This window comes from Carcharhinus amblyrhynchos, chromosome 30, assembly GCF_965287045.1.
Source record: "Carcharhinus amblyrhynchos chromosome 30, sCarAmb.v2.hapA, whole genome shotgun sequence".
Lineage (NCBI taxonomy): Eukaryota > Metazoa > Chordata > Chondrichthyes > Carcharhiniformes > Carcharhinidae > Carcharhinus > Carcharhinus amblyrhynchos.
In genome coordinates, this window is record NC_137353.1 from 31,133,988 (window position 1) to 31,206,076 (window position 72,089).

A 72,089-nucleotide genomic window follows, 5' to 3' on the forward strand; every position below is an offset into this window, starting at 1 on the left:
GAGCAGTGGGAAGCTAAGACCAGCTGGTTCCACTCAGGTCAGAAGTCAAAGGACTCTGGGTCTTGGCTGGTACCTTGTAGCCGCCAGGCAGTACTTTATGCACATTGTAAATGAAGGGTGATGGTGACAGGTGATTGGCATCGGCAAAACTATTACATTGGCGACGAGGAGCAAAATGAGTTTCTTTCTTCCCTCCAGACAAGATTTACTGTTGAGACAAATAATCCTCCAATAATAAAAATGCTTCTCCTCAGTAATCTGAAGAATACAAAAACAAGTATAGAAACCTGTACCCAACACACACGATGCATGAGGGAGAATGAGAAGCAGAAAGTGGTCCTGTTGATGGCACGTGGACTCCCAACCTTCAGTGTAATAAAAAGCCTGACTCATTCTCATGCCTCTGACTCCAAAACCTTTAATGAATTCGTGGACTTTGTTAAAGGTTATTATGGCCCAAAACCCTTCCATGATACTCCAGCAATACCGCTTTAACATGATAGGACAAACCCCTGGGAATCTGTCACTGAATTTCTGAGCAGGCTATGAAATTTGTCAGAGAATTGTGAATTTGGGCCACCCCTGAATGACATGTTGTGAGATAGACCGGTCTCTGGAGTTAACAATGCAATAGTTCCGGTGCAGTTGCTCCTCACCCAGGGTGACTGCTGGTACCTATGGAATTACAACATGGCCAAGAATAAAATTGTTAGCCAGGAGCTATGTATGGTGGTTCAGTCTTCATGCAGACATTACGAGACTTCATCAGATAGTGTGAGTCGTGCCAGGAGAATCAAAATCCGCCCCAGCCTCCTTATCTCCAAGGGAGTGGCCAGTTAGGCCTTGGGTGTGAATACACGAGGACTTTTCTGGGCCTTTTATAGGTTTGATATTCTTAATTATTGTCCATTCCAAATGGTTGGAGATACATCGTATGAGCTCCACCACTTCCCATGCTACCACTGAGAAACTACAACAATGTTCCTACACATACAGCATACCTGAAGTCCTGGTCTTTGACAATGGCACTGCTGTTTACTAGCACCGAGTTTCTGACCTTCATGCTTTGCAGTGGAATCAAACACATTAGGACAGCACCCTATCACCCACCATCGAATGGCTTGGTCGAAGCTTGACATGAAGAAGCAACTTTCAACATCCATTGCGGCCAAACTGGCAGGATTTTTATTTGCCTGGAGGACTACCCCTCACACAACGACAGGAATCGACCCAGTCAAATTGTTAATGGGATGGAGGCTTCGGGCAGGATTAGTTGAATGCAGAACGTAGTCGAGGCCAAAACATTTCAAGAGGAAATTAGATATAGTCCTTGGGGCTAAAGGGATCAAGAGTTGTGGGAAGAATGGGGGGAATCAGGATATTGAATTCGATAATCAGCCACGATGGAAATGAATGGCGGAACAGGCTCGAAGGGCCCACTCCTGCTTCTAGTTTCTATGTTTCTGTGTAAGCCCATTGTTCCCGAACCTGGTGGGGAAGGTGGAGGCCCAATGAGGGAACCTGAAGAGGAACTCTGATTCCACGAAAACAGAGACAACAATCAAAACCCAGTCCATGTGAGGAACTTTGGGAATGGCCTCAGTTGTGTCCCTGGGATCAATTTGGAGAAAAGACGGTCTGCGTCGTAGAAGATCCAATTGTAGGGCAAGGTTGTCAGGAAGTACCTGGACCAACTCAGGAGTAGGGAGCCCATGTCAGTGCAGGCCTCATTACCAGAGGATGACCCAGTGCCAATGTTGGGTTATGACTAGATGCCGATCCCACCAGTGTCCCTCTGGATGATGAAGACATGGGGCCCGATTTTACCATTGCATCACGCGAAATGTGGTAAAGTCGGGTGTGAGGCCATTAATGCGTCCGCGCAGATTTACCGAAACCCAGGAATGGCGGCGATCTGATTCGAGTCCAAAACGGGGGCAACAGTGATTTAAATGCATTTGCACGATCTGACACGGGCGCACTTTTTCAATACTTTTTAACTGCGCGTGCGCAGTTCAGAGCCTCCGATTGTTTCGGCCGCGCTAAGCCCCGCCCACTGTGCGAATGGGACACGTGATGCTTCTTTTCAGGTTGAGTGCGTATGGGAGCGCCCGAAAGCAGATTTCTGAATTACACCCAGATTCGGCACTTCGAATGAAAATGACAAAATCAGGCTTCATGGATTCCAATATGGAAGCGGAAAAAACCGGAACCTCCACGTGGAACAAGATCTTCAGAAGAACCGGCATCAGTGGCTATACCTTGCTCCCTGCAGAAGCGAAGGCCTTAAATCTTCCTGACACCCCTGATCGACCCCAGACCAAACACCCAGCAGCAGAAAAGACTCTCACGTAGCAGAGCTGTTAGTGAAGAAGTGGGCTTGAGGGGGCAGGAATGTTATGATGGTCATGGCAGATCGTCAGTAGACCTCCCTATGAGCCTTGGAGAATACCAGCTCCGCTATTAACCGAGTGGAAGCTCTCCCAATAGGGAAGGGGGTTTAAAACTGACTGGCTCCTCCCTGGCCAGCAGTGGAAGGACTCCAGGACTGACCTGTACACTGTAGCTGCTGAACAACACTTGGGTGATGGAACAGGGACCTCAGCAAGATTATTATACAAGAGAACTAACTTTTCAAATTGATTGGGAGCTTCTATACTATAATGTTACCCAGAGCGTCACTTGTTAGTTTAAAAGTGTAGAACCTCTCCACGTTGTGATGCATTGTTTGTCTCATATCTCTGCAACTTTTGTATTCGTATTGATCTCTAACACCAGGTAATAGGGGTGGCACAGTGGTTAGCACTGCTGCCTCACAGTGCCAGGGACATTGGGTTCGATTCCCAGCTTGAGTCCCTGTCTGTGTAAAGTTTGCACGTTCTCCCCATGTCTGCGTGGGTTTCCTCCAGGTGCTCCAGTTTCCTCCCACAGGCTGAAAGACATACTGGTTAGGTGCAATGATCCGAACAAGCACCAAAATGTGGCAACTAGGGGTATTTCACAGTAACTTTACTGCAGTGTTCATGTAAGGCGTACCTGCGACTAATAAATAAACTTTCATCTTCAGTCTCAAACCCAACTCTGTAAGTTTTCCCTCAAGATACGCTGGGGGGAGTTCTCCAGCCTCCTAGCCACATGTGTCTTGGCAGTGGGAGGTGACGCACTGTTCACTGGTGATGGGATTCTCCAGTCCTGCTGCTGTCAATGGATTTCCCACTGACGTCACCCCACGTCGCTGGAACACCCGCAGGATGGTGTGTGCTGCCAGTGGGACTGGAGAATCCCACTGGTGTGAACGGCCAGAGAAGTCCCTGCTGCTACCTACTGTTATCAGAAATTGTCTTTTTAAAGTTGATTGATGTCACAAAGTCAGCTTACATTAACATTGCAATGAAGTTACTGTGAAAACCCCCTAGTCGCCACACTCCAGCACCTGTTTGGGTACACTGAGGGAGAATTTAGCACAGCCAATGCACCTAACCAGTACGTCTTTCGGACTCTAGCAAGAAACCAGAGCACCCGGAGGAAACCCACTCAGACACAGGGAGAATGTGCAGTCTCCACACAGACAGTGACCTAAGCCGGGAATCCAACCCGAGTCCCTGACGCTGTGAGGCAACAGAGCTAACCATTGTGTGAGGGAGGATATCAAGGAAACATATATTTAAACATCTTTGTATCAATGATTAACCAGACAGTGAGCAAAAATCCTCCAATTAAAACCGCAATCTCCAAGTATATTTTTTAACACACTGAACACTTCATTATCTAATTCTTCACAAATTCATTCTCGTCATTTAACCTACGCAGGTCCATTGTAGCTTTCTAATTATGCCGTTTAAAGTAAGTCATCGCAGCTAGTTATCCTGGATGATGACACAAGCTTGACTAATTAAGGCATGAAGAGAAACAGAGGAAAGGTCAATGCAACAGATTCTTAAAAGAGGGGGGCAAGTGATGGCAACTCCTCTTGAATATTGACCCATCTTAACTCTAATACCATAGTGGGTAGATGAACATCAGGGCATGAGTTTATTTTGCAAATTATATGTATCAAGATCATAACTACAGTTCCTCATCACAATGTTTACACTGTTTTCCACACAAAGGGGAATAGTGGCTGTGGAATATTACTGGGGAAATAATGGCATCACAGAACTGTCACAGCGCAAAGCAAGGCCATTTGGTCCATCATCTCCTCACTGAGCATTGGAAATTAGTGTCATTCCTCTCCCTTTACCCCCCTGCCACGGTATGGATTTTCATAGAATCATAGAAAAACTACAGCAGAAACAGGCCCTTCGGCCCATAAGTTGCACCGATCATATCTCTACCTACTAGGCTTACCTATAACCCTCAATCCTATTAAGTCCCATGTACTTATCCAGAAGACCTATCAAATTTGCCTCCACCACCACCGACGGCAGCCGATTCCACTCACCCACCACCCTCTGAGTGAAAAACGTACCCCTGACATCTCCTCTGTACCAACTCCCCAGCACCTTAAACCTGTGTTCCCTTGTGGCAGCCATTTCAGCCCTGGGAAAAAAGCCTCTGAGAATCCACTCAATCTATACCTCTCAACACCTTATACACCTCTATCAGGTCACCTCTTATCCTTCGTCTCTCCAAGGAGAAAAGACCGAGCTCTCTCAACCTATTCTCATAAGGCATGCCACCCAATCCAGGCATTGTAAATCTCCTCTGCATCCTTTCAATGGCTTCCACATCCTTCCTGTAATATTTCTATTCAAGTCATTATCTAATGCCCAATTAGATGCCTCGATTGAACCTGCCTCCACCACACTTCCAAGCAATGGTGATAGATGGTGACTAACTGCTTATTATTTTCTCGCTGCCTTCTTGATGTGCTGGGGTTTGAACACAAAGGCATTCTGGAACATGAGAAAGGCCATTCGACTAATCAACTAACAGCCTCCCACTGAGCGCAGCCAGCTTGATAGTGTGGTCTCACTCCCAGCCTAACTCTCTGAGATATGAGTGACTAAGCAAGAGAACCATTTTGACATCACTTTTTATAAAACAACCAAGGTTTCATTTTAACATTGGCCTGTAATCTGAACAGTCCTCTCAAAGGGGTGGCACAGTGGCTAGCACTGCTGCCTCGCAGCCCCAGGGACCCGGGTTCGATTCCAGCCTTGAGCGACTGTCTGTGTGGAATTTGCACATTCTCCCAGTCTCTGTGTGAGTTTCCCTCCGGGTGCTCCGGTTTCCTCCCACACACGAAAGATGTGTAAGTTAGGTGGACTGGCCATGCTAAATTGTCCCTTAATGTCTTGGGATGTGTAGATTAGATGGATTAACCTTAGTAAATATCCCCTTAGTGATCAATGATGTGAAGATTAGGTGAGCTAGCCACGTGCAGGGCTACATGGATAATGCTTTTTTGAGAGTCTGTGCAGTCTTGATGGGCTGAATGGCCTCCTGCTGTGCTGTAGGTTCATTGTGGGAGCCATTGTGCTTCTTGCAGTGGAACTGCAGGCGGTACATTCTGTGGTTCTGTGACATTCAAGAGGCCAAAGGAAAGTGTCCTGGAGCTCCCCATCAACATGTGGCTAACAACATTCAACCAGCATTCACAGGCTTCATCTCTTCTCCAAAATTCCTCCTACACGCCTCACAGTGTGGGAGGAAATTGCAAGTGGGGATTCTCAGTGCAGATGTAGATGCCTCCAGGGTGTCATGAAGCTATTATGGTAAAAATAAACATACTTACGTGTGAGTAGTAAACCAAAGACCAATCAGGAGACAAGATGGAAATGCTTCTCACTCTCTGCCAAGATTTCATGAGTATCATGTGTACAGCACAATGGCTATTTCATGTTCCCTAGTTTTTCCATTTCTGCCCTTGAATGTTAACTCATTGGAGTTACATCTGAAGATAAGAAGTTGGAGCAGGAGTAGGCCTCTTGAATCAGCTTTGACATGGTCATTCATCCACCTCAACTCCACTTTTCCTCCAAACCCCATCTTCCTTCCTTCGCTTGGGATCCAAAAATCTATCCTTCCATCAACCTTAAGGTTTTGATGGTGGACAGGAAGAGAATATTTTTTGTGAGGAGGAACATAACTAGAGGCCATCAGTGTAAGACAGTCACCAAGAGATTCACAATGGGATTCAGAATAGATTTCTTCAACTAAAGAGTGCTGAGAAACTCATTACCACAGGGAGTGGTTGGAGTGAATAGTAAAGATGTATTTCATAGAACATAGAACATTACAGCGCAGTACAGGCCCTTCGGCCCTCGATGTTGCGCTGACCAGTGGAACCAATCTAATGACCCTCTAACCTAAACTATTCCAATGTTATCCATATGCCTATCCACTGACCATTTGAACGCCCTTAAAGTTGGTGAGTCCACAACTGCTGCAGGCAGGGCATTCCACGCCCTTACTACCCTCTGAGTAAAGAACTTACCTCTGACATCTGTCCTATAATTGCCACCCCTTAATTTAAAGCTGTGTCCCCTTGTGTTAACCATCACCATCCGAGGAAAAAGGCTCTCACTGTCCACTCTATCTAATCCTCTGATCATCTTGTATGCCTCAATTAAGTCACCTCTTAACCATCTTCTCTCTAACAAAAACAACCTCAAGTCCCTCAGCCTTTCCTCATAAGACCTTCCCACCATACCAGGCAACATCCTGGTAAACCTCCTCTGCACCCTTACCAATGCCTCCACATCTTTCTTATAATGAGGAGACCAGACAAATAGTCTAGTCAGGGGAGACTAAACAAATATATCCAGAAGAAGGCAAAAGGGTGACACTGTCACTTGTTCATCAGTTTTGCTTTCACTGAGCAGAGCCTCTTGTTCTCCTATTAATATATTTTACTATCTTATCTTTATGCCACCATTAGCAATGCTGCCATTAACATGCCATGAGGAGGCAGGCGATGGCCAAGTGATATTATTGTTAGACTATTAATCCAGAAACTCAGCTAATGTTCTGGGGACCGGGGTTCGAATCCTGTCACGGCAGGAGGTGGAATTTGAATTCAATTAAAATATCAAGAATTAAGAATCTACTGATTGACCATTACGGATGGTCAGGAAAACCCATCTGGTTCACTAATGTCCTTTAGGGAAGGAAATCTGCCATCCTTACCTGGTCTGGCCTACTCCAGTTCCACAACAATGTGGTTGACTTTCAACTGCCCTCGGGCAACTAGGGATGGGCAATAAATGCTGGCCAGCCAGCGACACCCATGTTCCACGGATGAATGATAAATTAAACACCGGGTCCGGGATTCTCCCAGCGCGCTGTGCTGCTTGGGTAGCTCAGCCGACCAGGAGACATCAGTGGTTGCAGTTTTTCAGGATTTACACTGGGTGTTCGGGCCTCTGTCCACCTCCAGGTGTCCTCGGAAATTGGTGCGGGCTGACTATCGGCATTCTCCCGGCCCGCTAGCATCTCCCCCCTCCACCCCTCTCCCCCCTCTCCCCCCTCCACCCCCCCGGCACTGCCAAGAGTGGTTTCTTCCAGCAGTTAACATCTCTGCGCTACCTGAGAATAAGTGCCTGACCTCGCTAGAAGGAACAGAGGCCATTGAGGCACTTCCAGGAAGGTCGGGGGGGGGTAAGGTGGGGGTGCCCCCTGGGCAGTGCCAACCTGGCCCTCTGGAGCTGCGCCAGGGGGGCACTGCCCACTGGACACCAGGTAGTGCTAAGGGGGCGGGGCCAGAAGGATCAGTGACTACTGGGGGTGGGGCTGATTCAGTGGGGTGGGGGGGGGGGGATGTGAGGGTGTTGGGACTGTCTGGGGGGGTGGGGAGATCGGAGCTGGTTGGATGGGGGGACATTGGGGCTGGTAGGTCCGGTAGGCCAGCAACTGGGGGGTGGGGGAAGGGGGGTCAGAAGGCCAGCAATCAGCAGGATTGCATGGCTAGCCAGTGAATGGGAGACTGGTGATTATGAGCCAGCAATGGGGGGGGTGTCATTACACATGCGCTGATCTCCACACTGACAGATCAGCAAGTGCACCATGGCCCCCTCAGTGGTATGCCACTGGCCCCTTGGGTGGGAATAGGCCCCACCCAGTTCTTTCCAGAGTGAATCCCGCTAAGACACTCTGCAGTGCTCAGAGTGTCGGAGATTCGGTCTGGTAAATACGCCCAAAAAACTGATGGGAATTACTCATGTTTTCTTGTATGTTGGGAACTTAGAATTTTTTTGGGAGAATCCCGGCCTATTCCCTTATCTTGTGTCCATGATATTTTTGTAAATCCCTCCTTAGCTCTGACCCTTCCCTGACTCTCTGTCCTACTCCATCTTCTCCACCCCATTCCCCAACTCCAATCCACCAAGTTTTCACTCCTCTTCAGATGTAAAGAAGAATCATACAGGCTCAGAACATTAATTCTGCTTCTCTCTCCTCAGATGCTGCCAGACCTGCTGAGTTTATCCATGACTTCCCTGTTTTGCATAGAATCCCTACACTTAGAACCCCTACATTGCAGAAGGAGGCCATTCAGCCCATCAAGTCTGCACCAACTCTCTGACAAGACATCTTAACCAGGACTACCTCCCACCCTATTCCCATAACCCCATGTATTTACCCCACTAATCCCTCTAATCTATATATCTTTGGACACTAAGGGGCAATTCAGGATGGCCAATTCACCTAACCGGTACTGTGGACTGCAGGAGGTAATCGGAGTACCTGGAGGAAACCCACATAGATACAGGGAGATACAGGGAACTCCAAACAGACAGTCACCAGGGTTGGAATTGAACCTGAGCCCCTGGCACTATGAGGCAGCAATGCTAATCATTGTGCCACCCCAGCTAATGGCCTCTTGAATGCCTTGGTTGAACCTGAGTACATTCGACTCATTTTGTTAAAATGTTTATTCTCATTTGCTTCTTATTCAAATTACTTTAGATCTGTGCATTCTCATTCCAATTTTTTAATGAGTGGGAACACTTTCTCCTGATCCACTCTGTTCGTCACCCATATGGTTATGAATATCTCTATCCATGGAAGCATTTAGATAAACCTCTTCTGGACTGTCTCCAATCTTCCTATAATGTGGGGGCCAGAACTGTACACAATATCCCAGCTGAGATCTAACTGGTGCCTTGTACAAGTTCAGCATAACCTGCTTACTCCGGTATTCTATATCCTTACTCATGAAGCCCAGAATACTGTATGCTTTATCGACTGTACTCTCCACCTGTCCTGTTAACTGCCTGGGTGGCATGGTGGCACAGTGGTTAGCACCGCTGCCTCACAGCACCAGGAACCTGCGTTCGATTCCTGGTCTGGGTCATTGCTTGTGCGGAATCTACGCATTCTCCCCGTGTGAGCAGGGGTTTCCTCTGGGTGCTCCGGTTTCCACTCACAGTCTGAAAGGCATGCTGGTTAGGTGCATCGTCCATGCTAAATTCTCCCTCGGTGTCCCCGAACAGGCAAGGAGCGACTGGGGGATTTTCATAATAACTTCATTGCAATGTTAATGCAAGCCTACTGGTGACAATAATAAATAAACTTTAAAAAACTTCAGAGATCTATCTATGTAAAAACCCAGGTCCCTCTGCCCCTGTCTCCACTTAAAAATTGTACCCCTTGCTAATAAAACATGCCAATGCGCTTCAGAGATGTGTAATAATCAAAATTTGACACATTACCACAAAAGGCAATGTTAGGACAGGTGGCAAAAATCCTGGTCAAATGTAAGAATATTAAGAAGCATCTTAAAGGAAGAGCGAGACTGAGGCAGAATGACATAGAGAAGAAATTCCAAGCTTTGTCCCTCGGCAGCCAAATGTAGACTGCCCATAGAAATATCTAAAAACAGTCCTTTAACAAAATTTTGGCCTTTGTAGCGAGGGGGATAGAATATAAAAGCAGGGAGGTCTTGCTGCAACTGTACAGGGCACTGGTGAGGCTGCAACTGGAGTACTGTGTGCAGTTTTGGTCCCTGCATTTGTGAAAGGATATATTGGCCTTGGAGGGAGTGCAGAGAAGGTTCACCAGGCTGATACCAGAGATGAGGGGGTTAGCTTATGAAGGGAGATTGAATAGAGTGGGTCTCATTAGAGTTTAGAAGGCTGAGGGAGGATCTTATAGAGACTTACAAGGTAATGAAGGGGCTAGATAGGGTAGAGGTAGAGAGATTCTTCCTGCTTAGTAAGGACAGCAGAACTAGAGGGCACAACCTCAAAATAAGTGGGGAGGGGGGAGGTGCAGTTTAGAATGGAGTTGAGGAGGAACTTCCTCACTCAAAGGGTGGTGAGTCTCTGGAATTCTCTGCCCATTGAAGTGGTGGAGGCTACCTCGTTAAATATATTTAAGTCACGGGTAGATAGGTTTCTGATAGGCAAGGGAATTAAGGGTTATGGGGAGAAAGCGGGAAAGTGGAACTGATCCACTTCAGATCAGCCATGATCTTATTGAATGGTGGGGCGGGCTCGATGGCCTACTCCTGCTCCTATTTCTTATGTTCTTAAAATATTCCTGAGTTATCAAAACATAACCTGCATTCTCAGACTCATAAGAATATATTTTCTCTCAAAGTTACCAGCTCAAACTCACAGCAGACAATAGCAATTATCTTGCTCTGAATTCTTCCTGGCTTTTCAGACACTTTTTTTGAGCCTTTCCAACACAAAGAAAAATGTCATCTTCAGAAATGATATAGATTTCAACTGGTCCTTTTCTTCCAGAATGATCCAAATCAATGGGTTTGTTTCCTTTAAGCGCTGGAGTTGTAAACATCTTGGAGGTTCACAGGTACCTTGCCAGCTTCCATCAATCCTCCCGCAGGCACTGGGATCAAGGTTACTTGTGATAATAAGTACCTTCGCGTGGGCAGAACTCATTCTATCCAGCTCACTACAGGTAAGCAGCTCACAAAACAGAGCTTACACTGTGTCGCATCTCTCAAGCCTGCCTCAAAATGCTTCACATGACAATGGATATTATCTGACACACCATTAATGTTGCCTGGGCTACAAGCATGAGGCTTTCACACTGGAGATATCAAGAAAGCCAGTTAATCTATTTTCGGGGGGTAGGAAGACATCCAGACAAAGTGCACAGGGAGAGGCTGACCCTAGTGTTAGAGGGATTAGCAGAGTAAGTATGTGGGGTTATGGGAATAGGGCCTGGGTGGGACTGTTGTCAATGCAGACTCGATGGGCCAAATGGCCTCCTTCTTCTGATTCTAAGTCTTCATCCAGGTATTTTTTAAAGGTTCCGAGGTTACTTAGTGTGCACCTTAAGCACTTAAGGTGCACATTGCTTAACTCCTCGGGCGGGATTTTCTGGCTGTTCTTGCCCCAAAACTGGAAAATTCCGCCCAATATCCATGGACCTTTCCATGGTCTGTGCCGCCCCCCCCAAACTGCTACAATTCCTGTGGTAGGTAGAACAGGAAAACTCATCCCCTCATCTCAATGAATTGTTGACTAAGGAATTTCGAACACAACCTTTAACTCAAAGGGCAGGACTTCCCGAGCGTTCCTGCCCGTGGGATCTTCCGGTCCAGCTGATGATGACCTGCCCCTCCCTCCAACACCCCATCCCTGCTGCCAAGGTTTTCCCTGGCGGCCGAGGGTGCCAACAACGGGAAATCCCATTGGCAGCAGCAGGACTGGACGATCCTGCCGCCAGCCAATGGCAGGCCGTTGAAGAACACGCCACGACGGGTGTGTAGGGAGTGGAAAATCCTGTCTGAGGTGTAAAAGTTGAGCCAAACCAACCAACCACGAGGCTGCTAAACAAAAATGGAAGAGGAGCCAACGGATTTGATTAGTGAGTCACAAAAAAAATGAACATTCTGAATCACAATGTTCAACTCTTCATTAAGAAATTCTAATACTATTATCTTTGTCATCTTATCCAGAATTACATTACTAACGTTGAATAATCTTTTGTGATTCCTGAATTAATCTTAATTTTGAGCTGTTCTTGTCATGATTTACACTGACATTGTGCTCAGGGTTATCTTTCCATTTACATCATGGCTTTATTGATTTCCTATCAGTCTGTAGTGAACAGTACAAGTGCTGCATAATTCAGCTTCCCTCACATGAGGGATTAGTCTTGAAGCTCTTCTCTGTGGAGGTTCCACGGTTTTGAATGTTTCCCTCATACCTTGACACCCCAAAACAGAGGCAGTGCTTAAGGTGCACACTGAGTAACCTCTGAACCTTTAAAAAGGACCTGGATGAGGACTTAGAATCAGAAGAAGGAGGCCATTTGGCCCATCGAGTCTGCATTGACAACAGTCCCACCCAGGCCCCATTCCCATAACCCCACATATTTACTCTGCTAATCCCTCTAACACTAGGGTCAATTGGGCATAGCTAATCAACCTAACCCACACATCTTTGGACTGTGGGAGGAAACTGGAGTACCCAGAGGAAACTCACGCAGATACAGGGAGAATGTGCAAACTCCACACGAACAGCGACTCAAGGCCGGAATTGAACCCGGGTCCCTGGAGCTGAAAGGCAGCAGTGCTAACCATTGTGCCACCATGCCACCCACTTGGCCATAACGTTCAAGGCTACAGGCCAAGTAGTGGTAAATGGGGTTAGGTGAGACTTCAGGCGTTTCTCAAGTGTCGATGCAGACTGGGTGAGCTGAAGGGCCTCTTCTGCACTGTATGATTCTATGAGTGAAACAGTGTACAGTTTCATTACGTTTTCTTCCAGAATTGCATTTTTTGATTTAGCTCTGGAACTCAGCATTACTTTGTTGATTACTGCATCACAGCTTTAAGAACAATGTGTAGCTTTATATTTAATTAATACCTTGTATTTGGGTGTTAAGAAAGGTGAAAACCATGGTTTGAATATCAGTCAGAGGTTTTGGTGAGCTGGATGCCAGGAAGTCTGGGGCACTGTTTATATACATGCATTTTAATGAGGTTTTACAACCATTGAAGTAAAGAGATGGGTCACCAAGGAGTTCGAAGTTTTGTGACATTAAAAAAGTAGGAAAAAAGTGTGATTCTGCCAAAATACAGGGAATCAGAGACTGGGAAACACAGAAGGGTGGTCATTCAGTATCCACATACCAGAGTTAGCACACTGAAGAGCTAACTTCTCTGATAAGAAATGTTGCAAACTTGCTGGGGAGCTGAGTTTAGGGAGCTTGTGTTTGCTCTGTGGTTGAAGTAATAGTGAGTTTAGAGTGTGGTTTTGGCTGTCTTGGGGAGGCATACCAACTGCAGTGAAACATTTTATGAATCCTCAGTAGTGTTGGTCCAACAAAAAGAATTCTTTAGTCATAAGCAACAAAATAAAACAAGACTTACTCCAACTTATGGCAGTATGGTAGCACAGTGGTTAGCACTGCTGCCTCACAGTGCCAGGAACCCAGGTTCAATTCCCGGCTTGGGTCACTGTGTGTGTGGAGTTTGCCCACATTTCTGTGTGGGTTTCCTCCGGGTACTTCGGTTTCCTCCCGGTACTTCGGTTTCCTCCCACCGTCCGAAAGACGTACAGGTTAGGTGCAGAGGCCATGCTAAATTCTCCCACAGTGTAGCCTGAACAGTTGCCGGAGTGTGGCAACTAAAGGATTTTCACAGTAACTTCATTACAGTGTGAATATAAGCCTACTTGTGACTGATCCAATGTTATCGTCGGTTACATTCTAACGAATAGTTCACTGGAAGAAAATATTTTGAGCCAACCCAAGCAAGAAACCTTAGTGACGGGGCAGTGGTAAATCTTCACTGGGGTTTTGTGTTCGTAAAGAAGGCATATGGCATGTTTGGAGCATCGAGTACAAGAGCACTCAGTACTTCCCTGCTGCTGTCAGATTTTTGAATAGACATACCTCGCATTAAGTTGATCTTTCTCTACACCCTAGCTATGATTGTAACGTTACATTTTGCACTCTCTTGTTTCCTTCTCTGTGAACTGTATGCTTTGTCTGTAAAGCGCGCAAGAAACAATACTTTTCACTCTATGCTAATACATGTGACAATAATAAATCAAAGCAAATCAAATCAAATCAAGAGTCAGGGTGTCATGTTGCAGCTTTATAAAACTTTGGTTAGGCCACACTTCAAATATTGTGCTCAATTCTAGTTGCCACATTACAAGAAGGATGTGCAGGCTTTGGAGAGGGTGCAGAAGAGCTTTACCAGGATGCTGCCTGGAATAGAGGGCATGAGCTAGAAGGAGGGGCTGGGCAAACTAGGGTTGTTTTCTCTGAAGCGGCAGAGACTGAGGAGAGACCTGATTTAAGTCTGTAAGATTGTGAGAGGCACAGATAGGGCTGACAGTCAGAATCTTTTTTCTGAAGAGTTGAAATGTTTAATACTAGGGGGCCTGCACTTAAGGTGAGAGGGGGAAAGTTTAAAGCAGATGTGAGGGGTGAGTTTTCACACAGAGAGTGGTAGGTATCTGGAATGCGCTGCCAGGGATGGTGGTGCAGGCAGATCCGATAGGGGTGGTCAAGGGGCTTTTAGATAAGCACATGAACATGCAAGGAATAGAAGGATAGGGATGAAGGGCAGGCAGAAGGGATTAGTTCAATTTGGCATCATGTACGGTACAACATTGTGGGCTGAAGGTCTGTTCCTGTTCTATGTTCTATGTAAAGAAATAGTAATTGAATTCCGGTGTTTGCATTGAAATCTTCCCACCCTTTTTGTCTGGTGTAATATCTTTTTTTTCTTGTTTAATAAATGCTTTATTCATTGTGTTAACAATGTATTGGCAGATTCTTGTGACTGTATTCAGTAACTGATGCCCACGGTTTCTACATAAAGGTGAGGCTCTACCAACCCAGGCTTCACTCTGACAATTGTCTTGTCCAGTGCAAAATGCAGCTGGGATCATAGCAAGAGTGATTGAATCATAGAATCCCTGCACTGCAGAAGGAGGCCACTCAGCCCAAGTCTGCAACGACTCTTTGGCAGAACATCTTACCCAGGCCCTATCCCTATAACCCCACACATTTACCCTGCTAATCCCCTTAACCTGGATATCTTTTGGCACTAAAGGACAATTTAGCATGGCCAATCCTCCTAGCCAGCATATCTTTGGACTGTAGGACAAAACCCGGAGCACCCGGAGGAAACCCACGAATGCATGGGGAGAATGTACAAACTCCACAGAGCCAGTCACCCACAGCCGGAATTGAACCCGGTCCCCTCGCGTTGTGAGGCAGCAATGCTAACCACTGTGATATTATTAAGTGGGCTGGTCCCAATAGCTGCTGAGAATCCATTGACACCCATAGATCTCTTTCAATGCCACCTTTTGCTCACTTAACAGCATTTATAAAGGTACAATTAACTCTAAGTGATGCCTTTATATGAATGCTTCAGGTGCCAATTCCCACTCACCACTATTGAGTGATGAAACTGGTTCACCTGAACATGTTAATGACTCCAATGAACCAGTGCAGGGAGGACTGAGCGACAGTGGATTTGATTCGTGGGCAACGATTTCATTGTCAGTAACTTTCAGCTGATAACATGCGTGTGTCACTCACTTTTTTTACACTATGCATGACTCCACATTTACCCCAATTGACAGGCGGCACAGTGGCACGGTGGTTAGCACTGCTGCCTCACAGTGCCAGGGACCAGGTTGAATTCCAGCTTTAGGAGACCTCCCTTGTAGAGTTTATACATTCTCCATTTGTACGTGGGTTTCCTCCGGGCGCTCCAGTTTCCTCCCACGCTCCAAAGATGTGTGGGGTTAGATGGACTGGCAATGCTCAAGTGTCCCAAGATGTATATTTTAGTGGAATTAGCAAAGTAAATACATGGAGTGACAGGGATAGGCCCTCGGTGGGATGCTCTGCCAGAGAGTGAGTGCAGACCTTGTGGGCTGAATGGCCTCTTCTACACTGCAGGAATATCAATGATTCTACGATCTGTATCATGTCCATCAGCATTTTGCTTCCTCTTGTGGGAGAATCTGGAAATAGGGGTGACTGTTTAAAAATACGTGGTAGGTCATTTAACACAGTAAGAAGTCTCACAGCACCAGGTTAGAGCCCAACCAGTTTATTTGATAGTAATCCCACAAGCTTTTGGAAACAGTGTTCCTTCGTCAGGTGTATGTATCAAACAAACTGGTTGGACTTTAACCTGGTGCTGTGAGACTTCTTACTGTGTACACCCCAGTCCAACACCGGCATCTCCACATTATGCTACTGTTGTTCGTTTAAGACAGAGATGAGGAGACATTTTTTCTCCTTGATGGGTGTGGATTTTTGGAATTGTCTTCTTCAAAAGGCCATCTTTGGCAGTGTCTTTGAATATTTTTAAGGTAGAGTTAGATAGATTCTTGATAAGCAAGAGGTGGGTGAAAGGTAGGCAGGAACTGCTCAGCTCCCTCAGTTTTATTCCTTCCTAATTGGTTACACACATAAAAATTAGAGACAGGAATAGACCACTCAGCCCTCCTGAGCCTGCTACACCATTCTATAAGATCATGGCTGATCTGATCTTGACCCCCTCATTCCTACCCACCCCCAATAACCTTTCACTCCCTTGCTTATCAAGAATCTATCTAACTCTGCCTTAAAAATATTCAAATTTTCTGCTTCCCCTTTTTGAGGAAGAGAGTTCCAAAAATCTACACCCATCGAAGAGAAAAGATGTCTTCTCATCTCTGTCTTAAATGGGCGACCACATATTTTTAAACAGTTCTAGATTCTCCCACAAGAGGATGCATCCTCTGCACACTTACCCTATCAAAACCCCTCAGGATCTTATTTGTTTCAATCAAGTTGTCTCTTACATTTCTAAACTCCAATGGAGAGCGTCCACATTTTCTGATTCCCTCAAAGAATGTGGGTGTTACTGGCAAAGCCAGCTATTGTCCACGAGAGTAGTGGCAATTTTCTTAGGAACTGCTGGGTAAAGTGGTAAATGCGGGGCCACTTTTAACATTTAAGACAAACTTGGACAGGTACATGGACGAAAAGGGTGTGGAGGGATATGGTCCAAGTGCAGGTCAGTGGAACTAGGCAAAAAATGGTTCGGCACAGACAAGAAGGGCCCAAAGGCCTGTTTCTGAGCTGTAATGTTCCATGGTTCTCACGGAATAGCTTGCTAGGCCACTTCAGAGGGTAGCAACAGCCGCATTGCTGTGGGAATGGAGTCACCCGCAGACCAGACTGGGGTAAAGACAGCAGATTAAGGGCATTGGTAAACCAATAGTTTTTCACAATGATTGAGTAATTTCAGCATCACCATAACAGATCTAGCTTACTATTCAAAAATTATGTAGCGCCGAGTTTTAGAAATTTACAACTGTGGGATGTCCAATTTCTTCATTCTATACTGAATTCATATTCCTGCTATCTCCATATCCCTTCATGCTGTTTGGGGAATTTCACAGTAAATTCATTTGCACTTGCAAGCCTTACTTGTTATTAATAAATAAACTTTAAAACTTTGAAAGTGCAAATGTTGTGAATTCTCTCAGAGCAAGGTGTAAGCCATTTGCGACTTTTGAGGTGAGGAGGAATTTCTTCACTCAGAAGGGGGTGAACCCTTTAGAATTCTCAACCCCCAGAGATAATCTTTGAGTACAGTCAAGATAGAAAGTGATAGATTAAGGTTGGCACGGGAGCTCAGTGGTTAGCACTGCTGCCTCACAGCGCCAGGGACTCGTTCAATTCCGGCACCGGGACACTGTCTGGGGGGAGTCTGCACCTTCTCCCTATGTCTGCGTGGGCTTCCTCTGGGTACTCCAGTTTCCTCCCACAGTCCAAAGGTGGGTGGGTTAGGTTAATTGGTCATGCTAAGTTGTCCCTTAGTGTCAGGGAGGTTGGCAGGGTGAATACATGGGGTTCCAGGGACAGAGTGGGATAGGGTAGTATAGGGCCAAGACTGAAAGCATCAAGGGATATGGAGAAAATGGGAATATGTGGGGTTACGGAGATAGGGGCTGGGATGGAATTATTGTTGGTGTAGGCTTGATGGCCAAATGGCCTCCTTCTTCACTATAGGGAAAAGGGGTAAGAGATAAGTGATCAGTTAAGATCTGATTGAATCATGATGCAGACTTGAGGAGCTAAATGATCTACTTACATTGCTATTTTCCTGTGTTCCTATGCTAGTTGTATAAATTGTCTGTACACTCCTCTGCATTTGTACCTACTGCAAGGGAAATGTGTCCTTGACAGGAATGCGCTGTGGAGCTATCCCATCAGGATTCCCTAATACGTTACCCAGGCCCCTCCCGCCTTGGGAAAATTCGGCCCAAACAGTTGAGATATGGGCTGGAAATAACATTTGGAGTACAATAAAACAGAGGGTGGGCTTCCCTGGCCGCACTCGCCCTGAAACCAGAAAATCCCACCCAATGTCAACGGACTTTTACATAATCCGACACTACCCGCTATGATTCCCGTGGCAGGAGGGATGGGAAAATTCACCCTAAATTGACATAACTTTGCTTAGAATTCTGCAAATCATTCAGTTCATAAGAACATAAGAACATAAGAACATAAGAAATAGGAGCAGGAGTAGGCCATCTGGCCCTTCGAGCCTGCCCCGCCATTCAATAAGATCATGGCTGATCTGTCGTGGCTCAGTTCCACTTTCCCGCCCTCTCCCCATAACCCTTAATCCCCTCTCTTATCAAAAACCCATCAACCCGCTTCTTAAAAATATTTAGCGAGGCAGCCTCCACCACTTCAACGGGCAGAGAATTCCAGAGATTCACCACCCTTTGAGTGAAGAAGTTCCTCCTCAACTCCGTTCTAAACCGCCCCCCCTTTATCTTGAGGCTGTGCCCCCTAGTCCTACTGTCTTTTTTGAGCGGGAAGAGTCTTTCCACCTCTATCCTATCCATCCCATTCATCATCTTATACGTCTCAATGAGATCTCCCCTCATTCTTCTAAACTCTAACGAGTACAAGCCTAGTTTATTCAGCCTCTCCTCATAGCTCAACCCCCTCAACTCCGGTATCAGCCTAGTAAACCTCCTCTGCACTCCCTCCAAGGCCAAAATATCCTTGCGCAGGTGCGGCGCCCAAAACTGCACACAGTACTCCAGCTGCGGCCTCACCAATGCCCTATACAGCTGCAGCAAGACCTCCCTACTTTTATATTCAATCCCCCTCGCTATGAAGGCCAGCATCCCATTCGCCTTCCTGACCACCTGCTGCACCTGCAGGCTGGGTTTTTGCGACTCATGCACAAGGACCCCGAGGTCCCTCTGCACCGTCGCCTGCTGCAGTTTTTCGCCACGTAAGTAATAGTCCTTCCTACCATTCTTCCTACCAAAGTGGACCACCTCACACTTGCCAACATTAAATTCCATTTGCCATTTCCTGGCCCATTCGCCCAGCCTATCTAGATCCTTCTGCAGACTCTCCACACCCTCCACACAATTTGCCTTTCCCCCAATCTTGGTGTCATCAGCAAATTTCGACACCCTACACTCGGTTCCCTCCTCCAGATCATCTATATAAATGGTAAATAGCTGAGGCCCCAGCACCGACCCCTGGGGCACCCCACTAGTCACCAACCGCCAATCCGAATAGCACCCATTGACCCCCACTCTCTGCCTCCTATTTGACAACCAATCCTCTATCCACGCTAACACCCTACCCCCAACTCCATGTCCTCTGACCTTCTGCAGTAACCTCTTGTGAGGTACCTTATCAAACGCCTTCTGAAAATCCAGAAAGACCACATCCACCGGCTCTCCTCTATCCACCGCCCTAGACACATCCTCATAGAACTCCAGTAAATTTGTCAGACACGACTTCCCTTTAATGAAACCGTGTTGCGTCTGCCCTATCAAGCAATTCCCTTCAAGATGCCTCGCAATTTCCTCCTTAATGACGGATTCTAACATTTTACCTACCACAGACGTTAAACTAACCGGCCTGTAATTCCCCGCCTTTTGCCTGGCACCCTTCTTAAACAACGGCGTAACATTAGCCGTTTTCCAATCCTCCGGCACTTCCCCGGAATCCAGCGACGTCTGGAAAATAACCACCAAGGCATCCACTATCACCTCCGCCATTTCTTTCAGAACCCTCGGATGCATTCCATCCGGTCCTGGGGACTTGTCCACAATCAGCCCCTCCAGTCTGTCGCGCACCACCTCTCTAGTAACAGTAATGTCATTAAGACCCTCCAGTCCTACCACCTTTCCATCGCTAACACCCGGCAAATTATTCACGTCCTCCTCCGTGAAGACAGAAACAAAAAAGTTATTCAAGACCTTAGCCATATCCCCATCCCCTACCACTAGGTCCCCTTTCTCATCCGCTAAGGGACCAACGTTCACCCTAGCCAGCCTCTTCCTTTTTATATATTTATAAAAACTCTTGCTATCCTTTTTTATATTAAGTGCTAGCCCAGCTTCATAGCTTCTTCTACCCTCCTTTATCAACTTTTTTGTCAATCTTTGTTGACATTTAAACCTTTCCCAATCCTCTTCTCGCCCACTGCTCTTAGCTACTCTAAATTCCTCCGCTTTTAATTTAACACTTTCCTTCACCTCCTTCGTTATCCACGGCTTATTACCTCTCTTCCTACTGTCCTTTTTAACCATCGGAATAAATTTCTGCTGAGCACCAAGAAAGATCTCCTTAAAGATCCTCCACTGCTCCTCAGCAGACCTACCTTCCAACGCGCTCCCCCAGTCCACATTCGCCAATTCTTCTCTCATCCTACCATACTCCCCTCTATTCAAACAAAGGACACGTGTCCGGGAACCCACTTTCTCCTCCTCCATCTGCAACAGAAACTCCACCATACAATGATCACTCTCTCCAAGAGGATCCTTCACCTCAAGGTCCCTAATTCTACCCGCCTCATTACATAGCACCAGATCCAAGATAGCTCGCTCCCTCGTCGGCTCCAACACACACTGTTCCAGGAAACTATCCCGGCAGCATTCCAAGAACTCCTCCTCGAGCCCACCTCGTCCAACATGGGTCGACCAATCAATATGCAGATTGAAATCCCCCATAACTACTGCCGTCCCATTCCTGCACGCCGCACTTATTTGCGCGTTAACAGCCCGCCCCACCTCCAGATCATTATTCGGGGGCCTATAGACGACACCCACCAGCGTCTTCCTCCCTTTGCTGTTCCTAATCTCCACCCACAACGATTCCACTTTCTGCTCTTTGGCTCCGATATCATCCCTTGCTACCACCTTGATGCTGTCCTTAATCAGCAGAGCTACGCCACCCCCTCTTTCCTCCTGCCTATCCTTCCTAAACACTTGATAGCCCTGTACATTCATCTCCCAGTCCCTGTCACCTTGCAGCCACGTCTCTGTAATGGCCACCAGATCGTATCCATTTGTGTCGATCTGCGCCACCAGCTCATCCACTTTATTCCGAATGCTTCGTGCATTCAGATAAAGCGCTTTCATCCCAGCCTTCTTCTGGACCCTATTTGCCGTAACGCCACCACTTGGGACATCCTCAGCCTCTTCCCTTACCTGTACCCTATCCTTAACTGTAGACCTCCTAACATCACCTACCCTCGCACCCTCCCCCCCCCTAATTAGTTTAAAGCCCTGTCTACAGTCCTCTTTACTCGATTCGCCAGCACTCTGGTCCCAGCACGATTCAGACCAACCCCATCCCGCCCGAACAAGTCCCACCTACCCCAATACTGGTGCCAATGCCCCATAAATTCGATCCAACATTCACCTGTGTTATGGTTCAAGTTACAATCTCCAAAGTGTTTTATGAAGACTGCCTGAATCATAGATTTTGCACCTTGAATTTTGTCCAGGGTAAGCATAAGATGTTCCATGTCAGATGTGATTCAAAAGAACCACTAGGGAGCTTTTACCAAATGCCATTTATTTAAGAATATAGTTAACATGTATAGTAAGAAAATTAGCCAGAACTTTTATCAATTACAAACAAAAAACAAAACAACCATTAGAATGTATGACCCTTAACAAAGATATCTAAAGTGTTCCAATCAAACCAAAACCCCTCCCATTGACAAACTCTTTTAAACAGGTTCAATACAGCAAAGTCTACTGCTCATGTGATAACGGAAATTGAGTTCTTTAGTTGAAGTCTGCAGTCCCCTGGATTCACTCTGAACAGTTTGAAGTCAAGACAGTTTCCCAAGACACCAGAGAGATTCTGGTCCAACCCCGAACAATAGCAGGATTTCACCCTTCAGGAAAACAAGATCTTGTTTCCAGCTAACCAACAGAATTTTCAAAACAACAGGGAGAGAGAGAAAACACTTCTTCTTAGCTTGATGTCCCTTCTAAAACTAAAAACTCAAACCTGCAGCTCCAAACTGAAAACAGAAAGAGAAACTGTCAGAAACACATATCTGTCCTCCTAACTGACAGAATCATAAAACTAATTGCAGAGTAAACACAAACAACCCCATTTAAGCTGCTTAAATGACTTATGTAATTCCAGTGGAGCCAGCAACAATATCATCGCAGGAGAAAAAAACTTTCTTGAAGGTACACCAACATCACAATTGGTTAATGTTGGAAGGATTTTCTTTTTTATCCTCAGCCCCTGGTCCCCATTCACCATTTTGTGACTGGCGCCTGTGTTGGAAACAATGTATTTTACATTTCATGATGTTCTGTATCTCAGAAACAATGCACTCACCATCTCTGCGGAGTATTGCCACCAGATGTTCATTATGGTAATATAAGGTGATACTTTTGGCAGAATTTGTTGTGTGGTTTCATGGAAATGCCAGTTGCAGCCAGGCTTCATTACATTCTGGAGGAAAACTGTTTGCTTTCTTCCTCTTGGTTTTCTCCCCTCTTCCCTTGATGGCCATTATGCCTGCTCTGGTCCAGATCATGATGTGGAGATGCCGGCATTGGACTGGGGTAAGCACAGTAAGAAATCTCACAACACCAGGTTAAAGTCCAACAGGTTTATTTGGTAGCAAACGCCAGATCCCCAGATGATGAGAGCGGATAACTTTCCCAAGAAACCATTTGTCAACAAACATATTAGGCCATTCAATTGGGGAAGGGATGGATTGGGTTGGGCTGGGTTGGGTGTCCTTCCTACAATCAAGGCCACTGGGTTTCTATTCTTTCTGTTCCTCAGCCTCATTCAAAATGCCAAACATTGACACTTCGGAGCATACTTTCCCCTCTTGGTGTTTGCCATGTAAAGGATATCATGTGTCAGCACGTGGCACAGTGGTTAGCACTGCTGCCTCGCAGCGCCAGGGACCCAGGTTCAATTTGGGCCTTGGGTGACTGCCCGTGTGGAGTTTGCACATTCTCCCCGTGTCTGCATGGGTTTCCTCCAGGTACTACGGTTTCCTCCCACAGTCCAAAGATGCGCAGGTTAGGTGGATTATCCATGTCATAAACTCCCATGCACCCTCATAACATATTGTCTACTGGATCCTTTATGCTCAGTTATTATGCTTGGTGAAACATCCACTTGTGAAAATTTGAGTCTGATTACTAATGATGGACGTCAGAACAGGTGTAAGCCATTCAGCCCATCAATTCTGCTCAGCCATTTAATAACATCTTGGCTGATCACACTTCATTGCCTTTCACATCCATTATCCATATAACCTTTACGCTATTGTTAAGCAGAAATCTGTCAATCGTTGCCTTAAACATATTCTGTGGCTGGAACTTGACCGCCCCGCCCACCACCGGACTTGGGCCTGGTGAGGGGCAGAGCACAGGAAGGTTCATTGACCCTCGAGTGGGATGTTATGGTTTTGGGACGAGCAAGGCCATAAAACCTCACCCAATGACTGAGCTCCCACAGCCCTCAGGGGTAGAGAATTCCAAAGATTTTCAACACTTTGTGTAAAGATATTTCTCACCTGATCTTATTAAATGGAGTAGACTCAATAGACCCAATATTTGCATTGGGTAACAGTGGATGGGATTTTACGGCCTCCATTGTCCCAAAGCTATAAAATCCCGCCTAAGGTCAACAGACCTTCCCGTGCTCTGATTCCTGTGGCAGGCAGGATTGGTAAAATTTCGGCCAATGGCCACTTCAAAATGGTGCCCACCCACACCCAAAGTGGTTCACTGTTACACTCAGCATATGTATATATAAAAGTCGATGCCATTTTTGAAGGGATTTTCAAGGCTGCAAAGGTCAACTTATTCAGCAACAGTTGCAGTAGTTGTTGCAGTCCCTTGCCCAATCTTTCATCTGTTTAAATTAGTGGATAGAAAGGCTATTTTAGGAATTTCTAGTCTCCTCCCCCCCACCCCTGCCCACTCCCCCTCCCTCATCCTCCCCCCATGCCAAAACTATACTCCTCCACATGATAGATTCATAGAATCTCCACAGTGCAGAAGAGACCTTTTCTTCTGCCCTATCCCAGTAACCCCATAGATTTACCATGGCTAATCCATCTAACCTACGAATGTTGGGACACTAAGGGACAACTTAGCATGGCCAATCCACTAACCTGCACATCTTTGGCGTGCGGGAGGAAACTGGAGCACCCGAAGGAAACACTTGCGGACACGGGGGAGAATGTGCAAACTCCATACAGACAGTGACTCAAGGCCGGAATTGAACCCGGGTCCCTGGCTCTGCAAGGCAGCGGTGCTAACCACTGTGCCATCTATAAGTCCTGGCATGAAAAGTGCGGTCGATTTAAAAGCTGACTCGGTGCAAAAACATGATTTCAGTGGGCTGGAAAAGTGGAATCACCTTATGGTCTAACATCCTTTCAGCCTGATCGCGGATAACTCTCACCAAAGGAGAAAAGAAACAAGGCTGAGACCCAGGAAGTGTGGAAAGAGAAGTAGGAAAGTGAGATTGACAAACGGAGGGAAAAAAACCTCCAGTTACCTGAAGATGTCAGAGAAGTAGGAATCAGCTACCAAGATGTGTGTGCACAGGAGAATCAGCTATACGGAGAAGGTGAATTTCCATTTTAATTAGCTCCCACTTATTTCTTTCATCTGCTCAGTTTAATCCACTCCATTTTTACTTGTCACCTCCTGCAGTGATTTCCATTGTGTAATCCGGGCCCGATTAGTCATCTTTGTCATGATCACATGATCACACTCCAAGACTGTTTGATCCAATTATTCCATCAAACGCAGAGGAATATATGATGACCTCAGCCAGGCTAATGAGGTTGGCTCTATAGAGCATGAACTACCTGATGAGTCCTAGTTTAACATGGTGGCGTGCTCTATAGTGCTGGGTTTAATGTTCCGGCCTCTACACAGGCATGGCTTCCAATCCCACCATCGCCAGAATTATTGTGCCCTTTGGCCTTATGAAAAGAGATACCTGGTGAGTCCTAATTGATGGTTCAATCAGGGAGCCTCATGCTTCCCTATTTAAAGCAGGTGTGTCAGACTCCTTGCTTGCATTCAGCAGGGAGCAACTGGAGAGCTGGCTGTGTACAGATGTATAGTGTAAATAAAGTAACTTGGTGACGGGACCTTCCGCCTCCATGGAGTTATTACAGAACATGATGCCCAGAGCCTTGGGATCTTTGGGCCTGTGGATCTGGGAAGTGGATCCCTTTCAGGCAGGGAACTTGTCAGAAAATAAGTGGAGTCAAAACTTCCGAGTTTCCCAAAGGAGGGCACTGTGGTTAGTATTGCTGCCTCATAGGGTTAGGGACCTGGGTTCAATTCTGGGTCTGGGTGACTGTCTGTGTGGAGCTTGCTCATTCTCCCCATACCTACGTGGGTTTCCTCCAGGTGCTCCACTTTCTTCCCACATTCCAAAGATGTGCTGGTGAGTTGGATTGGCCATGCTAAATTGTCCCTTAGTGTCAGGGAAATTAATGGGTTAAATATGTGGGCTTATGGGGATAGGGCCTGGGTGACACTGCAGTCAGGGCAGGCATGAGGGGCCAAATGGCCTCTTTCTGTGCTGTAGGAATTCTATGATTCAATGATTCTACAACACCAAAAGTCCATTGACTTTGGTGGCACTGATTAGCTTGGGTGGGAATGTGGTCAGTGTTCACCGAGTGGCCTCTTTCTACCACTATGATTCTATGACTGGGCTATGGTCACGATCCTTTGTAGTTTCTTGTGGTCTTGGGCGGAGCAGGAGCCCATACCAAGCTGTGATACAACCAGAAAAAATGCTTTCTATGGTGCATCTGTAAAAGTTGTTGAGAGTTGTAGCGGACATGCCAAATTTCCTTCACCTCCTGAGAAAATACTGTCAGAAGAAACTAGTTTTAATCTGATGTTTTTAATGCTACACGTTGAGGTTGGGTAGATAAGGATGGACGTTAATGATCTGTAGAAATGAACCACGTAGAGAACTACCAGATAATAAAATTGAGGTGGGGGAATAAAAGCAATTAGAGCAAGTCTAATTACACTGTTTGAAAACTTCAATTAAAGCCAGTTTAATTGTTCCTTTTTTAAACAAGTGTTTTTCCTCAGAAATTAATGGAATACAAGACAGAGCAACAACACCAGTGGATGAATACATAATACATAACAAAAGGCTGAACATCAAGTGACATCAAAACTATTAGCATTTGTATTGCGTGGTGTAGTTCCTCAGATTCTGTTTCCGAGCTAGTTAGGATCTTGGGTTTATTAAGAAAAGATGCTGGATCATTAAGTGATGCTACAGGCTAATCCCACAAGGAAACCCAGAACATTACTTGGAGCGCAGAATGAAAGGAGATGTGCGATCATTCGATCTAATGCTGCTAATTCCAGGGACACGCTCTCCAGTTCGAAGCCATAGATATTGCATCGCTCTCTTACCGAAGGCATTCAAATCACCCAGCCCGGATTGTCCATTCTAAAATATCTCCAAGACAGATTACTGCCTAAGCAAGCTACCAGATCTTTGGAAAGTATTACTGGCCAAAGCATCGCTCACTGGCCTAGATTTCCCATGGTTGATGGGACGCACCAACAACACTTAAATTTTTAATCTAAGGGGCTTCACAGAATTCAGGGTAAAAACTAAATGCCCAAACCAGAGATTAGGGCTGGAATTTTACCATTCCACCCGCCACGGGAATCGGAGCGGGCAAGGGGCGGTCATGGAAAGGTCAGTTGGCCTCTAATTTACCAGAGGCTAGGTGTTAAACCTTGAGACATTGAAATTCAGTTTGACACTGGTGCCATTGAGGGAATGGTTCTTACTCTGTTTTGCAAGTACAGAAGCAAAATAGTGCTGCAATTTATGATTGAGAATCTGGTATGACCAAAAATGGTCTCAGAAACCATGTGGCCTATTTATCATCTAACATTGAATTTCTACAGCTGATAACTTAGTATCACAACTGCAAAACCATTGGTATCCCTAGCAATTTGGGACAAAAATTGCTTTTTATGATCCCAGGCTTGATCTTGTGACAGGGCTAATTTTCATAATTCTTCATTACTTCTTACTTTAGTGGAAGACACCACGAGTGTCAGGACCATTGGTAACTGAGCCAGGTGACCCCCTGCCCCATTCAATGATCCATCATGAGAAACATTTGCAGACAGAGAGAGGGTCAGAGCTGTAAGCCTAACTCTGCCACTCGGCACTTTCAAACACAACTCCCACTGGGATCACAGAATTTACCCGTGACTGGTGAATCATGCTTAATGTAAGTATAATAACTCCAGGAGCCGGCTACAAAGGAACCCTGCTTTTATTGCACAAATGAAAAGAAACAATAACTGCAAGTCTGTGGTGAATACAACAGGTCCCGACCGGGACTAAAAGGTTAATGGAACCTCTCAAAGTCTTGCTTTATATAGGGCTTAGTATAGGAGCTCCAGCTGGTTGGCTAATTACCAATCTCCAGGGAGCTCGTATTCAACAAGTCCAACTGGGAGGTTAATTAGTGATTCCCCATGCAGATCACAGGGGTTATTGCAGTAACGAATTATATGATGAATAACTGACATCTTGGAGATTTGCGGAAGTCAATAGAGGCTTTGAACATCATTTGTTCTAGATGGTTAAGAATAAGATGGTTAAGAGGTGTTACTCCTCTCACCTTTGCATAAGAACCTTCCTCTTCTCTCGATACTTTATAGCTGGTATTCAGATAATTATTTCTCTGAACATTTTACTGTCGTTTCTTTTAAGCTACAAATCACCACAAATCTTCTCCCTCTTCTGTGCCCTCTGAATGAAAACAGGATCTATCACTTGATGAGTTACTCGAATCCATTCTTTCCCAGGCCTATAAAGCTGGCAGATATCTTCCTCCCTTTAGTCTTCCCTTCCTTAACAATTGGAAAACTAAAACTTCCCATCCTACTGTTTTCAACCTCAGCACTTTTCCATACTGTGCCCTTTTTCCAATGTCGAAGGAAGAATTTGCATTTATGTAGCGCCTTTCACACGCTTAGGCTGTCCCAAATCATTCCACAATTAATTAAATATTTCTGACTCATGATTACTGTTATGGAACAAATAAAGCAACTCATTTTGGTCTCCTTACTTGAGAAGGGATATATTGGCTCCAGAGGGAGTGCAGAGGAGATTCACTAGGTTAATTCTGGAGTTGAGAGGGTCGGCTTATGAGGAGAGACTGACTAGACTGGGGCTATACCCATTGGAATTCAGAAGAATGAGGAGAGATCTTGTCGAAACAAAAAAAGATTATGAAAGGGAATAGATATGATAGAAGCAGGGAAGTTGTTTCCACTGGCAGTTAAAATTAGAACTGGGGGCATGGCCTCAAAATAAAGGGGAGCAGATTTAGGACTGAGTTGAGGAGGAACTTCTTCACACAAAGAGTTGTGAATCTGTGGAATTCCCTGCCCAGTGAAGTAGCTGAGGCTACCTCATTGAATGTTTTTAAGGCAAGAATAGATACATTTTTGAACAGAAAAGGAATTAAGGTTATGATGAGTGGGCGGGTAAGTGGAACTGAGTCCACGAAAAGGTCAGCCATGATCTTACTGAATGGTGGAGCAGGCTCAAGGGGACAGATGGCCTACTCCTGCTCCTAGCTTTTATGTCTTTATTTTCATGCAGCAAGATCCCACAAACAGCAATATGATAAATAACCAGGTAATCAGCTTTCGGGCAATTGGTGACAGGATAAATATTAAACAGAACGCATGGGAGAGTTGCTTCTTTTTTACAAAGGAATATCATTGGATCTTTTACACCTATATGTGAGGACAGCAGATATTTACTTATTTGGTCAGAGATTGTGAACATCGCTGGTTCTTAATTGCCCTTGAGAAGGTGGTGGTTGTAGTATAAGTGTTTGACAGAGAAAGGTGGGTAGGAGTACAGTACAGCCCCCAGTGTGATGTGAAGAATCTGAACTCAGGGGGCAGTCTTCTACTGGACAGAGACATGTGCAGATGGGGTATCAGTGGCTGTGCCAGTATTTATTGCCCATCACTAACTGCCCTCCATTTCAGAGGGCATTCAGAGTCAACCACATTGATGTGGGTCAGGAGTCACATGTAGGCCAGACCAGGTAAGATTTGCTTTCCGAAAGGACATTAGTGAACCGGATGGGTTTTTACGATAATGGACCATGATCATCATTAGGTTACGAAATCTAATTTAAAATCTAAATTTAAAACTTCCATCTTGTAAAATTACACTTAGCACATCGGATGTACAAGTTTCAAGTATCATTTTGTCATCTGCCATGGTGGGATTTGAACCCGTGTCCCCAGATGTATTATCCTGCGTCTCTGGATTCCAGCCTAACGACAATACCTCACTCCACTGCCTCCCCACCAGTGCCACTGACTGAGCCACGACTGACATTTAGGGCAGAATTTAACATTCCCCTCAAAATGGGTTCTGAGGTTGGGGCGGGGGGTGAAGGGAGAATAAAATCAAATGGACAGGGCTTCCTCCCCCCTGGAAACCTGCTCGGCCAAATCACAATTTCACACTTGGGCAGTAAATCCACCCATTCACCTATCTAGGTCCTTAAGTGACCACTTAATTGCCACTTACTGGTCTTATCCCACCCAGCCTCAATTTTTAGGCTGGTGGACGTGAGTGGTGGGGGGGTGGAAAAGTGATGTTTACACTTTTCTCTTTTCAGGTGGGGAGTGGGTGCTGTGACCAATGAGCTACTGTCTAATAGACAAATGGCCAAACCAAGAAAGGACACGACTACGTCCTGGTATGAAATATGGCTAACTTCAGCACAAGGGATTTTTAACAAGAGATTTTGGGGTGGCACATTGTTTAGCACTGCTGCTTCACAGCGCCAGGGGCCTATGTTCAATTCCCGGCTTAGGTTACTGTCTGTATGGAGTTTGCACTTTCCTCCTGTTTCTGCATGGGTTTCCTGCCACACTCCAAAGATGTGCAGGTTAGGTTGATGTGCCATGTTAAATGTCCCTTACTGTCAGGGGGATTAGCAGGGTAAATACAGAGGGCTAAGGGGATTGGGCATGGGTAGGATGTTGTCAATGCAGTCTTGATGGACTGAATGGCCTCCTTCTGCACTGTAGTGATTCTATGATGAATTCCAGGTTAAGAGTGTGCGGTTGCTGAGAAGAAGCTATCTTTGTTGACCTGTGACAAATGACTTTGGTTTTACAATGGGTTATAAAGTCAGCAGGCTACTGGACAATGGTTGTTTTCAAGGGATGATTATAAAGTCATTCTAATCAGTCAAATAGAGCCTGGGAATTGATTTTAAATGCTAAAATAACTGAGAACGCTGCCCTGAGGTCAGGTCGCATGCAATAAACCAATTTGGATGATACGCCTATGGTTAAAGCCCATGTACAGAACTGCAGAACTTTCAACCATTCTCAACAAAAGAAATATTGGAGAGGAGGAGGAGGAAGAGGAGGAGGAGGATTAAGTTTGATGGAGTCTGGCCCCTCTCCATGCCTGTCCAGCCTGAGTAGATAGAGACATTCCTTCAGTCCGTTAGATGAGTATAAATATTTAAAATCTACGTTCATAAACTTATTATATTAGACGTATAGGGGAATAGAAGCATTTAATTGTCAAATAATGTTAAATAATAAGTCTTGTAGCAATTATAAGCATTTAAAGTTTTCCTAAATTTTTCTAACAAAGATGTGATAAAAAAGATTAAAGGTAATGTTTTTGTGCCTGTCAATTAACTGGAGCAAGGGGCTTGGTTAATGATGGGAAATCTGAAGACCCCCTCAGAGTCGGGACACCCTCCCTCTTCAGGACACTGGGGACACCACCCCCCCCACAACCAATCTGCCTCTTGATACCGTGATCACCTCTTCCCTGGGTGCCCTATCCTCTCCTACCCCTAGGACTCCCGGGACTGATCTTCTCCAAAGTCCCGGGACTTAGCCTGAGGCACAGTGCTGCAGTACCGCTTCTGGCCATTGCAGCGCTGTCCCTGGCTGGGTTCAAGAGCTGGCAGCCAATCTGATTGGCCGACTGCTCTCACGGCCGCGACTTTCTTCCAATGGGGGCGATGGAAATCCCGACCGCTGCCAATCAATGCTCAAATGGGTATTAAATGGCAGGAGTGTGAGCGTCAGCAACTGCATGTTAGGTGCCAATTCTTGGGATGGCAAGCACCAATCATTTGCCACCATCAAAATTCTCCCCATGCAGCAAAACAATCCATAGAATCCATAGAACCATAGAACACTACAGGTCAGAAACAGGCCTTTTGGCCCTTCTTGGCTGTGCCAAACCATTTTTCTGCCTAGTCCCACTGACCTGTACCTGAACTATATCCCTCCACACCCCTCTCATCCATGTAGTTGTCCAAGTTTTTCTTAAATGTTAAAACTGAGCCCGCATTCACCACTTCATCTGGCAGCTCATTCCACACTCCCACCACTCTCTATGTGAAGAAGCCCCCCCCACCTTATATTCCCTTTAAACTTTTCCCCTTTCACCCTTAACCCATGTCCTCTAGTTTTTTTTCTCCTCAGTGGAAAAAGCCGCTTGCATTCACTCTATCTATACCCATCATAATTTTATACACCTCTATCAAATCTCCCCTCATTCTTCTACGCTCCAGGGAATAAAGTCCTAACCTATTCAATCTCTCTGTAACTCAGTTTCTCAAGTCCCAGCAACATCCTTGTAAACCTTCTCTGTACCTTATTAGTATCCGTCCTGTAATTAGGTGACCAAAATCCATTCTGCTCTGAAACATTTACTCTTAAGCTATGGTTGTAAGACACCTGAAACAGTACAAAAGAGTGAAGCACAAGAAATCAGTACTTGACCAACAAGGAGCGATACAGATCTACAAGTCAATTAGTCGCCATTAACGAGCCTGGGCCCTATTGCTGATTTTTGCCTGATTAATGGGTAAGATTGCCTTCCAGAGAGAAGGTGGGCCAATCCATGTTGAGGTGCAAGTGCGCGTGTTTCTTTCGTTCTGCATTTTGCCAGAAGGGATGTTCGCAGCTTTCCAGCAATAACACTCGTGGGAAGGTGATTGTGAAGATTTCATTTCAGGGAGCAATGTTCCAAAACTGTTCTGCAAACAGATGCACAATGCAGCACACATCAGCTCAAAGCGTACCAGCATACTGACCTAAGTTAACTTCACCATGCCAGGAATCAGACTAGTCCTCCCTCCTGAATTTAAGTGACTTGTTCTAGGAGGTTAGATGCAATGGTGCTTGCTGCTAATCGATCTCACACACTAAAGTATAATAGGCAGGCACCATGACTGGCAAGGACTGGAAACCAGAACTAGAGGGCATAGCCTCAAAATAAGAGGGGGGGCAGTTTAGATCGGAGTTGAGGAGGAACTTCTTCTCTCAGAGGGTGGTGAATCTCTGGAATTCTCTGCCCATTGAAGTGGTGGAGGCTACCTCATTGAATATGTTTAAGTCACAGGTAGATAGATTTCTGATAGATAGGGGTTATAGGAAGCAGGCAGGAAAATGGAACTGATCCACTTCAGATCAGCCATGATCTCATTGAATGGCGGGGCAAGCTCGAAGGGCTAGATGGCCTACTCCTGCTCCTATTTCTTATGTTCTTAAGTGATTCACAGAGTCATCAGGGATGAACATTTCAGCCTCAAAGTTTTTTTTTATTTGTTCAGAGATTGTGAGCATCTCTGTCTGGGCCAACACTTATTGTCCATCCCTAATTTCCCTTGAACTGAGTTGTTTGCTAGACAATTTCAAAGGATATTTCAGAGTCAACCACATTGCTGTGGGTCTGGAGTCAGACAGGGTAAGGGTGGCAGATTTCTTTTCCTAAAGGATATTAGAGAACCAGATGGGTTTTTACGACAATTGACAATCATATCATGGATTTTTTAATTACACATTTTTATTGAATTCTGATTTCACCATCTACTGTGGTGGGATTCCGAACCAGTGTCCCCCTTCATCTCTGGATCACTAATCCAGTGACAATACTACACCACTGCCTCCCTTAACTCATTATTTAATAACATAAATTGAGGATGAAGGGCCAAAAACCCATTGTAACAGTGCCATACAGATAGACAGTACAGTAAGTGGCATCAGTAGAAGCAAGCAATTGCAAAGAGATATTGGTAAATTAGATTAACAGGCAATGCTATGGCAAATACTTTTTCTCACCGGCTACTGGGAGGACATCAGCTTTGGATCTATAAAGAAGAGATGGTGATTAAACAGTGAACATTTAGTGCGAGGGAGTTGGAATGCAATGAAAAATAAAGATTTGGCCACAGAAAGAAACAGATAGGGATCTCGCTGCACTGGGACCTTGGGATGCAGATTAGCTTAGCAGCAGGGTGAAATAGGCACTTTGTACAGCAATGATGTGGAGATGCTGGCGTTGGACAGGGATGGGCATGGTAAGTAGTCTCACAACACCAGGTTAAGGTCCAACAGGCTTATTTGGTAGCACGAGCTTTCAGAGTGCTGCTCCCTCACCAGGTGAGTCTGATGACCTGATGAAGGAGCAGTGCTCCAAAAGCTTGTGCTGCCAAATAAACCTGTTGGACTTTAACCTGGCATTGCGAGACCTCGCACTTTGCACTGCAAAGTGGATCCCAGTAATCCAGGGATCAAAGCTTCGCTCAACTACAAAGCAGAGAATCTCAGGGAATCAAGGGACGGAATTCTCCGGCCATGCTGGTTCAGAAAGCCAGAAATTCCTGCCCGACCGTCAGTGGCATTCCACATTCTCCGCAACCTGCCCGCTAGAATTTCAGTGGCAGGCGGGGTGGGAGAATTCTGGCCAAAGGGTGCAGAAAGCAAAGCAGCAGGGGTCTTTCTGTGTCGGACATACAAATTGTACCCCAAATCAGAAGATAGGTTTCCCAAAAGAAAGGTCCAGATCCTGTGTGGCAAACATTTGCTGGATTTGGTTCACTGTGTTAAAACCTATGGGATATTATTTTGGAGAAGGTTTTATTTTTGGGGTTCAGGAAAGTAGATGGATTTGGATTTGGGGGATAATTTAAGCACACTGTCTGGGTAATCGCTATTGTGGTTTATTGTAAACTTTGTCGTGTCCTGTTACCTTTCTTGTGTGTTATACAGTCTAAGAGATGTTTTGTTATTTGAATAATTTACAAGACTGTCCTTTTTCCTTGCTATGTTTCACCTTTCTACTCTCATCTCATAAATAAGTAGTGAAGAACGGTCATTCCAAGTTTCCCTTCTGGCATTTGGGATGTCCTCGCATTGAACATCAACTGAGTTCATAACACTGGGAACAGCAGTGGTCCAAAGACACTCGGGGATCCAGGTACATAAATCATTGAAACATCACAGGGACAGTTCAAAAAAGTAATCAGAGAGGTAAATAAAATGCTGACCTTTATACGTGGAGAAATAGAACAGAAGGAGATAGTCATGCTTCAGCTATACAGAGCCCTGGTTAGACGATAGTAAGAAGTCTGGCAACACCAGGTTAAAGTCCAACCGATTTATTTGATAGTAAACTCACAAGCTTTCAGGGTTTGCCCCTCATCAGGTGAATGAAAAGTTCTGGCCACAGACAGAGCATATAACAGCACAGACAGTTTACAGATTACTATGTGTGCTGTTATATGCTCTGTCTGAGGCCAGAACTCTTCATTCACCTGACGAAGGGCAAACCCTGAAAGCTTGTGAGTTTACTATCAAATAAATTGGTTGGACTTAAACCTGGTGTTGTCAGATTTCTTACTGTGTTTACCCCAGTCTAACGCTGGTATCTCCACATCATAGATGATAGTATTCAGTTTTACTCAGCATCTTTTAGACCGGATACACCGGCCTTAGAAGGGACATAGAATGTATTGGAACCGAAGGTTATACTACAATAAGAGATTATACAATCTGGGATTGTTTCCCCTAGGATTTAGATGATGAAGGGGTAACATGATAAGAGAATTGGACATATTAAGGCAGACTGATAAGGTAGATGGGAGAAGCTATTTCAGCTGGTTGGGAACTAGGGAACATGGTGTAAAAATCACAGTTGAGCTTTTCACACGCCAAGTTAGAAAACATTCCTTCACAAAAAGGCCTGGAGAGACTGAGAGCTCTTTTCCACAAACAGCAGTTGCTAAATCTCTCAATCTCAGATTATAATTATGTTAAATAGAGGAGGTGAAGGGTGTGGGGCAAGGGCATATGGAGTTAGTTGGCAGATCTGCCAAGATCTCATCAAATAATAGAACAGGCTCGAGGGGCCAAATGACCTCCTTCTGTTTCTACGCTCCTACAGTTGTGGCTAACCGTAGTGTAGGAGCACTGAGCTTTGCCATTGACAAGAACAATTACAGTGTTCCATTTTGCTGGTGTAATGGGACCAAAGGAGGGGATTTTCCTGCCAACCCCTTATCGCAAGGCAGCCCATCTAAGGACGCCAGCAGGATCTATTGGTCCCACCATTGTCAATGGGGAAATGGTTGACAGCTTCAGTTTCTAGGTATGCAGATCCCTCCATGCCGATGCTATTGTTAGAAAAGCCCACCAATGCCTCTACTTTCTCAGGAGACTAAGAAAATTTGGCATGCCCACTACGATTCTCATCAACTTTTACAGACGCACAATAGAAAACATCTTTTCTGGTTGTATCACAGCTTGGTATAGCTTCTATTCTGTCCAAGACTGCAAAGAACTGCAAAGGGTCATGAACTAAGCCCAGTCCATCATTCAAACCAGCCTCCCGTCCATTGATTCTGTCTACAGACGGTCCCTGGGGCTGCGAGGCAGCAGCGCTAGCCACTGTGCCACCCCTTTGAGAGGACTGTTCAGATTACAGGCCATTGTTAAAATGATAAGTTGGTTGTTTTACAAAAAGCGATGTCAAAATGGTTCTCTTGCTTAGTCACTCATATCTCAGAGAGTTAGGCTGGGAGAGAGACCACACTATCAAGCTGGCTGCACTCAGTGGGAGGCTGTTAGTTGATTAGTCGAATGACCTTTCTCATGTTCCAGAATGCCTTTGTGTTCAAACCCCAGCACATCAAGAAGGCAGCAAGAAAATAATAAGCAGTTGGTCACCGTCTATCATCATTGCTTGGAAGTGTGGTGGAGGCAGGTTCAATCAAAGCATCTAATTGGGCATTAGATAATGATTTGAATAGAAATATTACAGGAAGGATGTGGAAGCCATTGAAAGGATGCAGAGGAGATTTACAATGCCTGGATTGGGTGGCATGCCTTATGAGAATAGGTTGAGAGAGCTCGGTCTTTTCTCCTTGGAGAGACGAAGGATAAGAGGTGACCTGATGGAGGTTTATAAGATGTTGAGATGTACAGATAGAGTGGATTCTCAGAAGCTTTTTTCCCAGGGCTGAAATGGCTGCCACGAGAGGACACAGGTTTAAGGTGCTGGGGAGTTGGTACAGAGGAGATGTCAGGGGTACGTTTTTCACTCAGAGGGTGGTGGGTGCGTGGAATCAGCTGCTGTCAGTGGTGGTGGAGGCAAATTCAATAGGGTCTTTTAAGAGACTTCTGGATAAGTACATGGGGCTTAATAGGATTGAGGGTTATAGGTAAGCCTAGTAGGTAGAGATATGATTGGCACAACTTGTGGGCTGAAGGGCCTGTTTGTGCTGTAGTTTTTCTATGTTCTATGTTCTACAGATATATTTCAAAAAAAAGGCGTAGGGGATTTGGAGAACAGGTGGGGAGGTGGATTTGAGACCAGGGAGAGATCGGCCATGATCTGATTGAATGGGGGAGCAGGCTCGAAGAGCTGAATTTGTCTACTTCTGCTTCTAATTCCTATGTTCCTATGTTACAAGGATGGGTTGGACATCAGAGAATCAGTGCACATTTGATGGTCCAAATGGCCTCCTTCTGCACTGTAGAAGGAGCGGCACAGTAGCACAGTGGTTAGCACTGCTGCCTCACAGCTCTAGGGTCCTGGGTTTGATTCCTGGCTCGGGTTACTGTCTGTGTGGAGTTTGCACGTTCTCCTCGTGTCTGTGTGGGTTTGCTCCGGTTTCCTCCCACAGTCCAAAGATGTGAGGGTTAGGCCATGCTCAGAAATTGTCCAGGGATGCGTAGGTTAGAGGGATTAGTGGGTATAATATGTAGGGATAGTGGGGTAGGGCCTGGGTGGGATTGTGTTTGGCGCAGACTTGTTGGGCCGAAGGGCCTGTTTCTGCACTGTAGGGTTCTATGATTGTATGGATGATTTCCAGAGCAGGGTGTGTGGAATTCTGTTATTCCGAGGTTCGGAAATATAATCAAGATGGGCATCACCTCATGGCTCCTGTCTCTGGGTGGAGGGATAAATATTTCTCTCTAAATTCAGCTGCCTACTTCCCAAAGGTAATTCCTATAAAGCATTTACTTTCTCAAAGACGGCAGTACGTGTGCTCGAGTTAGAGCTGTTTTCTTCTCTCCCTCTTGTCTGGGGCATTATAATGGTTCTGGCGGAATGAGGAAAGGCCAAACAAAAAAAAAACGATAGAATGTTGAATCCTAATACGAGAAGGCGGTTAGGAAGAAGATGGAGTGAGGCAGACAGCAACCTGACCCTGCGAAAGCAAAACAGCAACCTCTCTTGATGGACATTTCAGATAAAGTGCGTGCTGAGAATTATTTGGAGTTGCGATTCAGTAAATAGGGAGAAACTATTTCCCACTGGCAGAAAGGTCACTCACCAGAGGACACAGATTTGAGATAATTGGTAAAGGGAGCATTCAGGAAGATGAAGAGTATTTTTTTTTGTATGTGCGGTGGGTTGTTACGTTGTAGAATGTACTGCCTGCGAGGGTAGAAGCAACACATTCAATCATAACTTTCAAAAGGGAGTTGGGTATAAACTGCGGGAGGAGAGTAATTGCAAGGTTATAGCGAAAGATCAGATAACTCCTTCAAGATTTTTGTGTCGCATCTGTGCAGTATTGTTCCATTATTGTTCAAAAGCAACTTAAAGTGACAGTCCTAGAAAAAGGCCCCTTCTCTTCCCATTGCCATTGTCCTTGCCTCTTTTTGTGAAGACGCTATTTCGTTTTAGAGTGGGAGTGTCACAGTCCAGCCCATTACTGTCCCTCAAATTCGCGCACAAGTGTGAGGTTATTGGATTCAGATCGGAACCCGAGTATATCTAATATCTGATTTTTGTCTTAAAGGTGCTGAGGTCAATTATCTATAGGGCAGCTGAAGGTGGGATCAGGTGAACCGGCGCAGGCTAGGGCCAGAGTGTTATCACCGTTCATGCCGGTGAGGATTTCCTGCTACAGTAAACGGTGATGTGGCTGGGTGCCAGATTCTCTGACTTCGATGCATGGGAACCTCCAAGTTCCCCTCCGTGCCACGCACCATCCTGACTTGGAAATATTTTGCTGTTCCTTTGCAGCCACTGGTTCAAAATCCTGGAATTCCCTTCCTGAGGGCATTGTGGGTCAACCCACAGCAGTTCGAGGAGGCAGCCCACCACCACCTTCTCAAGGGGCAACCAGGGATGGGCAGTAAATGTTGGCCAGCCAGTGACGCCCATGTCCCACGAATGTATAAAAAGAAAATCGCCATTATAAAGCTCCGTGTTAATTTACAAATGTTACCATTATTTGGAGAGTGTTGCTTTACTCACTGAGAGTGTTTGAAGGTTAAAAATCCCGAATTTATTCCGAGGTGAACATCTAATTCTCAATCTGCCCATCTTTTTTTGGAGTTGTTGGAGGATGAATGATTTGTTTCAATAATTTAACACTTGATATAAATATTACAAGAATGTCAACATGGTAAAAGTCATGGGTATGGTTTATAATACAATTACAGCAACATCCAGTGCTTACCATGCTTCATACATCTCACGAATCCACACCAGATATAACCATTAACTTTCAAATTGCCTCTCGCCACTTCAGAAATTTCGATCAGGACAGCAGACAACTCAAGAGGGTTCAATCTTTTCTTTCCCTTTCCTTCCCGTATTCAATTCTCCTGCTTAATAGCTTTGGTTGTTTTAAATTGAGAAGCCTAACTGAAGGCCTCCAGCCCAAAATGCTGCCAAAGTTCAAATGGCTCACAGAGTAGATGAGGTCAAGCAAGAAGGAGCAATGAGATTGGCCCTCACTCACAGATTGCAGGAGGGGGACAGCTTCAGATGTTCTTTGCTTATAACATTCTGTGGAAATCAGAGGGCAAATCAGGAAAACTACAAAAGCACTGATCAAATGAGGGGAAGGCTGTGAGAGATACATAGAGGGTCCGCGACATTCATTTATCAGTGTCACAAGTAGGTTTACATTAACACTGCAGTGAAATTACTGTGAAAAATCCCCTAGTCGTCACCTGTTCGGGTACACTGAGGGAGAATTTAGCACGGCCAATGCACCTAAACCAGCATGTCTTTCGGACCATGGGAGGAAATCAGAGCGCCCGGAGGAAACCCACACAGACACGGGGAGAATGTGCAAACTCTATACAGACAAGTTTTAGTTTTTAAAAATCTTTACTTATTAGTGTTACAAGTAGGTTTACATTAACACTACAATGAAGTTACTGTGAAAATCCCCGCACTACGACACCTGATTGGATACACTGAGGGAGAATTTAGCATGGCCGATGCACCTAGCTGGGAATCGAACCCAGATCCCTTGCACTGTGAGGCAGCAGTGCTGACCATTGTGCCATCACGCTGTCCACAGGCAGTAAAAAGAGAAAAAGAGGCTGAGACAGAAATTACACAGTCAAAGATCCTTATAGATATTATTAGGGCAATACAGTGGCACAATGGTTAGCACTGTTGCTTCACAGCGCCAGGGACCCAGGTTCAATCCCGGCCTTGGGTGTCTGTGTGGAGTTTATACGTTCTCCCCGTGTTTGCGTGGGTTTCCTCCAGGTGCTCCAATTTCCTCCCACACTTCAAAGATGTACGGGTTAGGTTGCTTGTCCGTGCTGAGTTGCCACTTAGTGTCCAAAGATGTGTGGATTAGCTATGGGAAATGTGTGGGTTTATGGGGATAGGGTGGGGGAGTGGGCCTAGCTAAGATACTCTGTCAGAGAGTCGGTACAGACTCAGTGGGCCAAATGGCCTCTTCTGCACTGTAGGGATTCTGTGATATATGAGAGATAATAGATTATTAAATTGATGAAGGACTGCAGCTACAAAACAAACCTGCTCTATGATAATCTCTCGGTTAAGAATGAGCACAGTAAGAAGTCTCACAACACCAGGTTAAAGTCCAACAGGTTTATTTGGTAGCACAAGCTTTCAGAGCGCTGCTCCTTCATCACCTGGGGTAGGCACAGTAAGTGGCTACCCCAGTCCAATGTTGGCAACTCCACATCAAGAATGAATATGTAATTCGCGTTGTGCTTAAACCATAGAACTATAGAACCCTCCAGTGCAGAAAGAGGCCCTTCAGCCCATCGAGTCTGCACCGACCACAATCCCAGCCAGGCCCTACCCCCATATCCCTAACTTATTTTACCCGTTAATCCCTCTAACCTAAGCATCCTAGCATACTAAGGGGCAATTTTAGCATGGCCAATCAACCTAACCCGCACATCTTTGGACTGTGGGAGGAAACCGGAGCACCTGGACGAAACCCACGCAGACACGAGGAGAATGTGCAAACTCCTCATGAAGCAATGAAGGTGGTTCAGTTGGGATATTTGAACTGCTTGTTTACTTGCGTACTTGCTTGCGTGGATGTAAGTAATCCCACAGAATAATGCAGTGTTGAGAGGAGGTGTTCTTCCAGTACCCAGGCCAACATTAATCCCTCAGGCAACGTTACAAAAGACAAATTTCCCTGGTAGGTGTTTCTGGGTTTTAACAGCATGTGATTGGCTCCTGTGTTTTCCTGCGTGCCAACAGCGCCTACATTTCTGAAAGTGGCGCCTTGGCGCTGGCACATTTTTGGAGCCCCGGGATTATGCATATAGTTCTCTCAATGCAAGTTATTTATTTCTTCCACCAAGCATTCAAATCCAGGATTCAGTGCAGCTTGTCAATGAGATTTCAATCAGATCTGTTAACCCACTCAAACTATGAAGAAAGGCTGAAGAAAGTTGGGGAAAGGGAGAAGGCCGCTTTTAACAGACTGAGTATTCGGTGTAAACAGCCTGAAAATGGAATGAGGTCACTTGCCCCCTCTCTTATACTCCACTCCATCTATCGTCTTCCGGGTGGAGGTTTTTACAAGGGAGTGTCTGTTAGTCCAATTCCACTTACCGGAATTTACCGCCTTGTCCCCTCGAGGCTTATAAGTTCCTGCCCAAGGCCAACAGAGAATGCCATCCTGTGACCCTCGCCCACCCTATTCCAGCCACTGTGTCCATGCTAATGGTCTCACCACTATGGCGCACATTGCATTTTTAACCCACCAGTACACATGGGCTGCAGATGTCAGCACTGCTGAGGTGGCTCGATGGTTAGCACTGCTGCCTCACAGCACCAGGGACCTGGGCTCATTTCTGGCCTCGGGTGATAGTCTGTGTGGAATCTGCACATTCTCCCCATATCTGTGTGGGTTTCCTCCGGGTGCTCCAATTTCCTCCCACACTCCAAAAATGTGCACGTTATCTGGATTGGCCGTGGTAGATTGCCCCTTAGTGTCAGGGGGACTAGCAGGGGAAATACATGTGGTTAGGGTGGTAGGGCCTAGTTGGCATTGTTGTCAGTGCAGGCACAATGGGCTGAATGGCCTCTTGCATTGTAGGGATTCAACCCAACTCAATGTCATTCTGTAATTCTAGGCCCCAAACAATGGCCCAGAGAGTTTCCACTACTGCAACTATCAGGCAGTCTGTTAATAATTGATATCCTTTTGTTATTAACATCTGCCCTGAATGCTTTCCTGTCCCAAATATAATTTCTGCACCGTAGGGGCTCCCTGATTCTCGAAGGCAGTTTAGCGATGAGCTGAGTTTGAGAGTCAGTTAAATCTATTGCTTTGGAAATGATTCAAGTGTCTAGTCGTGTGTGGTTAACTTGGCTTTCTGGATCCTACCTCCAGCAACCCCCGTCTACCGCTGTGCTCCCAATAATACCTGCTGAATCTGACACCAACCTGCAAAACCTGTTGGATTCTGAAACATTTCAATTAGCGGCACTGGTTTTCGTGAAACTTTACAGAGGCTGGGGAAAATGATTAGAAAGGCTTGGTTATTTTCTTTCTCTTAAGTTCTCTCTTTTCAAGAGGTGGATTCTTGCTGAGACAGAATTTAACCCTGAAAAGTGTGAGGTGATACATTTTGGAAAGAATAATTTAACAAGGAGGTACTCAATGAATGGTAGGACACGAGCAAGTTCTGTGGAACAAAGTGTGCTTGTTCCCAGAACTCTGAAAGAGGAAGGACATGTTAGTAGGGCGTTGAGAAAGGTATATGGCCACAGTTGCCTTTATCAATCAAGGTATACATTATAAAAAGAGAGTAATCATGTTGGAGTTGTACAGAGAATTGGTGAGGCCACAGCTGGAGTACTGTTCTGGTTGCTGCATTATCAGAAGGACGGGATTGCGCTCGGAGGGAATGCAAAGGAGATTCACCAGGATGCTGCCAGGAATGGAACGCTTAAGTTATGAAGAGAGGTTGGGTTGTGTTCATTAGAGCAGGGAATACTGAGGAATGATGTGATGGAGGTACACAAGATTATGAGGGGCATGGACAGAGTGGATCAGAAGCAGCTGTTCCCCTTAATTGAAGGGTTTGTTACGAGAGGACACAGGTTCAAAATGAGGGTTCGGGGGGACGTGAGGAAAAGCTTTTTTACCCAGAGGCTGCTGATGGTCTGGAATGTCTGGGAGGATGGTGGGGGCGGGTTGCCTCACATCCTTTAAAAAGCACCTGGGTGAGCACTTGGTACATCGTAACATCCAGGTCCATGGGCCAAGTGCTGGTACATGGGATTGGGTGGGAGTTCAGGTGTTTCTAACATCTCGGTCCAGACTCAATGGGCTGAAGGGCCTCTTCTGCACTCTGTGATTCTGTGACATGTGATGCTATAAGAACTTACCCCACCGTGTTGGAAATCAGAGCCTAGGACGAGGGGTTTACCTCAAATATATCATGATTTGAACAGTAACCACTTTCCCAGTCACCCTTAACTAGCAACTTCTGGACTGTTTGGAAAGTGATGCTGTTAAATTCTAAGAAGAGTTTAGCCAAGTGACCATCTCTCTCTGTCCGCTCCACGTGCCCAGCTGTTCCAGTTGTGTCTATTTATAAGTATCTGTAAGGATGGCCCCAACCTTCTGGTCACTTACCATTTCAATTCAGCATCCTGCTCTCATTCCCACACATCCATCCTTTGCCTGCTGGATTATTCCAGTCACCCCAATGCAAACTGAAGGAACAACACCTCACCTTCCGATTGGGCACATTACAACCCTTGAGATTGCTTTCCACAACTATAGACTGTGAACTTTCTCCTCCATCTTGTCCCTTTTTTGTTTTTGTTTTATTTTGTCCCAGAGCAAATATCCTCCCCAGCTGGACCATCTGTCACTTGTTCCTCAGTTTTGTTTTCACTGAGCACTGACCTTTCTTCTCCTATTAACACGTTCACCTATTGTACCTTTATGCCACCAATAGCACCTCATTTAGTCCTTAATGCTGCCGTTAACACTCTCTTTAGCTTGTGTCCGTGGCATCTTTGTAAATCCCTGTTTAGCTCCAACCTACCCCTGAGCGGCACAATGGCACAGTAGTTAGCACTGCTGCCCCGCAGCACCAGAAATGCAAGTTCAATCCTGGCCTTGGATGACTGTCTGTGTGGAGTTTGCACCTTCTCCACATGTCTGCGTGGGTTTCCTCCGGTTCATGAATCGACCATGATAAATTGCCTCTTAGTGTTCAAAGATGTGTAGGTTAGATGGATTAGCCATGGTAAACGCACAGGGTTGTGGGAATGGAGGGGGGGGGGGTGTTGGGGGGATGGACCTGGGTTAAGTACTCTGTTGGAGAACCAGTGCAGACTCGATGGACTGAATGGCCTCCTTCTGCAGCTGTTGGGGTTCTATGATTCTAGGACCTCCAATTCTGCTCCATCTTTTCCATCTCCTTTCCCGGTTGTATAATTAATCACATTTCCACCCTCTTCAGCTTTGAAGAAGAAACGCTAACTCTATTTCTTTCCCCTCAGATTGGCTCACAGTTTGTGCGAAGTTTACACATTCCCTCTCGTGTCTGTGTGGATGTCTCCTTGGGCTCCAGTTTCCTCCCACAGTCCAAAGCCATATGGTTAGGGTGCACTGGCCATGCTAAATTCCCCCTCAGTGTACCCGAACAGGCGTTCAGGTACACTGAGGGAGTACCTGTGGCAGGTGGGATGGTAAAATTGCGCTTAATATGTTGAACAGTCTGATTTGAATGACCACAGTGTGGCAACTAGGGAATTTTCACAGTAGCTTCACTGCAGGATTAATGTAAGCCTACTTGTGACACTAATAAATAAACTATAAACATTGACATCCCCAAATGTACAGAAATTATTGAGGGGAGGTCACTTTGGCTGGAACCTGATAAAAATGAAAAGACGTGAACTTTCTACAAAGTGTCTCCTGCCTCCAATCCTAACAGTGCTTGCACTTGCAGTGTTTATCTCATATTATTGAGGGTGTTCCCTGCACTCTCAGTGGGAGAGCAGAAGGTTAGAATGAACAAATCTGCGTTCATATAGATCTCAGGAAGTCTCAAAGCCCCTTACATCCAATGAAGTACTTTGAAATTTAATCACAATTTGAGGGAATGGAATGACCAAGTTTACTCCCACAAACAGCAAGACAATAATGACTAGATTGCTTTTTTCCTAGTGCTGGCTGAGTATTGTGTATCGTCCAAGACACCAGAACTGGGAAGAACTCACAGAATCACAGAATCCCTACAGTGCAGAAGGAGGCCATTTGGCCCATTGAGTCTGGAGCAACTCTCTGACAGAGTACCCCACCAAGGCCCAACCCCTGCCCTACCCCTTGAGCCCACACGTTTACCTCGCTGATCTCCCTAACCCACATATCTTGGGACACAAAGGGGTAATTTAGCATGGCCAATCCACCTAACCTGCACATCTTTGGACTGTGGGAGGAAACTGGAGCCCCCGGAGGAAACATATGCAAAGATGGGGAGAATGTGCAAACTCCACACAGGCAGTGACCTGAGGTCGGAATTGAACCGAGGCACTGGAGTTGTGAGGCAAAAGTGCTAAGCACTCCAATTCCCGTGGCAGGTGGGATGGTAAAATTGCACCTAATGTGTTGAACAGTCTGATTTGCGTGACCACAGTCTCGCGCTGCGCTGCCATTGAGATTCCATTTATGGGGAAGGTGTGATGTCCTTACATGAAGAGTGTAGATCCCACTGAGTGTAGACCACTGTTGCCCAGGGAGATTGAACATTGGAGCTCGACTGTCTGGTCTCCCTCCAGATCCTTGTTGGTGATGTTGATGGCAGCCCAGATGTTGTGCCCTTTGTCCATGTTATCACTGTAGGCATTGTGCCTGCGGGTAAGATTAATGAATCAATGTGTCCAGATGGAAATTCCTCTGTCAGATTTTTTTTTTGGCTATGGTATTAATTCATATGTCTTGAAGAGGTTAATATGTCACCATTAAACACCTGCTCACTAACACTGCCGAAAGCGATATTGCAGCTTAGAACCAGCAAGCAAGGAAAGATGTCCCAGTGCAACTCCATTCAGCAAAAGAATAATCCGGAAATGGTGACAAGGCATAAAGTTGATGCTCGGCGATAATCAGGAGCTAAAGGTACACTTGCGCTGGACCTAAGCAAAAGCTTTAAAAACCTGGGCGAGATTCTCTGACTTCTCAACTGTGTGTTCCTCAGCAGGTGGTGTGCTGTTCCTTGGCACTGGAATTCTCTTGGTCCCTTTGCTGCCAATGGGATTGAAGCCATCCCAAGTCACCGTGAAACCTGTGGGCAGGAATGCACTGCCTGCGGGACTGGAGAACTCTGCTGGTGCGAATGGCTGGAGAATCCCAGCCCATGCTACATCCTTGCTTCTTCTATTTAAAGAAGCTTCCACCCCTGCTCCCCACCCCTTCCAAAACAGTATAACTATTGACAACACATGTTCGTGTTTAGCTACAGTTACATAAGGTATCAGACTAAGGAATCTTTGAGTCTCAAAAGAATAAAGGGCATTTCGGTGGCATAGTGGTTAGCACTGTTGCCTCACAGCGCTAGGGACCTGGATTCGATTCCCGGCTTGGGTCGCTGCCTGTGCGGAGTTTGCACATCCTCCCCGTGTCTGTGTGGGCTTCTTCCTGCTGCTCCGGTTCCCTTCCACAGTCCGAAAGACATGCTGGTTAGTTGCACTGGCCATGCTAAATTCTCCCTCAGTGTACCTGAACAGCGCAGTTCAGTACTGTGAAAATCCTCTAGTGTTAATATAAGGCTATTTGTGACGCGAATGAATAAACTTTGAAATTTCAACTTTAATCTGCTGGTATTCCCAGATCTTGCATTGTTAAACTTGTCTGGAGTTTTGTTCACTGTGATCAGTGAGATTGTCATACCCAAATGTTGTTCCTGGATGCATTTTGGATCTGCCCTGGATGCAAAGGGTTGTAGAGTGGTTAGGGAACTAGAATGGATCTGAATTGTACTCAGTTACACTGCACCTTGTGTCTTTATGTGTATGATTGCGCAGATACCAGGACTGAACTTCAGGTGTGCCAGAGAGGGAAAGGGCAGTCCAGCCCCATCCTGGAATAGAGTGCCCCTTGTCCCCAACCTGAGCCCACCCAACTCCAGGATCCTACTTGCGGGGGAAGGGGGGGTGCTTTCTCTGCAGCCTGGTGGTCTGGTAGTGGCAGAGGGCAGGATTTCAAATCACTACAGCACTCCATTCTGCTGCTAGGTGCTCCGAATTCCCCACCCCCCGCACAGTCCACAGGTGTGTAGGTTAGGTTGCTTGGCCATGTTAAATTGCCCCTTAGTGTCAGGGTAAATATATGTGGATAGGGGCTGTTTGGGATTGTTCTTGGTGCAGAGTCAATGGGCCGAATGGTCTCTTCTGCACTGTGGGGATTCTACGATTCTGCAAAAAGATGGAGGTCCCGTGGTGCAGTGGGTCGCGTCCCTGCCTCAGAGAGTGATGCGTGGCACAGTGATTAGCACTGCTGCCTCACAGCGTCAGGGACCCGGGTTGGATTCCTGGCTTGGGTCACTTGTCTATGCAGAGTTTGCATGTTCTCCTCGTGTCTGCATGCATTTTCTCCAGATGCTCTGGTTTCCTCCCACGATGTGCTGGTTAGGGTGCATTGGCCATGTTAAATTCTCCCTCAGTGTAACCAAACAGGCGCCGGAGTGTGGCGGCTAGGGGATTTTCACAGTAACTTCATTGCAGTGTTAATGTCAGCCTACTTGTGACACTAATAAATAAGAAAAAAATGTTTTGTGGAAGGGTTGCACTCCCTTGAAATGAAACACTGAAAGGAAGTTCTTTTTTTCTTCATTCAGGAGATGTGGGCGTCGCTGGCTGAGTCAGCATTCATCACCCATCTCTGAGGGCAGTTGAGAGTCAACCACATTGCTGTGGCTCTGGATTCACATGTAGGCCAGACCGGGTAAGAACAGTAGGCCTCCTTCCCTAAAGAACATTAGTGAACCAGGCGGGTTTCACAGTCATCAGTAGACTTTCAATTCCAGATTTTTATTGAATTCAAATTTCACGAGCTGCCGCGATGGGATTCGAACTCCGGTCCCCAAAGCATTACTCTGGATGTTGGGATTAGTGACAATACCTTTGCCTCCCCCTGTCCAACTACAACTTTAAATAAAGATACAGAGGAGTATGTTTGGGTTGGCACTCCGGGGGAATGAGGTTACCTTCATTCAACCTTCTCTAATTATAAAGTTTGCACATCATGTTAGGATGCCGGAGGAGGAGAACATTGCATTTAAATTGGGAAATAAATAATCAGAAAAATAGCATCCGCTATCTAAAATTTAAAAGCTGTGGAGGGAAAACAATATCATTAGGTAGTTTCTCACAACAATTATTTACTTCTAACTAGTCTGAATAGAAAAACCCATAGAAACAGATTTGACTAAGGAACATAAATAAAAATGAACTAATAAATGTAATTACTCTTGGGGCTAGCGAATATGTCAGATCTGAACTCGGGAAGCTCATTACTTCTCAATAATAAGCAAAGGCTCCTAACTACTGGAAGTTAATTAGAGACATGAATCCTCCCTGAGTTTTCCGCTGTTTAATTGCAGGCAGAGCAACCCAACTCGGTACAAAGCAAGAATATTGCTGCTGTTATCTGGGGAGGTTCGCTTCGCCCACAGCCTGAGCGGGGGGCAAGGAGAGAGACGTTGGGGAGGCCTAGTGGCTAGACTATTAATCCAGAAACTCGGCTGATGTTTGGGGAACCCGGGTTCGAATCCTGCCACTGCAGCTGGTGGAATTTGAATTCAATAGAAAATATTTGAAATTAAGAATCTACTGATGACCATGAAACCATTGTAGGAAAAATCCCTCTCGTTCGCTAACATCTTTTGGGGAAGGAAATCGGCCATTCTTACCTGGTCTGGCCTACACGTGACTCCTGAGCCACAGCAATGTGATTGACTATCAACTGCCTTCAGGGTAATTAGGGATGGGCAATAAATGCTGGCCGGCAAATGATGCCCATGAGCCACAAATGAATTTTTAAAAAATGCTTCTGCCTTATCGTTATAACCTCCCACATGTACCATGGTTAATTTACCTCACTGCCCCATTCTTGGACACTAAGGGACAATTTAGCGTGGCCAATCCCCCTAACCTGCGCATCTTTGGACACTAAGGGACAATTTAACATGACCAATTCCCCCTAACCTGTACATCTTTGGGCACTAAGGGACAATTTAGCACTGCCAATCCCCCTAACCTGCACATCTTTGGGCACTAAGGGACAATTTAGCATGGCCAATCCCCTAACCTGCACATCTTTGGACACTAAGGGACAATTTAGCACTGCCAATCCCCCTAACCTGCACATCTTTGGACACTAAGGGACAATTTAGCATGGCCAATCCACCTAACCTGCACATTTTTGGGCTTATGCAGAATTATGTGTGGACATTCAGCAAAAATCAAGTTCTGCCTGATTTTGACAGCGCTCTCCCACTGGGAACTATTGTGTATATTCTGCCAACTCCACACAGAGGAGCTGCCTGTTCTGAGCTTGAATGCAGTATAGAGAGAGTGTTGCACTGTCGTAGATGCAGCCTTTGAGACACTAAACCATGGCTGCAGAAGAATACATAAGACATTTAATGCCACTATTTCAAAAAAAAAGAAGAGGGGTGTTCTGTTAACCAATGGGACAGATTTTCTAGCCTTCCAGCCACATGTTTCTCATGGCGGGAGGTGACGCGCCATTGGCTAATGATGGGATCTTTTGGCCCTGCCTCTGTCAGTGGGGTTTGCCATTGATCCCACTCCACACTGCCGGAAAATCCCGAGGTGTGAGCAGCCAGAAATTTCCAACCAAATATTCAACCAACACCACTAAGCCAGACCATCCAATCATTTTCAAACTGCTGCTTGTGGGATCTTGCTGTGCATAAATTGACTGCTGTCTTTGCTACATCGGAACAGTGATGATATTTCTAACATTGTTCCAACGTGGGAAAGACTGGGGAGGCAGTGGCGCAAGGGAATTATCACTAGACTAACAATCCAGAGATCCAGGGTAACGCTCTGGGGGCCTGGATTCGAATCCCATCACGGCAGATGGTGAAATTTGAATTCAATTAAAAAATCTGGAATTAGAAGTCTAACGATGACCATGAAACCATTGTCGATTGTAACAAAAACCAATCTGATTCACTAATGTCCTTTAGGGAAGGAAATCTGTTGTCCTCACCTGGTCTGGCCTACATGTGAGTTGAGTCCATTAGTAACGTGGTTAACTCTCAAATTCTCAGAAAGGATGGGCAGTTAGGGGGTGGGCAATAAATGTCAGTGCACCCAGCGATACCCACATCCCATGAAAATGAATTTTAAAGAAAAAACTTCACCCGAGATTCAACTTTCAGTTGAGTTGAGGTCACACAAAAAGTCAAAGAGTGTGAGTGCACAAAACACAACTGGGATCTTAGACACTGGCAACACAGTCGAAATAAAAGCAAACTTCCCAGTGCAATGCCCTCTCACACATAAATGTCCCATTGAACATGAGAGAGCTTGAAATCTCATATCCTGTGAGCATTGAAAGAAAGAAATGGAAGAGAAAACATCAGAGTTGAGTGAAGAAAATAAACAGCCAAGGCAATCAAATAATTAAATAACCTGGAGGAACATCCAGCCCTGAATGATTGAGGGAAATGAAGCTCCTCAAACTCCTCAGTCACTGACAAGTAAAAAAACTCAAGATCCAGAAGTAATCAAAGCCTGTGAAGAACAATTAAACTTCCTGAGCAATCTTTAAAGTGCCTTTCATTTTGGCATTTTGATTTTCTGTAAGAGCGATTCAATCAGAATATAATGAGGAAAGAAATATTCCTTTCGTTCCACCTTTCAATTACATGAGAAGATGGCTAAACCATCAATAGTCATCAGTCAAGCCTTTTCTTCTCTGCTTTTGCTTTCACTCCTGAGTGCGTAGAATACTGATCAATCTTCAGAAAAAAGCTTTGGTCGCTCTGCGAGGGGGATAAACATAGAGTGCGGCATTTCCCCATCCCACCTGTCACGTAGTGGGCAAGGGGCAGACCATGGAAAGGACCATTGATCTCGATCAGGATTTTCCGGCTTTGGGGCGAACGCTTTTGGAAAATCTCGCCCATTGCATTCAGTTTGGAGCTTTTGACAAAATCCTGGAATTCCCTCCCTAACGGCATTGTGGGTCAACCCACAGGACATGGACTGCAGCGATTCGAGAAGGCAGCTCACCACCACCTTCTCAAGGACAACTAGGGGTGGGCAATAGATGCTGGCTAATCCCCATGTCCCAGGAATGAATAAAAACAAAGGTGTGTCGGGAATTGTTTAAGATGAGCATTGACACAATTGCCTGATGGGCAACACAGCGGTTGTCAAATGTAGAGGTTCAAGATATCATCTCTGTCATGTGTTGGTTAGTGGATAGTTTGGAGATTTGGACAACTTATGCAGGCACTGTAAAGCACTGGAGTAGTATCGCCAGTGGTCTCCTTGCAGGATTCTCCTAATCTGGTGTCAGGAAGTGGAGGAAGGTGGGGGCGTGATGTTGGAGGTATCCAGTAGCCTACGTGTCCAACATCGAGGGATTAATCGCTCAAAATGGTTCAGACATTTCATTCTGATGCCTGACACCAAACTCCCAAAGAAATTGCTCTTGGGAATTGAGTCACTGAAGTAGGAAAAGGGTTAATGGATTTTGCATCTAGAATATGTCACAAACATAACCCTTCCTCGTGGCTGATCTCCTTATGCTTATACTGCTCCTGGCATTAATATAAGTTATTTGTTCATGTCTTACATGCTTTAACTCTCTTTTGTATAAAGGCAGAGAGTTAAATGTGACTGTTATTTAGTAGACTTTGCAGATCTTACCTGTTTCCTAGCTGGACATTGTTACACAGATGGTATATTCTGATACCGGCTTTGGACAGCTGCTGATGGCAGATCACGATACCGGCTTTTAACAGGAAGAATCCTGCTGGGAACAGCCGCGATCGCACAAGTAACTTCAAAGACAGGGATGCTGGTACTGCTGCAGAAGGGTTTCCTGTGTCCTGACTGCAGGGCTGTAATTCCTGATTCACTCTGGGGCTGCATCGCGACCCAGGAAGGAAGAACTGGAGGTCTGGCAGGAATTGGAACTTTGAATCGTGATTCCTGCTGGAGCTCATAATGTATAAAAGCCCACTTGTGTTTGTGTTCTTTGAGAAGTCTGGTAATCCATTGTAAGGAACCAGTTTCTCCCAAAACTCTGGAATAAGACGCCAGAGTTTTGTAATAAAAGCCACTGTATTTTGACTCGCTGTCTCAGAGGTATTATTTTACCTGCAACATCACAAAGGGATACTCTCAGGAGGACAATGGAAACTCTGCACGGATGCCCTCAAAGAATCTGGGAAGAGGTCAAACATTCCCGACTGCCCAAAGTGGAGAAGGTTCATTTCGGAAGGCATTGATCACATGGAGATACTTTGGGCATGATCTTACCAGCTCGTTGCAGGATGGTGAGCCATGAAGATTGGTTGCAAGAGTAAAAAACAGATTCGCGCTGGGCGCAGATTGGGTTTGTATCCTCTCAGTCCTCTTTTGCCGGTGAGAATGGCTTCATGCCCAGAGATGGCATGACGTCTATTGACATAAAATCAATGTAAATTTAAAGCGCTTACCATGGGCTTCTTCCCACCCTCCAGAATCTCCCCCTCTCTCTGCCCTCTCCTCCCTGTCAGCAAATCTCCCAACTGTCAGTTAAACTGACAAAGTGGCAGAAGATTGCAGTGCCAAATTTGCCCAAAAGACTGGTGTGGAAAGCTCCCGCTTTCAGATTTTGAGGGAATGTTCCCTCCAGCTCTGTGTTGGGAGCTGACACAGACACAGTCAGGACATTGTTCAAGCAGCTCATTAACTAGGTACCCTGCCCACCTTTCCACACGTGGAAGAACAGATCGGGCTTATCAGACATCTCAGAATCCATTGAACCTCAGAGGGCACGGCGGCATAGTGGTTAGCGCTGCTGCCTCACAGCGCTGTGGACCTGGATTCAATTCCAGCCTCAGGTCACTGTCTGTGTGGTGTTTGCATGTTCTCCCAGTGTCTGTGTGGGTTTCCTCTGGGTGCTCCAGTTTCCCTCCATAGTCCAAAATAGGTGCTGGTTAGATAAATTGGCCATGCTAAATTCTCCTTCAGTGTCCCTGAACAGGCGCAGGAGTGTGGCAACTAGGGGATTTTCACAGTAACTTCATTGCAGTGTTAATGTAAGCCTTACTTGGGACATTAATAAATAAACTCAACTAAAGGCTGGCCAGCCAGTGACAACCATGTCTCACAAATGAATGAAAGGAATAGGCTATGTGTTTGAATTCAATGGCTACCTACACTGTGATTTTAAGAGTAATTTCATTGTGGTGTTAATGTAAGCCTACTTGCGACACACAAATAAACTTTAAACTTTGAAAGCATCCTCAATCCTGAGTGGCTGCCTAAGAAGAAGAGTGGGGAACACTCTCATTTCTGAGTGTAAGAGATTCAAATCACATTTCCATATGTTTCTGATTAAATTAACTTATCTCTGAAAATGTATATGGGAATTGTAATGCATCATTAAACTGTGCCTGTTCTCTGTGTGCAGACAGTATGTTCAGGTCATGCTATTTGCTAGTTTAACTGCTTGTTGCCTGCAGCCATGCTGTTCAATAGCTGCACACATCCCAGTATTACAGGTGGCTAGCTCTACTTAAAGGCAGCCTGTCCCTCACTGTGGCTGCAGGCAGTGGTGGATTTATTGAAAAGTGTATCTGGCCTGTGTTACTTTGAGTGATGGAGGAACATGCTAGAGTGAACACCAAGGTTTCAGACACTGCACTGGAGGACCCAGTGAGGGATATAGAGAGGAGAGACACCCTATCCTATCCACTACAGGAATTGGTGCGGGTGGGACAAAACCAAGCAAAGGTTTTGTTGTCTTTGGATGGGATTCCCCAGTCTTGGGGAAAATCCCACCCCTGTGTCTGTGGGGAGGCCGAGGGTCCCATTCCCGGGAGCAGTGGAGGTCGATGCCAGGAGCATTTTCCCTTTCCGAACAGCATACAGTTTTACTTGGAGCTAGTGTACTTGGTCAGTGCCTCTCTCCCCTCCGACATGGTGTTCTGGGCCAGTTCCCTAGGCAGCAGCGGGCTCACGGTGGTCTGGGCCTCCCAAGAGGTGATGGTGCTGTGCTTGATGTCATGGGCCAAGTGGGAAATCTCAGTGATGTGCTGGAAAATAACATTGAAGAACACAAGTTCATGATGCTCACTGCCTTGGTGCCTTGGGTGGGAGAGGAGATGGTGCCAGTGTTGGGGGTGAACCTGCTTCATCACTTTGTTGATGTAGATTTGCTGATTCTATGGTTACGCATCCTCTGGAGATGTAGGTAGAGTAACTTGATTTCCTCCTCTTCTTACAGCCCTTCTTTGCAGCTTCTTCCAGGTTTCTTGGTGCCCTCTTGGTGATTGGGACTAACTTGCCTTCAGGCATGATGAAGATGGATACAGTGTGGAAAGAAGTTTAACAATCTGACACAAGAGGTCAAGATAAGAGCATGTCCTACATGGCAACAGTGACTGGAGATGGAATTTTCCAACCATGCTTGTCTCAAAACCAAAAAATCCCACCCGGAGTTAATGAACATTTTCATGGTCCATCCCTTGCCCACTCCGATTCCCATGGCAGGCAGAATGGGAATCTTCACCCCTACATTTCCAAAATACTTCATTAGCTATGTCTGCGTGGGTTTCCTCTGGGTGCTCCAGTTTTGGGACACATGGTGGTTGTGAAAAGCACTTCCTTTCTTTTTAATCTTCCAATGGCTTTTACAAACCAACTACACCAGGCACTCCCTCCATTCATTACATCCCCATTACCCATCTAGCAACAATCTCCATCAATCACAGAACCAATCCATTCAGAAACATTTTCACACCCTTCCACACAGGTCACAACTCCCAGCTCACACCTGCCTCTCGTGGAGATGGCCCACCAGTGGCCAGTATTACTATCTTCTGGCCGCACTGGTGACAACGGGGTTTCTTGTTTTATGAGCCTCCTGCCACTGGGAATCTTGCGCACTCCCAATGCATGCCCAACAACAGCTATTCAACCATGGCAGCCACATTGCCCACATATATTGCAGCACACCTATTGACACCATTGCCATCTTTCTTGCAGGAGAAGGTGGCACATGGCATGGTGGCACAGGGGTGACATGGTGGCACAGTGGTTAACACTGCTGCCTCAGAGCACCAGGGACCGATGTTCAATTCCAGCCTTGGGTAACGATCTGTGTGGAGTTTGCACATTCGCCTGTGCCTGCTTGGGTTTCCTCCAAGTGCTCTAGTTTTTCCCCACACTCAAAGATGTGCAGGTAGCTTGGCCATGTTAAATTGCTCCTTAGTGTTCCAAGATATATAGATTAGCTGGACTGGTCATGCTAAATGCACAGGGTTGCGAGGATTGGACAGAGAGGAAAGTCTGAGTGGGATGCTTTTTCACTCAGTCAGTGCAGACTCAAACGGCCAAATGGTCTCATTCTGCATCGTAGGGATTCTATGGACCATAGTCCTACAAAAGAAATGGCAGGAACGAATTCAATGTTTTAACCTCCACGGAGGAGACAGTGGCAGCCATCTTGAAAGGAATGTCGCTGAAGAATGACCATGGGTAACTCTGGAGAGAATTCATGAGTGTATCTACAAATCCAATCATCCATCTCCCTTCACCCTTCCCCCTCACCTTACAAATTTCTTCTGACTCACAAGCTGTAGATGGCGTCTGCACTCATTTCCTACCTTCTCCTTCCCCTGCCCCAGAACCCAATCAATGTCACCTTTCCATATAAGATATTGAAGCAATGGACCCTTCCCAATCAGAGGAGGAAAAGGAAGAATAGAGTGGTGATGCAGAGACACCATTGTTCAACCCCACAACCATTAGTTCGGAGACTGACATTGCAATGCGTTATAAAGGCTGGGGAGAGATCTACACATGAAACGTCAATACACAGGGGCAGGTTCCAGCTCAACAGAGGATGAGATTGCACAATCTTTCTGCTTAAGAGGCATACGATGAGGAACTCATTATGCTAGGCCACTGGAGGAGGATGATGGTGGTGACTATTGTTGCGGTGTTGAGTGGAGTAATTGTAGATTGAGAATAGAAAGTTGGAATTTGGTGTTTAATTGTAAAATGCTAGAACAGAAAGCTTTGCTTGGTTCTGTTAAAAGGTGGTGCTTTTTTCTGTGCTTAGAAGTTAAAAAATATAAGTACATAGAGAACACAGATTGAAATATTTATACTGAAAGACTAAACAGTAGTTTGACCAAAACAGCAGGCTTTGGCATTTTGCCAATTAAGTTGAATCATGCACTTAGACACCAAGAACATATTAACTTAGATCTGATCATCTTGACAACCTAGAACCAATCATATTAAGGGAAATATTTATATGTCATCAGGAGTATAAAAGAAGGAAACAGAGAGAGACAAAGAGCAACTGCCACCTGCCAGAGATAACAACTCGAGAGGGAGAGACAGAGACTCGCTCTCATAGCTTCATGTATGTCTTAAGAGAAAGAATCATCGAGATAGTCAAAAGAACCAAAGAAGAAAGAAGTTCCAGACAGAAGAATCAACAGAGAAGCCCAGAATATCCCAGACGACATCAAACTTGGTTGTAATTGTGACAGTGACTAAATTCTATTCTGTTAATAATTGGGAATTGTAAATGCCTGAACATCATCCCATTAGAATCGTGTTTTATTCAGTGTGTTAAGCGTTTAGTTAACTTGTCCAGAGTTAGTTAGATAAGTAAATTGTTACATATTGATTTCAGAGTGAGCACCAGCAGTTTTATATATAACCACGAGGAGTTGTTTCACACACACGTTTTACAGATTATAAGGCAAGGTACTCCACTTTGGGTGTTTCGATAATCACTCTCAGAAGCGGGGATCAACCTCCGCTTTGTAACACCATTCATTCTATGTTTGAAAGGATGGGAGACATAAGGTGGCTGACGGGTGTTGGTAACTAAGGATCATGGAGGAAACCTGAACCAGGGCTTTGGGTGTCCGTTCAGCAGTAAGAATCTTCAATAAAAGAACTAACTTCATAAATGAAATCAACTAAAAATATTTAATAAAGAAACTTCATTGCACCAGCACTCTGGCCACGCCCTGGGCCACATGAGTTCCCCAGAATCCTCATCTGCTTTCTAGTCACACCAGGTCAGCTAGTCAGCTGACCACTACATAATTTTGTCATTGGTTACGCTGTCTACTGGGTCAACTGGTCAACTGACCTTCACAGCATATTATCTATCATTGGCTATATTATAACTGATTCCAATGTTATCATTGGTTACATTACGACATTGGGTAAAGCTCAGAGCCCATCCTTCCCAACATGGAATGGGCAATCCTCTCATAATGCTGCTTCCTCCTCTGCTTCTTGTGCTCCTGCTCCTCAGTTTCTTGCCTGAGTAGTGGCGATGGAGGCTGACCCGCCTAATGGCCATAATGTCCGGACTGCACATCCCTTGTCACCCCGCCAGTCAGCCTTCAACTAACTGTGCTGATCAAACACCAGTGGCCCCTAGGACTGCCCCTGAGCAAAAAGGGTCAAAGCTGCACAACAGTACCGTCTGTGTTCATACATAAACTCCACTTCGAGAGAGTGGAATTCCTTCAGACTGAAGAAAGTTTACATGAGATATTCAAAAGGGGAGGCAGTAGCCTAGTGGTATTATCACTGGACAATTAATCCAAAAACCCTGGGGACCTGGGTTCGGATCAGGCACTTATACACTAAGAGCCTAGTAACTGAATTCTGATGGTCTTGACAACCTTGAACCAATCTCATTGAGGGAAGTATTGATATGTCATCAGGAGTATAAAAGAAGGAGACAGAGAGAGACAGAGAGCAAGGCTGGAATTTGAATTCAATAAAAAAAAGTGTAATGATGACCATTGTCGAATGTCGGAAGAAGCCAGCTGGTTCACTAATGACTCCAGAGCCACAGCAATGTGGTTGACTTCCAACTGCCCTCAGGCAACTAGAGATAAGCAATAAATGGGCGGCACGGTAGCTCAGTGGTTAGCACTGCTGCTTCACAGCCCCAGGGACCTGGGTTCGATTCTCAACTTGGGTCACTCTCTGTGTGGCATCTGCGCGTTCTCCCTGTGTCTGCACGGGTTTCCTCCAGGTGCTCTGGTTTCCTCTCACAGTCCGAAAGACGTGCTGATTAAGTGCATTGGCCATGCTACATTCTCTCTCAGTGTACCCAAACAGGAGTCAGAGTGCGGTGACTAGGAGATTTTCACAGTAACTTCATTGCAGTGTTAACGTAAGCCTATTTGTAATAGTAATAAATAAACTAAATAACCTGTACTAAATGCTGGCTGGACAGCGATGCCCATGTTCTGCGAGTGGCACAATGGTTAGCACTGCTGTCTCACAGCACCAGGGACCCAGGTTCAATTCCTGGCTTGGGTCACTGTCTGTGTGGAGCTTGCATGTTCTCCCCATGCCTGCATGGGTTTCCTCCGCTTGCTCAGATTTCCTCCCACATCCAAAAATGTGCGAGTTAGTTTGATTGGCCATGCTAAATTAACCCTAGTATCAGGGGGACTAAATGAGGGTGGCGGGGATAGGGCCTGGGTGGGATTGTAGCCGATACAGACTCGATGGGGTGAATGGCCTCCCTCTGTACTGCAGGGATTCTAATGATCAAATAGACAATGTGTGTCAAGTCAATGGCTATACCTGCACCAGGGGGATCCAGCAATCTGTACAAAGCATCATTCTGTTTGCTTGGCTCTGACAAGACTGAATGAGACTAAATTGTTTGTCCATGTGTAACGAGTTCCTGTGGTGCAGCAGTGTGCTGCAAAGTGCGAGACTTTACTTACATCTCCACTAACAGTTTGGAAACAGACACACACACACACACACACACACACACACACACACACACACACACACACACACACACACACACACACACACACACACACACAAAAAGCCAACATCAGCTTAACAGCAACAGGTAATGAGGGTCTCAACCATCATTAAGGTTAAATGTTTGGCCAGAAGAGTTAACAGATTTTATTCGAGGGGCAAGGTTTAAAGGAGATGTACGAGGCAGGTTTTTTACACAGAGAGTGGTGGGTGTCTGGAACTTGCTGCCGGGGGAGGTAATGGACACAGACATGAAAGTGACTTTTAAGGGGTGTCTTGACAAATACACGAATAGAATGGACATGGAGGGATATGGTCCCCGTGAGGGTCGGGATTTTAGTTAAGTCAGCCAGCATGGGCGGGGCAGGCTGGAAGGGGAGAAGGGCCTGTTCCTGTGCTGTAATTTTCTTTGATCTTTGTTCTTTGAGCTTGGATCTTGTTTGTCCCTCATGCGGGGACCGTGAATTGGATTTAATTTGAGTTGGGCTATTTTAGATGGAATTAAAATTTGAAAAGAAAAACTCAACATCGCATTGAGTAACCAGGGAAGAAAATAATAGTGGTGGAACAGATAGTCAGTGAAGTGTTGTTCAAACTTCAGTTCATTAAATTAGAATTTAATTGTGCATCTGGTGGCAATTTTTCACAATTATTCTTTCAAGAACTATTGAAATTATGAGTTATGGGATGTCTTTACCAATCTTACTGAAAGGCAACTTGAGGAAGTTCAGGAAGCTTGCCTTCCCAGGAAGATTTGCTGGTTTAATGGTGTAAGTCAGAGAATCGTGCTGTATACATGCCTCACTTCGAATCACAGAATCCTTACAGAGTAGAAGGAGGCCATTCGGCCCATTGAATCTGCGACAACAATCCCACCCAGGCCCTATCCCCCTAACCCCACATCTTTACCCTGCTAATCCCCCTAACTGACACACCTTGGGACACTAAGGGGCAGGTTTAGCATGGCCAATTCACCCAACCCACATGACTTTGGAACTGTGGGAGAAAACCCACACTGACACGGGGAGAACATGCAAACTCTACCCAATTAAACCCGGGTTCCTGGTGCTGTAAGACACAATTCCCATATTTTCCTCTTGTTCTGCGAGTTTTCCCTCACACTGCATTCCTTGATTTGTAGTCACGATAGCTTAGATATCGTTATCATTAGTTATCTTGAATTACGTTATTCACTTCAATTAAAAACGCCATCATATTTTCAAAACCAGTTTCGTTCCCATGTCCAAATATCACCTCCATGCAGAATCTGACTATTGATTTCCATGCAAAATATCAAATTGATCTGAAAGTAACAAGGAAGTTGTGGTAAGCTGAAAGTACACAATGCTTCAGGTTGTTACGGTTGATGGATCAGAATTGAACAAATTGTGTACGGTGCAAATGCATTTGACAGCTCTGTATTTCTAATCAGTTTTCTTTGGTTAGTTCTGTCTGCAAAGAACATAGAACAAACAACAGTACAGCACAGGAACAGGCCCTTTGGCCCACCAAGTCTGTGCTGACACAGATGTCTCTCTAATCTAATATTTACTTGCCTCTATGTGGTCCATATCCCTCTATCCCTGCCTATTCATGTATCTATCCAGACACCTCTTGAATGTTATAGATTCTGCTTCCATCACCTCCGCCGGCAGCACATTCCAGGCATTCATCACCCTGTGTGTAAAAAACATACCCCTTACATCTCTTTACCCTTCTCACTCTCAACCTATGACCCTGAGTAATTGACCCTTGGACCCTGGGAAAAAGACTCTGATTAATCATTCTATCCAAGTCTGTCATAATCTTATAAACCCCCATCAAGTCCCTCTCTCATCGTTCAACGCTCCAATGAAAACAATCCAAGTTTGTTCAACCTTTCTTCATAGTCCATATCCTCCAAACCAGGCAACATCTTGGTAAATCTCTTCTGCACCCTTTCCAATGCATCAAAATCCTGCCAGTAGTGTGGCGAGCAGAATTGTACACAATGCTCCATACGTGGCCTAACCAAAGCCTCATACAACTGCAACATGATTCTCCAACTCCTACACTCAACGCCCCGACCAATAGAGGGCAACATGCCTCATGCCTTCTTTACCACCTTGTCCACCTGAGTTGCCACCTTCAGGGAACTGTGGATCTACACGCCAAGATCCCTCTAGGGTAAAACGGACGTTGAGTGAAAAAGGAATGAGGGAAAGAAACAAAAAAAACGGGATAAATACAGAATAAGAAAGAATCCATTCAAGTGAAAGATATTCTCACCAGGCAACCTTGGATACAGGTGCTAATCTCTCCCTGCTTTGCTCATTTGTGGTCACAAATACACACAAAATACTGTTGCTGGAAATCTGAAATGAAGCCAAAGAGGTGCTGGATAAACTCAGCAGGTCTGGCAGCATCTGCGCAAAGAGAAAGAGAGTTAACATTTTGAATCCATATGACCCTTCCATAGAACTAAAGAGAGTAGAAATGTAATCATGTAGTTGGAGAGAGAGTTGGAAAAGGTGGAGCAGAACAGAAGGTTGGAGATTGGAGCTGAGAAGGGATTAATAGGAATGTCATGGACTCAAGACAAAGGGAGTCTTAATGGTAATATTACTAACTAAAGAATTTGATTTGATATGTTATTGCCACATGTATTAGTATACAGTGAAAAGTATTGTTTCTTGCGCGCTATACAAAGCATACCATTCATAAAGATGGAAAGGAGATGGTGCAGAATGTAGTGCGACAGTCATAGCTAGGGTGTAGAGAAAGATCAACTTAATGTGAGGTAGGTCCATTCAAAAGTCTGATGGCAGCAGGGAAGAAGCTGTTCTTGAGTCGGTTGGTACGCGACCTCAAACTTTTGTATCTTTTTCCCAGCATAAGAAGGTGAAAAAGAGAATATCCAGGGTAGGCATGGAGTCCTTGATTTTGCTGCCTGCTTTTTTGAGGCAGTGGGAAGTGTAGACAGAGTCAATGGGTGGGAGGCTGGTTTGAGTGATGGATTGGGCTACATTCACAAACCTTAAGAAAATGCTAGTGGTGGCATAGAGGTAAGAATGTGTTAATAGGCGAATAACAGTCAGTGCTCAGTGAAAGCAAAACTGAAGAACAAGTGACTGATGGCCCTGTGGGGGAGGGGCTTAGGTTGTATTGGAACAAACCAACAAAACAAAAAGCAGAAAGGTGGTTAATTCTACGGGTGGCACAGTAGCTCAGTGGTTAGCACTGCTGCTTCACAGCTCCAGGGACCTGGGTTCAATTCCCAGCTTGGGTCACTGTCTGTGTGGAATATAGAACATAGAAAAAAACTACAGCACAAACAGGCCCTTCGGCCCACAAGTTGCACCAATCATATCTCCACCTACTAGGCTTATTTATAACCCTCAATCCTATTAAGCCCCATGTACTCATCCAGAAGTCTCTTAAAAGACCCTATCGAATTTGCCTCCACCACCACCAACGGCTGCCGATTCCACTCACCCACCACCCTCTGAGTGAAAAACTTACCCCTGACATCTCCTCTGTACCTACTCCCCAGCACCTTAAACCTGTGTCCTCTTGTGGCAGCCATTTCAGCCCTGGGAAAAAGCCTCCGAGAGTCCACCCAATCTATACCTCTCAACACCTGCTACACCTCTATCAGGTCACCTCTCATCCTTCGTCTCTCCAAGGAGAAAAGACTGAGCTCTCTCAACCTAAAAGTGGAATTTGCACATTCTCCTCATGTCTGCTTGGGTTTCCTTCCACAGTCCAAAGATGTGCGGGTTAGGTTGGTTGGCCATGCTAAAAATTGCCCCTTAGTGTTGTGAGGTGCATAGGTTAGAGGGGTTAGTGGGTAAATGTATGGGGGTAGGACGTGGGTGGGATTGCGGTCGGTGCAGACTCAATGGGCTGGGTGGCCTCCTTCTGCACTGTCGGGTTTCTATGATTTCTTTACAGAATAAAGCCAAAAGTATTTTTCGAAACGTTAGCCTGCATCGTCACACTGCACCTCAGTTGGTTAAAATGTGCTTCGTGGTGTCCTGGGGCCATGAGAGATACTGCAGAAATAAACGTCGTTCTTTATTCCACCTCAGACGAGCCGTTCCTGCTACTCAGCTTGCTGGCAGCGGGCCGGGGGAGCTGGTACAGACTGTGGGTAATCTGTTGCTGCAAACTCACATCCACTAATCAGTGAGTCAGGGCCGGCCACTTTTCTCAGCAGTGACCTTTAAATCCATCAGGGTGGTGAGGCTTCATCGCATCAATGTTTAATTAACTTCTGAGGGAGGTTCTGCCAAGTCTGCCCTTGTTCTTCAGAAGTAAATCAGGCTAAGCTCCAGCACACTTGTCTAACCTCACGTGCTTCGAGGATGTGACGTTGCCATGGTCCCAGCACTAGCATTCAGTCATCCATCTTTAATCATCCCTTCAATTATCGAGTCGTAGAATCCCTACAGTGCAAAAAGGAGGCCATTCGGCCCATCGATTCTGTGAGCTAACATCCTGTTCAGGCCCTATACCCACATATTTACCCCTCTAATCCCACAAATTTTGGGACATTAAGGGGCAATTCACCATGATCAATCCATTTGTACATCTTTGAACACTAAAGGAAATTTAGCATGGCCAATCCACCTAACCTGCACATAAACAACAAACAAAGAGCAACACAGCACAGGAAACAGGCCCTTTGGCCCAACGAGCCTGCGCCACCATTTCAACATTGTGAGTTCCCTCTCAACCCATGACCCTTGTCTACACTTATGGCACTCCACATTGGAAACCAGGTGGAGGGGAGACTAATTTAGGGACAATTTGTTACACCAATCAGCCTAAGAGCACATCTTTGGGGTGTGGGAGGAAACCAGAGCACCCGGAGGAAACCTATGCAGACACGGGGAGAACGTGCAAACTCCGCACAGACAGTGACCCGAGGCCGGAATTGAACTTGGATCCCTGGTGCTGTGCAGCAGCAGTGTTAACCACCATGCCGCCCACAATCTTTGCTCTTGTTTCCAAGTGACAGTTGCCACTGTTTCTGTTGGCTTTCTTTGCTTTTGGCAGAGTGTTTTTCTCTTTCTCTTCAAGCTATCGAGTGCCACATTCACAGGGCCAGTAATCTTTGCCTGGGTGAAAGGACAAAGATTGCCTGAAAGTGATTTCACCAGAAGCACTTCACGGTGATCCCCAGAAACTCTGGGCTGTGTTTTTGTACCCCATTAACATTGGCGATGGAGACAGACAGGAGGCAAATGTTATAGAACATAGAACATTACAGCGCAGTAAAGGCCCTTCGGCCCTCGATGTTGCGCCGACCAGTGGAACCAATCTAATGACCCTCTAATCTAAACTATTCCAATATTATCCATATGTCTATCCACTGACCATTTGAACGCCCTTAAAGTTGGCAAGTCCACAACTGCTGCAGGCAGGGCATTCCACACCCTTACTACCCTCTGAGTAAAGAACTTACCTCTGACATCTGTCCTATAATTATCACCCCTTAATTTAAAGCTATGTCCCCTCGTGTTAGCTGTCACCATCCGAGGAAAAAGGCTCTCACTGTCCACCCTATCTAATTCTCTGAACATCTTGTATGCCTCAATTAGGTCACCTCGTAACCTTCTTCTCTCTAAAGAAAACAACCTCAAGTCCCTCAGCCTTTCCTCATAAGACCTTCCCACCATACCAGACAACATCCTGGTAAATCTCCTCTGCACCCTTTCCAATGCTTCCACATCTTTCTTATAATGCAGCGAGCAGAACTGTACGCAATACTCCAAGTGCGGCCACACCAGAGTTTTGTACACTCGCAACATGATCTCACGGCTCTGAAATTCAATCCCTCTACCAAAAAGAGCTAATAAAGTTATGGAGGCTTCCCCCCACAATCCACCTCCTACCCCACCCCACACCCCCACCAGACCTTCCCAGCCTCCTAACACCCTCCCCGCAATGGGTTAAGCAGGCAACGATGAACCTTAAGACCTCAATAAGCAGGGATTTCATAGGTTGAGTGGAATTTTGCTCTTCACTGACTTGGGAGAGGGTGCAGATGAACTGCCTGGAGACAGGCAGTCCTGCAATATCTACAGACCCTCTATTCAGGTGTGGGTACTGTCAAAGACTATCTTTGTACCCCTTGTACCAGAGATCTCCCCTTTGCCCCCCACCTCCCCTCCCCACCCACCACCCCCCACCTCCCCCTCCCACTGTGCTCCATAGTTGTGGTATTTTTTAATCAAAGTTTATTTTGAAAAACAGCGACAGCACCTCTCGGTCGAAGTGCCATCCTTATTACTTACCCTTAATTACAACCAGGTGCTCTTACCAAAGAATTCCCAGCAAGAGGCTATTTGGCCCATCAAATCTGCACCTACTATTTCCCCCCTAGGCAGGGTTTGGAACCTGGATACAGTCAGTCCCCAATTCTTTTCTCCCCCATCACCCTCTCAACAACCTGCAAGCCAAGATGCAGTTCAACATCCACATATGTAACCTTCCAACAGTGCTTGGAAACAGGAATCCTGTCTGATTCTGCCCTCTCTAACCTGGTGAACCCCCACCGCGCACCCCCCCCCGGCCCAAGTGTGGCACTGTAGCGCAGTGGTTAGCACTGCTGCCTCACAGCTCCAGGAACCCGTGTTCGATTCCCGGCTTGGGCCACTGTCTGTGTGGAGTTTGCAAGTTCCCCCTGTGTCTGCATGGGTTTCTTCCGGGTGCTCTAGTTTCCACCCACAAGCCAAAGGTATGTTGGTTAGGTGCACTGACCATGCTAAATTGCCCTTTCGTGTTCAAAGATATGCAAGTTATGTGGGTTAGCCGTGCTAAATTGCCCCTTAGTGTCTAAAAATGTGTAGATAAGGAGGATTAGTGTGGTAAGTTCGTGGGGTTACAGGGATAGGTCCTCGGTAAGATGTTCTAGTGCTCCTTTTCCTTTGGCACCCTGCACCTTGGTTCTGCCATTTACACATTCCGATATCTCAATGGACGCTATTAGCACCATTCTCAGCCTTTATCACCACCATTTACATTGCCTTTGTCCTTTCGTCGATAACATCTTGGTCAATTATATAACCACCGCCCCCCCCAACCCCACCCACTCCCTCCCCAGTATTATCGTATAAATCTCATCCCTTTCTTTTTTGCCTTCAGTTCTGACAAAGGGTCACCTGGACTTGAAATGTTGGCTCTGTTCTCTCGCCACTGACCAGTCAAGATCAGTTGACTTCACTTGAGGGGGGGGATCTACCTGTCCCTGAAGGGTGGAAGTGCCATTCCCCTCCCTATTAAAGTAGGCGTATCATCGCCATGGGGACAGCTGGATTTCTCTGGTCAATGAGGGCGGGTAAATCGATCCCTTCTTATTATCCACTCTGTTGACTCTGTTTCATTCTCCTCAGGTCCTACCAGACCTTCTGTGTATTTCCAGCACTTCTGGCTTTGTTTCAGATTTCCAGCAACTGCGGTATTTACTGAGTGGCAAGGTCAAAGTCAGAGAAGAAAATGAAAATGAGAGTGCATTTGGCTTCAGCATTCTTGCATCTATTAGACGCTTAAACTCCAGCCAGTTTGAGCTACTTCTCCATTTTTTGATAAGCTTTTTCCTGCACTCTGGATCGATCACAGAGATAGCATCTCTGCCAATATGCATTACATGACTCGCAACTGAACTTCAGAGTGACTGACTTGGTCTGTTGTGTGATGCATCACTGCTTGTCATTTTTAGCCAATGCTGCTCATTTCCAGGTTAAAAATGTCGATATTCTCTCTGTGGGATTCAGAGAACCATTTTCTCTCCCAATTCATGTCACTATGGGGAGGCGATGACCATCGCTAGGCGATTAATCCAGAAAATCAGCTAATGTCCTGGAGACACGGGTTCAAATCCTGCCATGGCAGATGGTAAAATGTGAATTCAATTAAAAAAAATCTGGAATCTACTGATGACCGTGGAACCATTGCTGATTGTCGGAAAAACCCATCTGGTTCACTAGTGTCCCTGTAGGGAAGGAAATCTGCTGTCTTTACCTGGTCTGGCCTACATGTGATTCCACAGCAATGTGTTTGACCGTCCAACGGCAACTAGGAATGGGCAATAAATGCTCTCCAGCCAGCGACACCCATGTTCCAAGAATGAATAAAAAAAAACTGAGAGATAATCAGTTGGAAATTACAGTCAATTTTCAATGGATCCAATCTGTTGCGATACATGAGCATTTGGGGCAATTGGTCGCACTTTCATCTCTGGGCCAAAAGATTATGGAGTCAAACTCCCTTCAACACCCCTGAGGGAGTGCTGCACAGTCAGAGGGAGACATCTTTGTGTTCAATCCGGGTCTTGTTTCTTCACTCAAGGTGAATGTTAAAGATTGATTGGTGCTGGAATTCCAGCCAATGTTCCTCCTTTAATCAAAAGCTGATGAAATGGCTGTTCATTTCATTGCTATATATCGTATCTTTCTCCACGCAAAGTGACTGCCAGCTTTGTCTATATTACGGTGAATATAATGCATGACAGATATGACGACCTGCTTTATGGTCTTAAATTGCAGTGTTATCCTTAATAGTTACAAGATCATTGAGCAAGCCTGATTTGTAAGTGCAGATCATTTCAGACTCCTTTTACGGTTGCTTCTTGAGCTGTACAATATAAAACCCATTCTACACTATAGTCAGTACACCACCAAGTTCAGCAGTGGTGAAAGAGAGGAGGGCAGCACAGTGGCAATTGTGTGTACCATCCACAAGATGCACTGAGGAACTCATTAAGAGTCCTCAGACCAAGACCTTCCAAACCCATGACCACTACCAAGGGTAGTAGATACCTGGGAACTCCACCACCTCCAAATCACTCATCATCCTGACTTGCAAAGATATCAGTTCTTCCTTCACTGGCGCTGGGTCAAAGTCCTGAAACTCCCTCCCTGACAGCACTGTGGGTGTATCTACACCCGAAGGACTGTGGCAGTTCAAGAAGGCAGCTCACCTACAAACTCCTCACACACAGTGACCCAAGACGGGAATTGAACCCAGCTCCCTGGATTCACATTCCAACCATTATTTTGTAAATTGAGTTTGTGCCTTTATATGCCCTGTTTGTGATTAGAACTCCCACTCACCTGACGAAGGGGCATCGCCCCAAAAGCTAGTGGCTTTTGCTACCAAATAAACCTGTTTAACCTAGTGTTGTGAGACTTCTTACTGTCTTCTTTAAGATACCAGGGTACAGAAAACCCCCATTTTGTATCTCATCGATATGAAGGTAATGCTGAGGAATGCAGCACTTCCCGAATACTGAACTGGAACATCAGCCTGGGTAACACGGCAAACCTCTGGTGTGGAGTCTTCAACCCATAACCTGCTAACATCCAGATGATGCTGACACTTATTTAGACAAACGCTGTCACAATCTTTTAATCCTGTATCCCAGTGGGCTATAGAAGCTCAGTCATTACATGTGTGTTTAAAGTAGGGATTTATGGGTTTCTCATTAGGGGAGGTCGTAGTTAGTTGTACTATCACCAGACTGATAATTCAGAGACTCAGGGTATTGCTCTGGGAACCTGGGTTCGAATCCCACCATGGTAGATGGTAAAATTTAAATTCAATAAAAATCTGGAATTAAAAGTCTACTGACAACCATGAAACCATTGTCAAATTGTTATAAAAACCTATCTGGTTCACTAATGTCCTTTAGGGAAGGAAATCAGTCAGTTAGGTAGAGATAAGATCGGCACAACTTGTGGGCCGAAGGGCCTGTTTGTGCTATAGTTTTTCTATGATTCTATCCTTGCCCGGTTTAGCCTACATGTGACTCCAGACCCACAGCGATGCCCTCAGGAATGGGCAATAAATGCTGGCCCAGACAGCAATGCCCACATCCCATGAATGAAATTAAAAATAGAAAAGAGTTACTTGGGTAGTGAGTGTAAAAGAAATTGAAATGTCATATTAGGCGTGATCATGTCATGTAGCAGAGCAGGATCAATGGGCTGAATGGCCTACCCCATTCCAATGTTTCAATGTCAATCTCACACAGATTAAACAATGCAGTGATTGAGTGGGTGTATTTGCCAATGGCATCAGTTGCTAGAGGGATAAAACCACACACTAACCCTCCTCCACACATACGCCCCATTAACACCAACAGAATAAAGATAGGTAATACTGGGCAGAATTTTCCAACCTCGCCCACGGCTGAGATTCTCCAGTCCCGCTGCAGTGAATGGCGTTATGGCTGAGCGCCAAATTCTCCATTCTCGTTGGCAGCAGTGGTGGCGGGGTGAGCGAGATCGGAGAATGGGGTGGCACGGTGGCACAGTGGTTAGCGCTGCCGTCTCACAGCGCCAGGGCCCCATGTTCAACTCCCGTCGTGGTTCACTGGCTGTGTGGAGTCTACACATTCTCCCCGTGTCGGCGTGGGTTTGCTCCGGATGCTCCGGTTTCCTCCCATGTGCGGGTTAGGTGGATTGGCCATGCTAAATTAACCCTGGTGTCAGGGGGATTAGCAGGGTAAATGTGAGGGAATATGGGAGTAGAGCCTGGGTGGAACTGTGGTAGGTGCAGACTCAATGGGCCGAATGGCCTCCTTTTGCACATCAGGCGTTCTATGATTCTGACCATTGAAACACAGCCACCTCTCCTCTCCCTGCCTAGTGCTGCCTGTGAATAATTATGATGTTATTTGGTTTCCATGCTGCCACGTAGGTTCTGAATAAAGTTAGTCCTCCTGTCTTCATTTATTATCCTTTGTGGTGCTGCGCCAATGTCTATGCGGGAATAATAACATATGAGAGGAGGGATCAGCTTCAATAAAAGGTTCTGCCAATACTCCCCGTCCTCACAAACAGAAAACACAAACCACATAAATCATGGTAAGGTGCACTGTCACCTCTTTCACAGATAACACCTGGGTTACTGGCAAAAATCATACCGCAATTGAGGCACTTTTATTCCAGACATGGAAAGCTGAGGGCAGAAGCTTGGATTACGCTCACACAGCTCCACATCTTGCTTACCATCTTGGTCCGAACTTGGACAAAAGAACTGACCAAGACCGCAAGAAACCGCAAAAGATCATGAACGTAGCCCAGTCCATCACGCAATCCAGCCTCCCACCCACTGACTCTGTCTACACTTCCTGCTGCCTTGGAAAAGCAGCCAGCATAATCAAGGACTCCATGCACTCTGAACATTCTCTCTTCCACCTTCTTCTGTTGGGAAAAAGGTTCAAAAGTCTGAGATCACGTACCAACCGACTCATAAGAACATAAGAAATAGGAGCAGGAGTAGGCCATCTAGCCCTTCGAGCCTGCCCCGCCATTCAATAAGATCATGGCTGATCTGTCGTGTCTCAGTTCCACCTTCCCGCCCTCTCCCCACAACCCTTAATCCCCTTGCCTATCAAAACCCTATCAACCCGCGTCTTAAATATATTTAGCGAGGCAGCCTCCACCACTTCAACGGGCAGAGAATTCCAGAGATTCACCACCCTTTGAGTGAAGAAGTTCCTCCTCAACTCTGTTCTAAACCGCCCCCCCTTTATCTTGAGGCTGTGCCCTCTAGTCCTACTGTCCTTTCTGAGCGGGAAGAGTCTCTCCACCTCTATCCTATCCATCCCATTCATCATCTTATACGTCTCAATGAGATCTCCCCTCATTCTTCTAAACTCTAACGAGTACAAGCCTAGTTTATTCAGCCTCTCCTCATAGTTCAACCCCCTCAACTCCGGTATCAGCCTAGTGAACCTCCTCTGCACTCCCTCCAAGGCCAAAATATCCTTGCGTAAGTGCGGCGACCAATACTGCAAACAGTACTCCAGCTGCGGCCTCACCAGTGCCCTATACAGTTGCAAGACTCAAGAACAGCTTCTTCCCTGCTGCCGTCAGACTTTTGAATGGACTTACCTCATATTAAGCTGATCTTTCTCGACACCCTAGCTATGACTGTAACACTGTATTCCGCACTCTCTCGTTTCCTTCTCTATGAACAGTATGTTTTTTCTGTATAGCACGTAAGAAACAATACTTTCCACTTTATGCTAATACATGTGACAATAATAAATCAAATCAAAACAAAAGATTTCCAGGGTTCAGGTGAGATATTAAGGCAGTGAGTGTGACCTCAAGGGAACCTCACAACATTAAAGCCAATGAGATATAGGGGGATATCTCCCTGTTGGTTGGAGTCAAGTTTAGCAACAAGGATGATGATTTTGGTCAATCGGCTCAGTCCCAGAATCCCGCAGGGCAGTACTCTAGGCCCAATGATCTTCATCTGCTTCGTCCATGAGGTTCCTCCATCATCAAGTTAGAGGATTGGTTGTCCACGGATGACTGCACAATGTTCCTCAGCTGGGTGGAAAGCAAGACTGTATCACACAAATCACCAACTCCAACAAGAGAGAGTCTCACCTTCAACCCCTGACATTCAATGGCATTAGCATTCCCCACTGTCAACATCCATGGCATTACCATTCACCAGAAACCAAAGTGGACTACCCATATAAATATTGTGGCTACAGGAGCAGGCCAGGGACTGGGAATCCAGTGGTGAGTAACTCATCCCCTGATTCATAGAAATCATAGAAACCCTACAGTACAGAGAGAGGCCATTCAGCCCATCCAGTCTGCACCGACCACAATCCCACCCAGGCCCTACACCCATATCCCCATATGTTTTACCCACTAATCCTTCTAATCTATACATCTCAGGATACTAAGAGGCAATTTTAGCATGGCCAATCAACCCAACCCGCACAGAGGAAACCCATGCCTCAGAGTCTACCCTCCATCTACAAGGCGCAAGTGAGGGGTGTGATGGGATACTCTCCACTTGATTGGGTGAGTGCGTCCCCAACAATACGCAACAATCGCAACACCATCCAGGATACAACAGTCTGCTTGATTGGTGGCCCTTTCACCACCTTCAAACATTGACTGTAGCTGGTACAGACTGTCCTCGCGGTGTGTTTTACAGCAGCAGAGGCAGCTTGCCATTGGCTACCAGCAGGATTTTCCAGTCCCCACCGATGGCTGCAATGTTTTGCTTTCCTCATCCATTGAGATGCACGGTGGCACAGTGGTTAGCACTGCTGCCTCACAGGGCCAGGGACCCAGGTTTGATTTCCGATTGCCTTTTAGTGTCCAAAGATGTGTAGGTGGATTAGCTATGGTAAATGTGCAGGGTTGTGGGAATGGGGTGGGGGGGGATGGACCTGG